The following is a 72,089-nucleotide window of genomic DNA, read 5'->3' on the forward strand; positions in this document are numbered from 1 at the left end:
ACACGGTTTGCACCTGTGTACAGGAGCTGCTGTATGCAGCCCACTGACAAAAGGATTACAGTATACTTACACTCAATGACAATATGAAAAAAAGTAATAATTCAAAATATGGCTCTAAAACTGCTGAAAAATCATTACGAACGATAAACTTGGACTGCTCCGAAATTGCATGAGCAAAACTTTTTTTGATGTAACAAATTAACTGGAGATGTTTTGAACTTCGTCTTCTCTTCTCTCTTTTTTTTTTTAACTTTTTTTTCTTCTAGCAGCAAACTGCATCATTAAGTTGGGACATGCACCAAAGCATTTTCCAAATTATAGTTAGGCTACATGCAAAACGAACACATATCCAATCCAATTTGTCCTAAAGAAAATAATCCTAGATACAACAAACATCATTAGGCAACGGTACTAGTAAAAACTCTTTTTTATAGTCATTATTCTGAGTATTATGTCTCCTATTGCAACACAAGTTTCTTATCAGGTACTAAGAACAGACAGAAACAAAACAGAACATCCTCTCTACGAGTCATCCTTTTCCGCTGGGTTCGTCACCGTGATAGGCTCCTACGGTCAACCTACAAGAGATACGGAGACGAGCCATTCTGCAGTAGGACAGCATACACCAAGGCCTCCTCCTCCTGCTTCCTTTGGGATTGACAACATTAATCCATCGGGGTGCGCTCTCGCTTCTTGCCCTCCTTCTTTTGCTTCTTTGAGTCTGTGTGAACAGATGGAAAGAAGGTTGTTACAATCCACACCAAGTGTGTACTTCCTGTACGTTATATCCTGCTTATTTACATGTTCGAAACAAATCATCATCATCAACAGTTACCATAAGCCTGAGTTTCCTCTCAGGGCTTTCTGCCAAATTTACTGAACTTGCCTGAACTTAACCTAACCTTACGTAATCTTAACCTAACCTCAACCTAAACCCAACCTTAACCTAATGCTTACCTTAACTGATAGCTAACCTTAACATAATCGATAGCTAACCCTCAACCTAACCCTCAACCTAACCCTAATCTTAACCTAACCAATAGCTAACCCTCAACCTAACCTCACCCTCACCCTCAACCTAAGCCTAACCTTAACCTAACACTTACCTTAACCTAACTGAAATGATAGCTAACCTTAACCTAACCGATAGTTAACCCCCAACCTAACCTCACCCTCAACCTAAACCTAACCTTAAACTAATGCTTACCTTAACCTAACTTTAACCAATAGCTAACCTTAACCTAACCTCATCCTCAACCTAACCAATACCTAACCCTTAATCCAACATCACCTTCAACCTAACCTTAACCAAACACTTCGGTTTGAGGGGAAGCTTTCTGGCAGAAAGCCCTGAAGGCAAACTCCTCCTGTATGCTAGGCATGATAGAATATTTCTGAAAATACACGGTATATGTTGTTTTTCTGCACACAGTGTTCCATGAAGAGCTTTCCCCCTCTCCAGCTGATATGATTATGAAAATCAATGGCTAGATTTCAGGATTCAGGACCGTGACATCAGTTGGAGCAAGCCCGGTTCTCTCCTGGGTAAACCTGCTGTTTTTGGCCGGATGAAGTTGATTTGGAGGCTCGTGCACACCATATGAAAAAATGCTTTATCATCTTCCTGTAAGAGTAGATTTAGTACCTGGAAGCCATGACAGACACACCAGTTCACAGGCTTCACCGGGCAGCCTCTCGGCTCCGCGGTGGAGAAGGCAGTGAGACTCTCTGTCAAGGTTATCTGCTTGTTTTGCTGGACTGTCAATCTGCCAGACTGTCTCGTGGTTTGTTTGTGTGTATCAGTTTGTTTTCTGTGTGTATATGTTGGTCCATGTTCGGCTCTTCTTACAAATCAGTCTGTGTCCGTCTGTCTGAATGTATGTCTGAGCATATACATTAAACAGTGTGTCCAAGTTTGACCATATAAACGCAGGCAGTCTCCTTTACTTCCTTTCTGTCAAACTGTCTGAAACCCCTGTGGCTCTTTGCTTTTCTTATAGTCTGTGCACTCTGACCATCTCTGATCTTAAGTACATATCCAGACGTCTCTATTTATATCACAGAAAGGTGAATCATTTCATCTGGACACATTTATTGAGCCAAACTTTTCATCACTCATCTAAGTGACCTCTTCTGTCTCAACTGACTGCAGGTATCCCCAACCTTATAAACAACTATGAGAGGTACCTGGCGTTGCCCGGGGAAAATGTACTCACCAAAACAACCAATATGATCTGATCTTTACGATATAATCGATGATGAAATATAGGATAATTTATGATATGATAAATGTGATAAACATATGTCAACTAAATGAATGTTATTAACGAAAATTATCAAATGTCATAATTTTCAATCTATTTATCAAGCTTCTTTGCTAATGTGTGTATCAATCACTCAGTGCTCAAGTGCCTCAGGGTAAACCATGTTGCGTGCCTTCAGGCCAGCATTGACAAAGTTAGGTGTAGTGCCTCCCTTGACCACTGGAAGGATTTGCCGGAAGTCTCCACAAAGCATCGTTGGACTGCGTCTTTCGCAAATATTTTTTTTTTTTTACTTGGTTTTTGAAATATTTTTCAAACTGTGCAATTCTTGGAAAGTGCTGATTCTGAAGATGCCTTTCTTTTTGTTATACAATGAGTATTTCTGAAGTTTTAAGCGAACATACAAACATACACTCTCGCTTTATATACATAGAGATACAGTGGTATAACAACAGTGGCATCGTTGGTTTGAGTCAGATGAACTGATTCAACTTTCTGTGATTTCCTTATCTGGATTATTGAGCATACATCAAGACGTCTCTATTTATATTGCTTATATGATTGGCTGAAACTTGAAGAAGCTGATTTGGGGAAATGCACAAAAAGGACTAATTAATGTACTAATAAGTACTGTTTTCTCCTGGCAAGCTTTTCAGCTTCATGAGTTGACGTGTGCGGTGGGCGTTGGGAAGACTTGAATGTCAACTGGCTAATCAACACCTGTTTTTTTGGACCCTGCAACTGAAGTAAAGCGAGTTCTCACTTGCTGCTAAATTGAGATCCTCCCACATTACTTTTACTGATTGGAGCCTTAAAGCTCAGACCACTTAACTGGTGTCAAAGACAAGTCAAGGAAACTTAATCATGCGTCCAAGTGCTCTCATCTTTCCTAGCAAAACATTATCGATATAGATCTCAAGTAGAACGACAAGGGGTTGAACCCAACCCAGCCTCAGTGAGTTTTCACACCTGCCTTGTTTAGTTAAGTTGAATCGAACCCTGGAGTGTTTACCCGCTTGGTGCGGTTTGTTCAGACAGGTGTGAACACAGCAATCGCACTCGAGTGTGGACCGAAACAACCGGACTGAGACCTTGCTGAAGAGGTTGTCTTAGTCCAGTTACAAACAAATTCTGGTACGGTTCATTTGTGGCAAGAGGATCTACATCTGACCAAACTGTAGGAAGCATTAGACATCTTTTGGATCAAACCAGCTCCAATCGACAGCTGCACTGTGCATTATGGGCTAAGGACGAGCTTTGTCAACACAGAATTGCTAGCAGCTAGCTGGAAAGCAAAATGAATCAAGGGTTGACCTACAACATTGATGAAATACGCTGCCTTCTTGATATTTGGCCAGATGACCATATATATATAAAACAACTAGAAAAGAATTCATAAAAATTCGTAAGTCTTTAAAATGTTTAGTGAACGGCTGAAGGAGAGGGGATTTAACCAGTCCACCAAACAGTGTCATGTTAAAGCTGCAGTAGGTAATATTGAAATTTCAATGCAAACCCTTCCTCCTCTCACTCTGTTGCCTTGTAGCACTAGGTCTGCTAAGCCCCTCCCACCAAATTACCTCCGTATTGCTCTTCAGCCATTTACACTTGTGTACAACCAGGAAATTTCAAAGCGAGACTTGTGAAACTTGTATCACAGTTGATCATCTATCCATGTAAAAAAAAATCATTTTTTCAGCAAATATCTTAGCTATACTAAAATTGTTCATGTGAAGCAGCCATTTTGAGTGGGTCTTGTTGAATTTCAGGTTTAGGGTAACAACCACAAGCAACCAGCGGGACAGGGTGGATGCAAATTAATCGCGCAATAGGAACAGCCAATAGGAATGTCTTCTCTCTGAAATGACCCGTGATTGGCGAAAATCTTCCATTCCAGACTAGATTTTTTTATAGCCTGACTACAGAGCCAAGAGGAGGTGCAGAAGTCTTGTTTTCTTTCAGACCACTTGAATTACAATATGCTGAAAGGTTACTATGGAATTTTTGTCCAACGACACCATAAAAAAACTGCCTACCCCAGCTTTAAAGTTACGAATCTTCAACAATAGTATATATATATATAAAGGTGCAAGATGTCCTTCGCACAAGGGGCAGTTCAGGAGGGGACAGCTGTTGGAGTGACAGCTCCCATATGGCTTTATAGCTTTTGTTGATAGCTACATTTTGGTTCGCTTGAAATTTTGCCATGTGAACCATACTGAACCAAAGGGAAATTGTGATAAAGTAGCAACTCAGCCACCGATTTGGACCAAAGCAAACGGACTATAGGTTTGAAAATGCACTCGCTGACAAAACATTCACATACATCTTTATTCCAGGTCCAGAAACTACGCTGACTGCCAATGTGCCAATGTTCAATGTGTCACATTCACATGATGCATGTAAACTAGTCATGCAGGCTAGATGCAACTACGCCACCTCATGATGGGAACACGTCTGGCCTTGAGAGACTACATGTCAACGTGTCAAATCATGTTCTCTCACATGCACACCATGCATTTCAACGTATCAACGAACGGGGGCGGAGGTGAGGACGGATGGGATGATCTGCTCAGATCATCCCATCCACTTCAGCACTATTAGATTACACAGGTTTATGTATAAGGTTACACATAGTTCTAATTATGTTTCGGTATTAGATCAGAGGGGGTTAAGTTAAGGGAATGGGTTTGGTGGGGTGAGGGTCAGGTTAAGGATCTGGGAATCCAGTCATTTAGTGTGATGATCTGGATTGAGTGTATATCAGGATTAAAGTGGATCGGAACAGATGTCTTCATTTACATCCTCATTCATCAACATGTTGACAATCATGGTATTTTGGGATGTGGGAATAAGTTGCACGGTATACAAATGGACTGGGCTTGTTGAACCACAATACAATTCTTTATTTAGTACAACACAATTCTTGGTTGTCACTCACCAAAGATAATAATAATCTACTACTACTACTAGTACTACTACTTTCGGCTGCTCCCGTTAGGGGTCGCCACAGCGGATCATCCATTTCCATTTCTTCCTGTCCTCTGCATCTTCCTCTGTCACACCAGCCACCTGCATGTCCTCTATCACAACATCCATAAACCTCCTCTTTGGCCTTCTTCTTTTCCTCTTCCCTGGCAGCTCCATATTCAGCATCCTTCTCCCAATATACCCAGCATCTCTCCTCCACACATGTCCAAGCCATCTCAATCTCGCCTCTCTTGCTTTGTCTCCAAACCGTCCAACATGAGCTGTCCCTCTAATATACTGTAATACACTAATATACCAAGGATGATAACAATAATAATAACAACAACAAGCCCGACATCGTTATCAAGGACAGGAAGGAAAAGAGGTGCATGCTCATCAACATGGCAATATCATCCGAAAAAAACACCTCAGTGAAAGTCACAGAGAAGCTGACCAAGTACAAAGACCTGGAGACTGAAATTAACAGGATGTGGGGTATGAAGACCGAAACAACACCAGTGGTCATCGGAGCTCTAGGACTCATGAAGAAGGGAATGGAAAAGTTCACCAACCGTATCCCAGGAAACATCAACATCCGTGCAGTCCAGAAGATCGCCCTACTCGGAACAGCCCACATATTACGACGAGTACTGTCAATCAAGTGACATCTGCCCTATAGTGCCTCAGGTCCATAGTTTGGACCCGGCTCTACAGGATGTAAAACAGGAAACACGAAAGAAATAATAATAATAATAATAATAATAATAATAATAATAATAATAATAATAATAGCGGGGCGTCTGTGTAGCGTAGAAGTCTATTCTGTTGCCTACCAACACGGGGATCCCAGTTGGAATCCCCGTGTTATCGCCGGCTTGGTCGGGCATCCCTATAGACACAACTGGCCATGTCTACGGGTGGGAAGCTGTATGTGTCCTGGTCGCTGCACTAGCGCCTCCTGTGGTTGGTCGGGGCACCTGTTCGTGGGGGGGGGGATAGCGCCATCCTCCGACGCACTACATCCCCCTGGCAAAACTCAGTGTCAGGTGAAAAGAAGCGGCTGGCGACTCCACATGTATCGGATGAGTCATGTGGTAGTGTGCAGAACCTCCCCGGGTCAGCAGAGGGGGTGGAATAAAATTATAATAGAAATAAGAAGAAGCAGAAGTAGAAGAAGCAGAAGAAGAGGAGTTAGAATAGTATCCACCAGAAGCAGCTGTAGCGTAATAGTTAATATTACCACCATTAATATAGCTGGTACTAAATAAAGGTTGCAAAGCAGGGTAAATTAAAAGTTCGATGGTCAGCTCTGACAATAACATATAAAATATTTATTAGGGCGATAATTTATGATAAGCCGATCAATGTCTAAATGCTGAGTAAACTTTTAAGTGACTACATTAACTTGAAAGAACACAGACCTTGGATGCAAATCCTTTGACGACACGCTGGCGAGCTGCAGACGAGCTTAGTCAATCAGCGAGCTACAGACGTGCTTAGTCGATTAGGTTTCAGACGAAGTTCAGCCTTTTAACAAAAAGTGTACACGGGGTGGAACACGGTCTCCGAAATCGATCCATGTCACCCCACATATGCAAACTGCCACAGGCATCAGGGCCGTGGGTTTGCGAGCACCCTTTACGCATGCAGACGTGGAAAATTGCTCTTCCGTTTATTTTGTTTGCTTGTTTTCATTTTCTTTTTTGCCCACTTCTTTTCCTTTTCGTTGGCCTGTGTTACTGTCTGCACATTTTGCTCCCTGGGGAGAGAAATAGAGTCTCTGTTAGTACCGTCAATGAGATGAGGACTCTCCCGTCATACCAGAGCACTTACTGCTGCATTGGCATGTTGTATTACCCTGCTCTCTCTCTCTCTCTCTCTCTCTCTCTCTCTCTCTCTCTCTCTCTCTCTCTCTCTCTCTCTCTCTCTCTGTCCATTTTGCCTCTCAGCCTCTGACACAGACCCATAATCAGGCCACCGCTGTTTGTTCCCCCCCCCCCCCCAGCCTGATGTCAGGGAGCTGTCCTGGTGTAATAATATTGTGTCTGGCTCTGAATGCTCGCTCTTGCGTTCACCGAGCAGAACAACACAACTCGCATGTCCAGTGGGACCGACGCAGAGCGCTGCTGCACCCTCTGACCAATTCAGAAATGCCAAATGCATCCTTTAAGAAGCCCCCCCCCCGTGTGTGACTCTCCATCTCGCTCCCGACCCCTGGACCGGAGGACGCCGCATGTTATTCACATCGTTTCATTTCTGTCACTCTTTTGTTCTCGAATGTCCCTCTCGCTTCCCCTCCACAGGACTCGCGTTTCGCCGGGGCTAGACTGGAAAGACACGCCACTCTGAGTCTGGGATGGCTCCCCGGAAGACTCGCTGCATTGTCTCCCCCGCAGAATCTGCAAATGACAGATGCTCGCAAAAAAAATCACAGCAGCCCCGCAGCAGCAGTCAGGGGAGACCTATCTACCCAGAGCCAAGGAGGCTGCTCGGAAATGCAGACTTGGCCGGGCGGTTCATGGCCTCCTCTGGAGGTTGAATAGTCTTTCATCCACCCACCCAAATATGGAAGTGGAGGCTCTTCTTTTAGTGCACTCATACACACACACACACACACACACACACACACACACACACACACACACACACACACACACACACACACACACACACACACACACAGTATATTTACAAGCCTGCTGATAACAATGCTGTGACTGTACCTATCATCCCTCTGACATGTACAACAATACGCACACAACCCCACCCCCACCCCCATCCACAGCACCACAACCACATCGCCGGCCTCCCTTCCTCCCAGTAACCCCTCTGCTTCCCAGAGCTTATCTCCCAACCGACAGATGCGGGGAAATATCACACCTCGCTGAGATAGCGGGTCCCTCTCTCAGACCGTCTCCCTTCATCTCCGCCGCTGTCATTCACGCCCAGCTCCTTGTTTTGGCTTCGCCTCCTCTCCGGCCCCTTAGGCTGTCACTTCTGACTGCACACCTCTCCGGCATTCATTAGAACCGGTGCACGGGAATACAGCATCGCGTACGCCCCCCATCCCCGTACATGAACGAACCTACGCTTAATTCACTCTCAGGCATACGTATAACCGCAATACATATATGCATGTACGGTACGGAAACCATGTACTCTGCACCGGTATATAATGCAGACATACATGCATAATGCAGCATGAAAATCCAAACTGTATAAAGAAAAGACCTTCCAGTCAAATATACGCATGTGCACATGTGTCTTCATGCATGCTCAGTAATCCAGGTAAGGAAATCACAGCACAGCATCAGTTCATCTGGACACGTCTATCGAGAGAAACGTGTCATCACTCATCTAAGTGACCTCTCCAGTCTCAGCTGACTGCAGGTGCCCCCACCGTTATAAACAACACAGAAGCATAATGGCCGAAGCCAGCGATCGGTTTCATATGCAAATTGCCGTCACCATTAACTAGAGTTACAGTGGCCATGTGTACTATTCACAGAGGACTGGGGACTAGTTGCGATCACAGCATTGTAATACGGTGACAGATGTACGCTTACCCCCCCCCCCCCGGTTCAGTGCATCTATGTATGTAAATGTACACTGATGAGCCAAAACATTATGACCACTCACAGGTGAACCGAATAACGTTGATCATCCCGAAACAAGGGCACATGTCAAGGTCTGGGTAGATTAGATGGTAAGTGAACAATCAGATCTCGCAGTCAACGTGTTGGATGCAGGAGAAATGGGCAGGAGTAAAGACCTGAGTGGCTTTGACAAGGGCCAAATTGTGATGGCCAGACAACTGGGTGAGTGTTTCTGAAACGGCAAGGCTTGTGGGGTGCTCCCGGTCAGCAGTGGTGAGTACCTACCAACAGTGGTCCGAGGAGGGACAAACCACAAACCGGTGACAGGGTGTAGGGCGCCCACGGCTCATAGCTGCGCGAGGGCAACGAAGGCTATCCCGTCTGGTCCGAACCAACAGAAGGTCTACTTTGGCACAAGTCACAGAACATTTTAATGATGGTTAGGAAGGAATGTGTCACAGCACACAGTGCATCGCACTCTGCTGGGTATGGGGCTGCGTAGCTGTTGACCAGTCAGAGTGCCCATGATGACCCCTGTCCACTGTCGAAAGCATCAACAATGGGCGTGCGAGCATCAGAACTGGTCCCTGGAGCAGTGGAAAAATTGCCTGATATCAGACAGAATTGTCAACTTGTTACACTCCATGACCATCTTCAGTCTGACACTGCCTCCACTCTGAACAGATTTCTGTGGCAGAGGGGGATTCAATTATCCCTAACCAATCACTAGAGACCAACAAATCTGCCTGAATCTAACATCTTTTAATAAACACTGGTTTCGCCGGGGTTTTAAGAGTGGAGCAGAGCGAAGTAAAAAAGTACGATGTCGGGCGATATTGAGAAGACGTGCCATCTAATGGTTGACAATAGCCTGACAAGAACATTAGTCCTGCCCGTGGTGCTGATTGGCTTATCATTAGTCGCCCCCATGGTGCTCACTGGATGATTGCTTTTTCAACCAAGAAACCGCTGTTTCATGTCATGGTGCCAGACCAGAAGAACCAGACAACTCAGTGGAGTTGGCGGATTCAACAGTCTGGACCCAGACAACTGGAAGAAGGTCGCCTGGTCTGATGAGTTCCATTTTCTCTTGGATCTCATGGATGGCTGTTGACATATGCACTGATTACCTGGGTAAGTGACGGGACCAGGATGCACTGTGGGAGGATGACAAGCCGGTGGAGGCAATGTGATGCTCTGGGCAATGTTCTGCTGGGAAACCCTGGGTCCGGCCATTCATGTGGACATCAATTTGACACGTGCCACCTACCCAAACACCGTTGCAGACCAGGTCACCTCTTCATGGCAATGGTATTCCCTGATGGCAGTGGCCTCTTTCAGCGGGATAATGTACCCTGCCACACTGCACACATTTTCAGTAATGGTTTGAGGAACATGATGAAGTGTTCAAGGTGTTGCCCTGCCCTCAAATTCTCCACATCTCAATCCGATTGAGCATCTGTGGGATGTGCTGGGATGACAAGTCCGATCCATGGCGGCTCCATCTCGCAACTTACAGGACTTGAAGGATCTGCTGCTTATGTTTTGGTGCCAGATACCACAGGACACTTTCAGGTGTCTTGTAGAGTCCATGCCGCGACAGGTCAGCGCTGTTTTGGCGACACATGGAGGACCAACAGCATATTGGGCAGGTGGTCATGTGGGTTTGGCTCATCAGTGTATGAATGGCCTGTCTCCAATTTGAGTCTAATTGGATAATTTTCTTGACTTGGGGAGCTCAAGTCAAGCATGGATAGCATGGCTTGCTATGCTATCGGGTATAGTAGCTGTAACTCTGCGATAGCAACTGCTGCAGACAGAAATTACTATCGGCTGGTTTCGTACCATCAATTCGGCACATCATTTTCTGCATAGACAACCTCGGCTTTGCTTACACTCTTACTACTTGAGGTTTCAAGGGAAATTAACCCCCACAGAAATCCACAGTCAAGAAGAGCGTAATTCGTTCACTGTACCTGAGATTGTCACCCAGCCTTCAATGTTTTTGATCCACACGAAATCTGTCCATCACACTCTCTGAAATGTCAGATCACTGTCATCCACATACTCACCCCGATTTCTGCCCACCTACTCCGTACAGAAAAATGTAGAAAAGTAACCCTGGACATGCAAAAGACTGTCGCAAATACAGTAAACCCACACTAGTTGTGCGAGGAATGTGATTCCTACACGTACCCTGGCCCTATAGGTTTTAACAGCAGTATACGGAGGGGAATTATGATTGTAGAGGATTTAGTCTACTGACTTATGGGGAATTAAACATGTCAACATGCGAGCTGGTCATCACGCTTAAGGAGCATCCTGTCACAATGCATTCATGAAGACGGGGTGAAATGTTGAGCAGACTCTGCCTTTCAAGGTCAAATGTAGTTCTGCATAAATCTTAAACCTGACAGTGAGAGCCAGCAATCACTGTTATATATACATCCTGCAGCGAAGTACAGCCGGAGGAATACCAAGAGTTAATGACAGGGCGTCTGGGTAGCGTAGCGGTCTAATCTGTTGCCTGCCAACACGGGGATCACCAGTTCGAATCCCCGTGTTACCTCCGGCTTTGTCGGGCGTCCCTAAAGACACAGTTGGCCGTGTCTGCGGGTGGGAAGCCGGATGTGGGTATGTGCACTGGTAGCTGCACTAGCGCCTCCTGTGGTCTGTCGGGGCACCTGTTAGGGGGGAGGGGGGGCTGGCGTGATCCTCCCATGCGCTACGTCCCCCTGGTGAAACTCCTCAATTGTCAGGAGATAAGAAGTGGTTGGCGACTCCACATGTATCAGAGGAGGAATGTGGTAGTCTGCAGCCCTCCCTGGATCGGCAGAGGGGGTGGAGCAGTGATCGGGACAGCTCAGAAGAGTGGGGTAATTGGCCAGATACATCCATCCACCCATTTTCCAAACCGCTTATCCTGCTCTCAGGGTTGCAGGGATGCTGGAGCCTATCCCAACAGTCATTGGGCAGCAGGCAGGGAGACACCCTGGGCAGACCGCCAGGCCATCACAGGGCCAACATACACACACACACACACACACACACACACATATTCACACCTAGGGACAATTTAGTATGGCTGATTCACCTGACCTACATGTCTTTGGACTGTGGGAGGAAACTGGAGCCCCCAGAGGAAACCCAGCAGACACAGGGAGAACATGCAACCTCCACACAGAGGACGACCCGGGATGACCTCCAAGGCTGGACTACCCCGGGGCTTGAACCCAGGACCTTCTAGCTGTGAGGCGACCGTGCTAACCACCGTGCCACCGTGCCGCCTGGCCGGATACAATTGGGAGAAAAGGGGGGGGGATCCGAGAGAGAAAAACAATGAATGTTGTGTGTGTTTTGTCCTCTAAGTGGGGGGGCTTGCTACCTGTGACTTGTTTGCTCAGGCAATAGTCGGGTTCAATTAAACTTCTGTGCATACATGCAGTCTGTTCTGCGTGATCGCGATACTACCACATATTGCCACTGGAAACGATTCTACACTCCATACAACCCTTGTTTGGACAGTGGGACCATCGCAGTGAGTCAACTGGGCTCCTGTTTACAAACCGACCCGGCAGGTTGAGTCACTTGAAACGGACGGATCACTTATCTTGGGTGTCTAGAGTCATTAAAGAGCCATTGCTGTCACGCGCTGGACGCTAATCTGTCTCTCTGAGCACATAGCCATCATGACATACGGTATCTGAGCAGCAATACGGCCCTCAACATCTCAATATCCTCGGCTGAATGCTAAGCCCACTCTGCATGCAGTCAAGGTCCAAACGTCCTCCTTTAAAAGGGTGGGGGGGGAATAGGGAGTATGGGTGGAAAAAAATGGAAAAAAGAAAAGAAATCACTTCACAGCTCAGCATCTGTGACAGGATTGAAGAACTCTAATTAAGCGTGTAATCACCGCTGAATAGTGAGTTAACCTTTTCACCTCCGCTTTCACGTCGCCGCTCCCCCACTTCATTCTAGCGTTGATGGAAGTGAAATTTCACCGATGGTGGATTAAACACAAACACGAGTCACAGTCAGAAATACCCAGATTTCATCATTTAAAGGTCTCTCTCTCTCTCTCTCTCTCTCTCTCTCTCTCTCTCTCTCAGGATGCAATCAGAGCTGGCATGGAAAACAAGGGAAGAAAAAAAAGAAGCCCCGGAATCATCCGTAATTATTGCCATCAATAAGAGAAAGACACAAAAGGCAACTGCAGGATTTTCCAACTGCACAAGACGTCGCTCTCGCCGCCATTCATATTCATGTCTCATTACTCCGCAAACCTCGTGTCCTCATCCAACTGAGCAAACCACGCCGAGATCCTCTTACTTACATTATTGTCCATTTTTAGAGTTTTGCTGCTTGTCGCCTTCCCGGGGAAACTTGGCCACAGAGCATATCTGGCTTCATAAATAGTTTTTCAAATCAAACCGCTCCAGTAACAGTTTCTCTGTCCTGGAAGTAGGATTATTCGACCGGCCCGTCCAACATGATGAGTTTGCACAATTCCAACAATGAAATGTTAAGGGTTGCAATCATTTTCAATTCTCACAGCAGCCCAAAACGGCCCCTGCCACTGAGCCGCTGTAAATCTGCCGTGTGCAATGCATGCGGCCTGTTCTGCTCCTGAGAAAAATGTCCATGAGCTATTTTTCTCATTTTCTTTGAAAATAAGTTATCCAAAAAAAAGTCTCTCTCAGATTTAGACACTTTTCTGGGTGTCTGGGTAGCACAGGGGTCTATTCCGTTGCCTACCAACATGGGGGCCGCTGGTTCGAGGCCCTGTGTTACCTCCGCCTTCATGTCAGGCATCCCTACAGACACAATTGGCCATGTCTGCGGGTGGGAAGCCGGTTGTGGGTATGTGTCCTGGTCACTGCACTAGCGCCTCCTCTGGTTGGTCGGGGCGCCTGTTCAGGGGGGAGGGGGAACTGGGGGGAATAGTGTGATCCTCCCACGCACTACGTCCCCCCCGGCGATTCTCCTCATTGTCAGGTGAAAAGAAGCAGCTGGCAACTCCACATGTATCAGAGGAGGCATGTGGTAGTCTGCAGCCCTCCCCGGGTCAGCAGAGGGGGTTGGAGCAGCGACCGGAACGGCTCGGAAGAGTGGGGTAATTGGCCAAGTACAATTGGGGAGTAAAAGAGGGGAAAAAGCCAAAACGAAAAAAGATTTAGGCACTTTTCAACACCAATCACTGGTAGCGAAAAATTCAAAACTTCAAATTCAAACCCCGTCCCCCACCCCTTTCTCCCCAGTTGTATCCGGCAAATTACCCCACTTTACCGAGCCACCCCGGTCGCTGCTCCACCCCCTCTGCTGATCCGGGGAGGGCTGCAGACCACCACATGCCTCATCCAAGGCACCTCCAGCTGCTTTTCACCTGACAGTGAGGAGTGTCGCCAGGGGGATGTAGAGCGTGGGAGGATCACACTATTCCCCCAGTCCCCCCCCCCCCGAAAAGGTGCCCCGACCAACCAGAAGAGGTGCTAGTGCAGCGACCAGGACTCCTACCCACATCCGGCTTCCCACCCGCAGACACGGCCAGTTGTGTCTGTAGGGACGCCCGACCAAGCCAGAGGTAACACAGGGATTCGAACCAGCGATCCCCGTGTTGGTAGGCAACGGAATAGACCGCCACACCTCCCGGACGCCCAAATTCATATTTTTTTCATTCCGAAAAACACATCCTTCGTTCAACAGAGCTGAGATTACAAATGTAGCCGGGTGGTAAATCTGTTAAATATGTTAAATGATTTTCCACTTAAATTTAGTATAGTTTAACTGTTAATATATGTAATTGTTACACTGTCAAGCCATGTAAAATGTCATTTGATGTATTTAAATTGTGAAGCAGATTGTGAGTGTATTTTTATAGTTTTGGTTGTCATTGCATGTTTTGACCAGTAAGTGGCAGTGTTGCGGACTTTTATTGTAACTCCGTGCAAGTCATCCAAGTGTATCTTGGGTACTCTTTCTGCAAGTTAACCAAGTGCATCTTGGGTATTCTTTCTTTTTTTTCTTGTGTGAAGCACCTGAAGATTGCGGTGTGACGGTGCTCTGACTCCGTAGTAAGTAGGGGTAAATATCTTGTGAAATATACCTGTAACATTATTCCAAACAATATTGTATGTCGGTAATTTGACAAGATGGTTTGATTTAGACGCTACTGGAGTTGATGTTCGGTGATTTTGGGCGCGAGCCGTCGACCACTGTTCGCCATTGCAGGCATGACAAGGTAATGTTGGCGTGCATAAAGCCACACCATGCCATTGTATTTGGGCAGTAAGGGAAATGTAAAGGTTTTATATGCATTTTAATTCTGTTTAAAGGTAACTGACAGGGGGAGAAGTTGCGCGATCTTCAGGAAGTTCCACATGTCTTTGTTAAACCCTGTTTAACATACATAATCCACTGCCGTATTTTGCACCGTATGTTGTATTTTGTATTTATTTTTTTCCTTTTAAAATCTTTTCTGTTAAACTTGCCCCATCTGTGAACATTTATGAGCTGTTTGCTCGAAAGACACAGGAATTTATGCACTCAGTAAAATGATCTGCATTCGAAGGTTCAAACAATAAAATTAAAGCTACAAGAACCCCGGAAGTAATTGTGTCCTGTGTGGTATCTAATTCCACGGGCTACATAATTTTGGTACCAGGAGTGGGGTGTAGCTAAAACATTTTTTTTAAATTGGCAACAGAGTGGCTTATTTTTACTAAAAAAAATAAAAATACGGCAGTGGTGAAGATTGCTGGTGACGTCCGTTGGTGTTGAGTCTGAAGCCATCCTGCTGTGGAGGTGGTGACCAGCGAGAGACGACGTGAGGGGCTCTACGAGGTTCTGGTGCTTCCTGTTTCACACGTCTCAGCCGTACCAACGCGGAGGACTCCAGCGCTAACTTCAGCTACAAAGACCAAGATCCAGCAAGGCTCCAAGTTAAAGACTGTCCTTGTAGTATCCTTGAACCAGGTTTTGAACTAAATATCCTCATTTATACTGGACTGAGTAAAGATTAATATATCATCATGTCTAGTGATTCTGGTGATGAAGGGAGTTCACGTAATGATAATGGCCACACCTCAGGTGGCATAACGGGTATAGGTGAAGGTGCTACAAAAAAAATGCAGACCACCATGCAAGAGCTCGCCAGACTGCGAGATGAGCTCGCCAGACTGCGAGATGAGCTCACCAGGTTAAATGGTGAAGCAAGGGCTCAGAGAGCAAGTGATAACAGTGCACCCACACGTTCATACATCTACGTTCCAAGAGAACGCCAGATCCAAGCATTTAGTGGGGAGTGTGGTACAGACAGGAGATCTGTCGAAGAGTTTATTGAAGAAGTTGAAAGGGTTTCAAGATACAGAGAGCAAACAACAGAAGAACAATGTGACTATATACTATCTATATTGCGTGGCCCTGCATTAGAAGAGGTGAGACTATGCATGAGGGGTCAGTCAGTGGGGCCCAGTGATTTATACTCTTACCTGAGCAATGCATTTGGGGAAAAGCGCAGTTCCACACAGCTTTTGCAGACCTTTACAACCGTAACCAAACTGATGGAGAAGACCTCCGTGACTACTCCCATGCACTATCCTAGATTTTGAGCTCTGTAGTGAAACAGTCCACAGATGTAATACCTAATGAGAAAACTGTGCTCAGAGACCAGTTTATTGAGGGTTTAAGAGAAGCAGCACTCAGGCGTGAACTCAGGAAAATGGTTGGGGACAAACCAGAGAGCAGTCTTCTAGATGTGAAGAACGAGGCCCTCCTGTGGGAGATGGAGGACAGCAGGTCTCATCGTCCCAGGGTCATAAAGAGCAACCAAGTTACATCAGAGGTTCCAGAAACCCAGTGCTCTACTATTAAAACAAACAATGACCAAGGTACTGCATTAAATGATGTTCGGAGAGCAGTAGCCCATCAGGAAAAACAGCTAGCAGAGTTAGGCAAAACACTCGCTGATCTAGCCTTTGCTGTAGGTGAACTGAGTAAGCGCAGCATTCAACAGACATTCCTAGAGCCCAAGCCACGACCTAGACCCCAGCCAAAGTTCACACCAGATGGTCAGCCTATCTGTTTCAAGTGTAGAGGCATAGGTCACATTGCAAGAAAATGCTCACAGGCCAGAGGGGGTCAAGGGGACGCAACACCTAGTTCTTATGTAGTGCAGGAAAACTCGCACCCTCAGTTGTCATGAGCCACACAACTCGAGGGGAGGAAGCTGGCTCACCAAAAGAGACTCCAGACAGAAGCAGGATCTTAGAGCGTGCAGTCGGAGAATGTAAAACTGTTGAGGTGAAACTACGAGGTGTTACAGTGTCCTGCTTACTTGACACTGGTAGCCAGGTCAGTACAATTTCTGAGAGTTTTTTCAGGGAACACCTGTCAGTGAAAGGCGAAGACATTCACCCGGCATTTGAGTGGTTAAAGATCACTGCAGCTAATGGATTAGACATACCCTATATGGGCTATGTGGAGCTTGATGTAGAAGCCATGGGTCTGACTATCCCAGAGCGAGGTTTTCTGATAGTTAAAGATTCTGAACACTCTTCCTCTGTTCCAGGTCTAATAGGGATGAACATTGTCAAAAAATGCAGAGAGCTAGTACACACTGAGTTTGACACCACACTGCAGGAGAGGTTTGACTCAAACTGGAGAGAGGCTTTTAATCATCTTCATGCAGTACATGCAACAGACAGACTGTCTTTCGCTAGGGTAGCTGGTAAGGATGTAGTCCATATACCTGCTTCATTTGCTGCTACAGTTATGGCTAGGGGACTCAGGACCGTGAGTGAGGATGGTTCTTTTTTGTTGCTGGAGTCTGTGGGTGTCCCCGTTCCTGGAGGTTTGGTTGTTGTGCCTACTTTGGTTTCATCGGGCAATCACATTTTTCCAGTCCGAGTCATGAACATGTCTGATGAAGATATCTGGCTAGGGCCACGGACTAGGCTAGGGGTTTTGACTCAGGTAGACTGTGTGAAAAGTGATGAGCTTTGTGAGGTACAGTTCCAGAGAATCTCAGCAGACACTGAACAAGTGAGTATCAGTGAACACCCCGAAACACCGACAGATGTGCAGGAAATTCTCGGCAAGCTCAATTTTTGTGGTAGCCAAGAACAGCAAGCACAGCTGACTTTGTTACTGGAGAAGTACTCTTTTGTGTTTGCAACAGAAGATGAAGATCTAGGCCACACTGACAAAGTACAACATGAGATCCATCTGACAGATGACATACCTGTAACCAAGCCATACAGACGAATCCCACCCACACAGTACAGTGAAGTCAGGGAACATATTGGCAAGCTGCTTAAAAAAGGGGTCATTCAAGAAAGCTCCAGTGCTTATGCTTCGCCCATAGTACTAGTGAGAAAGGCAGATGGTAGTCTGAGGCTATGTGTCGATCACAGGAAACTCAACTCAAAGACAAGACGTGATGCATTCCCGCTCTCGAGAATTGATGAGAGTTTTGATGCGCTGAGAGGGGCAAAGTTCTTTTCGACCATAGATCTGGCGAGCGGATACCACCAAGTAGCTATGCATGAGAGAGATCGGACTAGGACTGCATTTACTACACCGTTTGGTCTGTATGAGTACGTGAGAATGCCTTTTGGTGTTTGTAACGGTCCAGCTACATTTCAGAGACTTATGCAAGTTACTATGAATGATCTCATTTTTCAGATACTCCTGGTCTACCTAGATGACATCTTGGTTTTTCAGAGACATTTGAACAGCATTTGGAGAGACTTGAGACTGTGTTTAAGAGACTGGCAGAGACGGGCCTTAAGGTGAAGTTGCAGAAGTGTGCTTTTCTACAACAGTCAGTAAAGTTTTTGGGTCATCAGATGTCAGCAGAAGGTATAGGAACTGACCCCTCCAAGGTCTCTGCTGTTAAGAACTGGAAGGTCCCAACCACTGCCAAAGAGCTGCAGTCATTCTTGGGTTTCTGTAGTTACTACAGGAGATTCATTTGAGGCTTCTCACAGATTGCCGGGCCACTGCATGACCTAGTCAACAAATGTTCAGGTGTGAAAAAAACAGGGAAAGTAGGTCACCAGTTTTGTAATATGTGGACACCAGAGTGTGACTCTTCCTTTGAGCAGTTAAAGGAAAAACTTACCTCTGCTCCCATTTTGGGTTTTGCCAACTTCACACAACCATTTGTAGTTGAGACAGATGCTAGTCAGCATGGATTAGGCGCTGTATTGTGTCAGCAGCAAGGTGACACCAGACGTGTCCTAGCATATGCTAGCCGCAGACTACGCCAGGCTGAGAAGAATGACCGAAATTATAGTAGCATGAAGTCGGAGTCGCTTGCCTTAAAATGGGCAGTTGCTGAAAAATTCAGGGGTTACTTGCTTGGTTCAAAGTTTGTTGTCCTGACTGATAACAATCCCCTCTGCCACCTCAAGACAGCCAAGTTAGGTGCTATAGAGCAGAGGTGGGTAGCGCAACTGTCTGTTTTTGATTTCGAGGTTAAGTACCGTCCTGGTTGCAGTAATGCCGTCGCAGATGCTCTCTCTAGGCAGGAGTTTGCAGGGGAGCCTGAAACAGACCCTGACTCGGATTTTGACGACTGTATCACTGTGTGTAACCTGATTGAGCGAGGAACAGTTCTGGATCCTGGTCTTGTCTCTAGAGGTCTGGAGTGTTACAAAGTGAGACAGATCCGTGCTGGGGAGTCGAGGTCTGGTGAGACAGGTACTAAACAGGGCAACACCCCCACACTGCCAGGTTATACCAGAGAGGAGCTGGTAGGTTTTCAGGCCGGTGACCCCACCCTAAAAGAGTTTAGGGCATTTTGGGATCGGGGGAGGAGGCCATGTCCCAGAGAGAGAGCAGCCCTGTCTAGTCAAGTGAAAAGATTGTTGAAACAATGGAGATGCATACAACAACGAGAAGGGTTGTTGTACAGGGTTATCACAGACCCACGTCATGGAGAAGTGTGGCAGTTACTCGTGCCTAGTTGTTTGAGGGACCAAGTTCTAGAAAATGTACATAACAACATGGGGCATCAGGGCATAGAGCGCACTGTGAACTTGCTAAGAGGGAGGTGTTTTTAGGTAGGGCTATGCGAGGATGTTGAAAGCTGGGTTAAAAACTGCGAGCGGTGCATTTTGACCAAGATGCCTCAGCCAAAAATCCATGCTCCAGTTCAGGCATTCCTGGCCTCCCGACCTCTAGAAGTGGTGGCTGTTGATTTTACAGTGTTGGAGGCAGCTTCAGATGGCCGTGAAAATGTCCTTGTTGTGACCGATGTGTTTACAAAGTTCACACAAGCGTATGCTACCAAAGACCAGAAGGCTGACACTACAGCTAAAGTTTTGCTCAGGGTGTGGTTCATGAAATATGGGGTCCCAGAGAGACTGCACTCAGACCAAGGTCGAAATTTCGAGAGTGAAATTATAGCAGAGCTGTGCAAACTCTATGGGGTTAAAAAGACACGGACAACTCCCTACAGGCCACAGGGAAACGGTCAGTGTGAAAGATACAATCGCACACTCCATGACTTGTTAAGGACACTCCCACCAGAGAAAAAAAAGCGTTGGCCAGAGCATCTGTCTGAAGTAGTATATGCCTATAATGTCACTCCTCATTCCACCACAGGGTACTCGCCTTATTATTTGCTTTTCGGGGTACAGCCACATCTCCCAGTAGATGCTTTATTAGGGCGTGAGTGTGTGTCAGACAGGAAACAGGATTGGTTGTCTGTTCATCAGGAGAGACTCAGACAGGCACACGAGAGAGCCAGAGAGTACTCAGAGCAGAAGGCAGCTGAGAGGATCTCACTGCAAAATGAGAAGGTGTATTATCCTCCTGTGGACATTGGTCATTTGGTTTTCCTACATCACAGACCCCCAGGTAGACATAAGATTCAGGACACATGGACCTCAACAGTCTACAAGGTAGTTGACATCCAGGGTACCAAACACACTGTTGAACCTTTTGAGGGAGGTCCCATTAAAAGAGTTCATAGGTCAGAGTTGCGACCTTGTGCAAAACCAGTTCCCAAACCAAGAACTAGAACTAGGTTACAGACCACTACACAGCCTGTAGCTGAGGATGAGCCTGAGTCACCTGAGGCTGATTTTGTTATTGTTGAGGAAGTCATCCCTCGCCGGCTTGTGCAAGTACCTAACCTGCCTCTTGCAGCAGAAAGTGTTAGTTTACATGTGACAGCACCCACAGATAAGAGTGACGGTGAAGGACCTGAGGAAGGTTATTCAGATATGAGAAATTGTGGCACAGAAACAGAATGTGTTAATGATGTGCATCCAGACGTTAGCGACAGTGACTTGCCCATTATTGAAAACAGGGACAGGCCCGCACTAACAGATGATGCTGGTGGAGCAGGACGTAGAACCTATGCACCTAAACCTGCCATTAGGAAAAGCAAGCGGGAAATGGCTGGATCTCATTCAAACCCATTTCATCTGCCAAAGTCAGCCTGTAATGCAGTCTCAGTCAGCACAGACATGGTCTCTAAGGTTTTGACAAGCCTGGGTGCTGCTCTCTTTGAAAAGGCCTTGCAGGGAGTATTTGAGTCAGTTCATGTTTCGTAGTCACCGAGGACGTTGACTATATTTGCAGGGGAGTATGTAGCCAGGTGGTAAATCTGTTAAATATGTTAAATGATTTTCCACTTAAATTTAGTATAGTTTAACTGTTAATATATGTAATTGTTACACTGTCAAGCCATGTAAAATGTCATTTGATGTATTTAAATTGTGAAGCAGATTGTGAGTGTATTTTTATAGTTTTGGTTGTCATTGCATGTTTTGACCAGTAAGTGGCAGTGTTGCGGACTTTTATTGTAACTCCGTGCAAGTCATCCAAGTGCATCTTGGGTACTCTTTCTGCAAGTTATCCAAGTGCATCTTGGGTATTCTTTCTTTTTTTTCTTGTGTGAAGCACCTGAAGATTGCGGTGTGACGGTGCTCTGACCCCTGTAGTAAGTAGGGGTAAATATCTTGTGAAATATACCTGTAACATTATTCCAAACAATATTGTATGTAATGTCCGTAGACGCCTTGTCTTACTGACATAAGAATAATTCAAGAACGTGCCGACTTCGTAGGTTCTTAACTGTGTAGCTTTTACTAGCGTTCATCCGACATACAACCTTCATAACATGCGCTTCTCACTTCCTGTATACGTCACACGCACTGCACGTACACCCGTGAGTAGGTCAAGTTAAACACGTGACCTTTCATTCATTACATCTCCCCCTCTAAGATGATTTTCTAACCTGTATATCACCCCCCTTTTCACAAAAAAAATAAAAAAATCCCCCACAGTACACAAGTCCATACGCCTCACAAATCCAGCCGGATTGAAGGCTTGCTCACCCTGCCAGAGCGAGTAACATATGGTGTGGAAGTTGGCATTTCTGCTGCTCGGGACTCATCCGTGTTTCCACTCTCCCCTGGAGTGACATGGTCAGGATCCCTGCTGACAAAGGTGAGTGTTTTAGGTGTGGCCAACAGGTGGCGCCTGTTCCTTCTGTAATGTTCACCTTGAGCTGTCTCCACTATGTAGGATCTGGGAGTGGAGCTCTGACTGTGAACAACTGCTGGCATTGTCCATGTTTTCTGTCCATCAGGTTTGGTGAGTACTGCGTCACCCGAGTTCAGTGGGCGCAGTGTCCGCACGCCGTTCCTGCGGTTGTAGTAGAAAGCCTGCCTCGATTTGGCTGCGGCGTCAGCGGTTTTGATCAGTTCCTCTTTAGGCCAGGCCGGTTTCAGGTTATGCTGCAATGTGGGTAAGGTGGTTCTGAGTCTCCTACCCATGAGCAATTCCGCTGGACTGGCTCCAGTGGAAGAAGAGGGTGTAGCTCTGTATGTCAACAGGGCGAGGAGAGGGTCTTCCTGCCTTAATATGCTTTTGGCTATCTGAACAGCCCTCTCTGCCTGTCCATTACTCTGGGGGTAGTGTGGGCTTGAAGTCACCTGGATGAAATCATAATCCTCACTGAACCTCCTCATCTCTTCTGAAACTAGCTGTGGCCCATTATCGCTAACTACAATTTCAGGGATACCAAAACGTGCAAATGTAGCCTTCAGCCTAGCTACAACCTGACTGCTAGTAGTTGTTGGTAGATTTAGGATCTCCAAAAACCTGGAATAATAGTCAGACACTATCAAGTAGTTTTGCTTTTTGTACTCACACAGGTCTATGCCAACTTTCTGCCATGGTCTGGATGGGAGCTCACTTGACATTAAAGGCTCTTTTCTCTGTGTGTTCTTGTGTTCTCTGCAGAATTGACATTGCTGTATCTTTGTTGTAATGTGCTCTGTCATTTTGGGCCACCACACTGACTGGCTAGCTCTCTCTCTGCACTTAACTATCCCCTGGTGCCCGTCGTGTATTCTGTCTAAGATCACCTCCCTCATCTCTGTGGGAATGACGATACGACTGCCTCTGATGACTAAACCATCTACCGCAGATAACTCCCCTCTCACCTGATAAAAGTCTCTGACTGTCTCCGGCACTTTATCGACATACTCAGGCCAGCCGTGTCTGATGAAGCCCAACACTGTCTGGAGCTGCAGATCCCCATCCGTGCTCTGTTTTATCTCCTGCATCCTTTGAGGTGTGGCAGGCACCTGGCACACGATGGCATCAATGTGCGCTGCAACATCATCATGAGAAGCACCATCTCCGTAGCACTGCTCTGGGCCTCTGGAGAGTGCATCAGCCACAGCTAAAGTTTTGCCTGGTGCGTATTCAGCCACTGCATTGAAACGCATCAGCCTCATTAACAGTCTCTGGCACCTAATGGGCACATTATCCAAGTCTTTGCTGTTCATGAGAGGCACTAGTGGTTCATGATCGGTGACAAGTCTGAAATTGTCAAGCCCAAACAAGTACTTCTCGAACCTTTCACATGCCCAGACGCTGGCTAAGCACTCTTTCTCGATCTGTGCGTACCTTGTCTCTGCGTCACTCAGCCGTCGGGAGCAGTAGGCCACGGGCTTCCAGTGTTCCCCGTGCTGCTGGAGCAGAACGCCTCCCAGCCCGTAGCTGCTGGCATCTGCTGACACCACCGTAGCCTTAGTGACGTCATAAAAGGTGAGTACCGGGGCGGTGGCGAGTGCTGCTTTAAGGTCTTGGAATGCTGTGTTCTGTGCAGGTCCCCACAGCCACTCTGTCGTTGCTTTAAGCAGTCCATAAAGTGGCTGACCTACAGTGGACAGCTCTGGGACGTATTTTGCCAAATAGTTCACCATCCCGAGGAACCTCTTGAGTTCCGTCACGTTCTGGGGCTGAGGAAAGTTCTCTATTCCGGCCACTTTGTCCGGGTCAGGTCTGATGCCTGCCTCGTTGATGATATGACCAAGGAAGCGGACTTGTTTCTGTTTGAACTTGCATTTCGCTTGGTTCAGTTTGAGACCTGCTGTTTCAATGACCCCCAGCGCCTCTGCTAGGCGCCGGTCATGGACTTCCTCAGTCTCTCCATGTATAAGGATGTCATCCATGTACACCTCTGTGCCCTCTAGCCCGGTCAGAGTTTCCGCCATCTCTGGAGCACTCGTTATACCAAATGGAAGGCGGCAGAAAGCATACCTCCCAAATGGGGTGATGAAAGTGGTGAGCCCCCTGCTGTCTTCATGCAAGGGGATCTGGTAAAACCCACTTGCTGCATCCAACGTTGTGAAGAACTTTGACCCTGCGAGCCTTGGCATTATTTCCTCCATAGTGGGCAGCACGTATTTCTCACGTTTCACCGCTCGATTCAGCCTCCTGAGGTCAGCGCAGCAGCGAACCTCTTTCTTGTTCGGTTTCAGCACCGGCACCATAGCGGCGCACCATTCTATGGGCTGGGTCACTTTTTCAATAATGCCCTCATTTTCCATGCGCTGCAGTTCTTTCTTAACCAGTGGTACAAGTGGCAGCGGTATCCGTCTGGCTGTATGCACCGCGTATGGCTGGGCACCCTCCACCAGAGCTATTTTCACTGGGTCTGTTTTCAGCAGTCCACTTGAACCGAAAACTCCACTGATCTCATTCATCCGCTTCACTAGACCCATCTCCACTGCCTCTGGACGACTCAGCAGACAGCTGCCTCTCCCCTTGATCACATACACTGGAAAGGAGTATTGTTTCTCCTTATAGTTGGTTGTGGTTTGAAACTGTCCTATGCAGCTGATGTTTCCACCTGGGCTTATGAAGCATGTGTCAGGAGGTCCCACTTTTATGTTTGGCTTCAGCTTTTTAAATGTCCCTTGGTTGATAACAGTAGCGTCAGCCCCCGTGTCAATTTTAAAGGTTATTGGTACATCACTTATTGTTAAACTAACAGTCCAATCTTCCTGACTGCTCTCTTTGCCAACTTCTCCCAGAAAGTACAGCTGTTTAACCTCTTCAGTGACTTCTCTCACCGCTTTAGAGTGACATACACGCTCCCAATGTCCCTTTTTATGACACTTGTTGCACTTACTGTTCGTTGCAGGACACTTCCGCTCATCGGTGTGCTGCGTCTTGCCGCACCTCCCGCATTCATCTACTTTGTTGGTTGCAGGTCTGCTGCCACCATGACACTGTCCGCCCTTTTTGTTTTGGCGTCCGTCCCGCCGTCGGACAACATTGACGTTAGCCAGCTGGGCCTCTGGTTGGTTAGCTTGGAGGCTGAGCTGCTTTGTTATTGCCTCCGCCTGGTGCACTTGTTCAATGACTTTCACCAGAGTAAGGTCCGCTGTGAGCTGGAACTGACGGGAGAGCACCTTATCTTTTATGCCCACTACCAGACGATCTTTGATATGTTCATCCCTCTTGTCCCCAAACTCACAGTGTTCAGACAGCTCATACAATGTCCGGATGTACATCTCCGCTGTCTCTCCTGGCTGCTGGCTACGTTGATAGAAGCACGCCCTCTCATGTATGATGTTACGGCGGGGAATAAAGTAGTCGTCGAACCTTTTCAGTACGATATCATAGTCCACTTTATCACCCTCCGCCGCGAAGTCAAACGAGTTGAATATCTTTTCAGCCTCGCTTCCCATTGCATAAATCAGCGAACTCACTTGAATCTCCCCGTCGTCTTTATCCAGCTTTGTCGCGAGCCTGAAGCGCGAAAACCGTTGTTTCCACTCCGGCCATTCAACGGGGCAGTCAAACTTGAATTCACTCGGCGGATTAAACTTCGGCATGACCGCTCGTGTTCCGATACACAGACTATTCTGACACCATGTAATGTCCGTAGACGCCTTGTCTTACTGACATAAGAATAATTCAAGAACGAGCCGACTTCGTAGGTTCTTAACTGTGTAGCTTTTACTAGCGTTCATCCGACATACAACCTTCATAACATGCGCTTCTCACTTCCTGTATACGTCACACGCACTGCACGTACACCCGTGAGTAGGTCAAGTTAAACACGGGACCTTTCATTCATTACATTGTATGTCGGTAATTTGACAAGATGGTTTGATTTAGACGCTACTGGAGTTGATGTTCGGTGATTTTGGGCGCGAGCAGTCGACCACTGTTCGCCATTGCAGGCATGACAAGGTAATGTTGGCGTGCATAAAGCCACACCATGCCATTGTATTTGGGTAGTAAGGGAAATGTAAAGGTTTTATATGCATTTTAATTCTGTTTAAAGGTAACTGACAGAGTGAGAAGTTGCGCGATCTTCAGGAAGTTCCACATGTCTTTGTTAAACCCTGTTTAACATACATAGTCCACTGCCGTATTTTGCACCGTATGTTGTATTTTGTATTTATTATTTTCCTTTTAAAATCTTTTCTGTTAAACTTGCCACATCTGTGAACATTTATGAGCTGTTTGCTCGAAAGACACAGGAATTTATGCACTCAGTAAAACGATCTGCATTCGAAGGTTCAAACAATAAAATTAAAGCTACAAGAACCCCGGAAGTAATTGTGTCCTGTGTGGTATCTAATTCCACGGGCAACACAAATAAAGGAGGTGTAAGGAGGACTCTCCCTCCTATGTTCTAGCCGGGGCTCCTGGGGGGCGTACAGGAGCCCAGCCTCCTCGTGCATCAGGGAGGCTGACCTGATCTGTCTGCACGGCGAGGGTTGTGTCTAAAGCGGCGCGGACGGTTTTGTACCTTGCAGCTTGGCCTTGGTGATCTTGCCGCAGGGCTTGGTGGCCGTGACGGTGGTGGCACAGGTGGCGTCCGTGAGCGCTCTTTTCAGCACGCCCGTTCTGTTTTTCTTGCCTGTCGCCAGGTCGCACTCGCCCCACGCCTGGAAGTCATACTTGCACTCCCCTAGAGCAAAATAAGATAAGAGACACGCCTCAGGATGGGAAAATCACATGATAGATTAGAAAGCAGATCGTAGCATCATTTGTAAAGGTCCTGGAAAATGTGGCTGAGGATGACGATGAGCAGAAGACATTCCAGAGGATGTGAAAGTGTGTAAAAATGCAGCAGTAAAACCTGCAAACTACCCCATGTATTAGTAATAAACTATGGTATATACCCCTGTTCATTGTCTGACTATATCCATTAACAGGTGTGCAGAATGTGCAGCTCGCATCTAGTCCATGGGCCAGACGATATTTCGGTACACTCAAGGTGGCAAAACTTACTTATAATTTTTGAAAGGATCCATGTCTGTAGATGATATTTTGGTATGATAACCATTCCTGAGTGGCAGCTGTATCACAGTTATCAGCTCATGAAGTTAACCACCCGCTAAACTAAATTGCATTTTAGACGCTGGTGCATATCCTGGTTTAGCCTCATGGTCAGGACATTTTTCAATGTTCTATAATATTGTCTTTGGTATCATTTTAAAGGGGACCTTCTTAGCTTTCATTCAAGCCCTGTTGTGGATATTTCTCACAAATATAGAGGTCACTTGAGCTCTTCAACCCGTCAATAACACACATCTTTCTGCAATGTTCGCCTAAACTATATACTTTGTTTTAGCCCTGTGGCATCTAGGAATATCAGGGACACAAAACACAAAAACTGGAATACTCACAGGACTGTAAAGATTCAGGAAATGTATAATATACCCATACTATTTCATTGTGTGAGGTGATTGTGAGCCTTAAATGAGAACTAGACCAAAGCCAGTTAGGTCACAAACTGGTCTCTATACATTTGTTTAAATACACAATCAAAATACATGATAAAAAGGAATACCATAGTGAGGTAATGAACTATTTTAATATTTTAAACAACATTGACATTTACATATACTTAGTCAATGATACATGCAATCCCATATCATTAGTGGGTATATGTAATGGTAATGGGTAGGGTAATGGGTATATGTGAATATGGTTACATTATTGTTATCAAGCTCTGGGTAACCAAGTCCAGAATCAACATCCTGTGCATCAATAGACTACTACCACAGTAATACCATCAGAATCATCACACTGTCATTCATCAAACTGCTCGTTTCTCTCATCATCTGACTCCCCAAGTTCAAAGTCCAGTTCTGGACCATCCTGCTGTTTTTGGTTACTGCAGGTCTGTAACCTGCACATGTCTGTGCATGGAAGTCCATTTGACAGGCACATGCAGCTTGGCATTTTGCATGAATGCACACACTTGCATGTTAGCATTTCCAAGACCACATCTGGTGCAGGTGGGGAGCGCATCCAGTAAATGGCCAGCTTGCCTTCATCGTCTGTCCATCCATACTCAGTAGGGCTTGGCACCACAGGGTTAGCCTGCAGACAGCACTTCCATATTGCTGCCTGATAGTTGGCTCGTTGAACATGCATAAAGAGACAGTCTATACATGGTGGCAGCTGGCTGGACTCAACCTCTGCCCTTTTGGTGCAGAAGAGCTGGTAACGCAGTTTGTTCACCTCAGCAGTGCTGCTATTAGCAACATACATCCGACAGGTGATCTGCTCAATTTTCTGGAACAGCTCATCACTCACATTCCATGTCTGTCCCAGTTGACTAAAAGTCTCTTGGCAGGAAGTGTGCTTTCTCACTATCTTCAGGGCATTCAGCTTCCCTCGACCAGCGAATGCACTGACAGTGTCGCAGCCTGTGAAGGCATGTAAGCCAATTAGGCTGTCACAGATGCTGTCTCCAAGTGAACTTGCCAGTTTGGTGATGTCGACAAACCGTGGGCGGTTCTGAGTCCCACACTTCTGGTAGATGGGACAGGTGATGTCCTTCTGGAAGCCAAGACAAAGCACCATGACATCAGTGTCCTCAGCTGTGATGATAACTGACTTTGAGCCCACATTTGCTGCATGCAATGCATGCAGGAGCAGACGGGTGTCAGCTTCTTCATGTGTGGAGTGCAGTTCTGCTGCTTCCTCACACCCATCTTTTGTCAACTTGTAGCAGGTTTCCTCACAGGTCATGTACAACACCTTGCCATGCAGCATAGCTCTGTATCGTGGGAGTTTCCACTCTTCCACCAGAAACTTGATGAGACTGGTCTTGTTGGAGGAACTGCACAGAAATTTTCTCCACTGCTGGACGTGGTGTCCCCCTGCAAGATTCTTGTACTGGAGAGTGATGTCTCCACCCCGGTTCAGTCGTTCAGCATCTTTGATCGAAGTCTGGTGATAGACATCAAAAACAACATCAATCCTCCCACTCTGTGCTCCCTCATGGAGGACCTGGGTCTAGGCTGACTCTGCCACCTGTGCAAAGGTTTTGTTGTTGCCATTCATTTTTTGGACCAGGCTCATCCCATCAATGATGGAAGTAGATGGGATTGGGATGTCTTCTGCGGGAGATACATTCTTTTCAAGCTCTCTGGCAAGTGCAGCCTTGTTTGTTTTTCGTAAGGACCCATCAGCATTTGCCAGTGCCCATGGTAGTGGGCCCAATGGGTAGGCAAGGACATCCTTCAGATTCACCTTCCTGCTTTCAGCCACCAGGATCATGTGACTGAAAAGGTTTCTATCTGCCTTCAGAACCACATCCTGTGCTTTCTTTCCATGAGCTTGTTTTGTGCTGACATTGGAGAATGTTTTCAGACTTTGCTTGGTCATCTTGTCGTGGAATGTCACAGGTGGTGGGTCTGCATCTAACCTTGTTTGCTGGAATGCTTGGTAGGCCTCTTCTCCTTTCTCAAGAGCTCTCAAGAGATCTATGGTCACATCAGGTGGAGCCATGTTGCCAGTGGAGAGGCTAACCAAATCAATCTCATCAGGGGACATAGGATTGAGCCAGTTATTCTCCATAAGGTCCATGAGAGACTGGACATGTGCTTCATCTCTCTTGATCCTTGGACTCTGTAGATCTGGATGAGACCATTTGCACCTGCCTTGACCTGTCAGGTCTCTCAGCTGTCTGAGGTACATGCTTCTATACTCAGCTGTGAGATAATATTTGGTCACAGCTCCTGGCTTCAAGCTGAATCCCTTTGTCCCTCCAGCTGTTTGGGTGTCTTTGTTCACCGTTTCTTCTATAGCTTGGTCAACAGGGATTCGGCCAAAGGGATTGGTGGAGCCCAGTTGGACTGAGAAGCCTCCTTCCATGAATTCTGTGTACACATCTGGGTGTGTGATGGGCAGCTCAGACATCTGGGCGTAGTAGTAGGGGAGGTAGCGTGCATAATTCATCCTGTCATAAGCAAAGCACCATGGGATCATTGCTCGAATGCTAGCCAAGTGTAGCATCCAGTCCCCCTCTCTGGATGCTCGGATGAGCCCCAACAAGATTTCAACCATGTCCAAATAGGACATCCAGAAGTTCGAGAGGCTGCCGTTTCCACCTCTAAGGAACTCACGGTAGACTTCAAATAGATCCATGATGCGTGTACAAGAGCTGTTCTCGAGGACCTCCTTCAAAGCATGTTGTGAGACTTCTTTCCCAAGGCTGTCAATGGTCTTAAGTGTCTCATTCAGGTGAACCATGTCATTCCTGTGAGTTTCTTCCAACCAGGACAGGAAACCATTCAAGGTCAGTCGCATGAGAACCTCATACAGGAGCTTGTGTAGTCGCACTGCCCTGTTGTACTTGCGGCCATCCATAACACCAGCAATTGAGCCTTCTGCAATCATGCCAGACTCAATGCAGAGTCCAGCATCTTGGAAACGCTTTCCTATTAATGCCAGCAGTGTGCAGATGGTGTGGAATACCCCAAGCCTAACGATGATATCATGGAACTTGTCATGGTGTTTCCATGTGATCTCGACAGCCTTCGCATACAGGGCTTGGTCAAAGACACAGACAATCTTCCTCAGGCCTAAGCACTGCATGATGCTCAGTGACTGGTTAAGCACCTCGTTGACAGTAGACATTTGTGTCGCTGGAGCATTGATGGTAGGCAGATAGCCTATATTGTCGGGGATGACCGTCATCTCTCCTCGAGTCAGGATGTTGAAGCCTGTCCAGCTGCTGACTGACTGTTCTTCTTGTTGTGACATGCGTGCTAGGACCCAAAGAAGGTTTTTCTCTCTGGCAAGCTTAGTATTGGCTGCAGTATCGGCATCTGACTTTTTGCTTTGTGGTGGCCCTACCCGTTGTCCAGCATTGTAAGTTGGTAACATTGGTGGGGGTCCATCAATGCTTCTCTTCTTTGTTTTGGGAACAGTGGGCATGGGTTGGACAGGAAGTGGGTTGACTGGCTTTGCTTGCACAGCAATCCCATGGACTCTGTGAGATGTTCCCTCACCACTGACAGTTTCTTCAAGACGGTTGATATTGTTCCAGGCTAAAGTTGTGAATATGCCAGGATGGATGTTAGCTGGAAGGGCAATGCCACTCCCTGATGATGAGTTTCTGGAGACACAGGGCAGTGTTGATCTCTTCCATCTGTGAATAGGACACACTGTGACCAAGTCGGTTGAGGATGTTTATCAACTCTACATTTCCTGTCAACGATTTGACACTGAATGGCAGAACAATGTGCTTGGAAGGCTTGGTATTTCCACATGTCACTGCATATACTATGTCATGGCCAAATGACTGCAGAAGGCACTGCACTCTCTGGGATGCATGATCAGGATCATTTGAGCCTGTGAGTAGAGAGTACAGGAAGATAATGAGCGACTCTGGAATGGTAGGACATTCTGCTTCTGGTTTGACTTCAGGCGGCCAGGTTTGAGGAACATCTTGACTTTTAATGTCTGCTCTCAATTTGATGGCTGCTTTGGCTATAACATCTTGTGCACTGACACTTTTCAGGGTCTGCAGCTCCCTTTTGAGAGACTGATTTTCTTTGGCAAGTTCCCTCATGGACAAGTTATCGGGATAGAGGAGGAATTTTCCTTTCTCATCAGGGAATATCTGCAAGGCTCCAGCAAACTCACTCTCCAGGTTTCGCCTTATGTGCTTCTTGGTTGATTCCTTGACTTGGGCAATGCCTTGGGAGTTCATTGAAGCTACCAGTCTAGAAGAGAGATCAGTCATTGTCATCACTTGAGGATTGCCAAAAAGCTCCATCCTGATGAAGAGGAACAGCTCATTGTATGCCTTATTCACAGCAGCTTCATACTGGGCTGCAGCATCATCATCTTCATTGCTGGCAACCTGTCCTTTGAAAACCTCTTCTTTGGTGTAAAGTCTATAGCATGACCTGTGGTAGTGCCCTTCAGCTGCTACAAGGTCTCTACTCACAATGGCAAGGATTCTGCTGTCCCTTTTCTTTGTGGCTGCACTCCTGATCTTTGCATCAGCTCGCAGTTCTCGACACTGCACCAGTACTTCTCTCGTATTCTGTCTCTTGGAATATTTGCTGTTTTTCTGACAAAATATGCACTCTGCATCATAAGTCCTAGATGTACTTGGAGCATGTCGAGCTACTCTCTTAGATTGTTTCTCTTCAGCTGAGACACAACTTTTCTTTTCTTTTGCAAGGAGGCCATCAAGAATTTGCTTCATAGTGAAGATACTGCGACACTTTCTGTGGTAGTAGATTGCGGGAATCTGTCCCTCAGGAATGTCTTTTGCCAGTTTCAAAACTGGTGCATGATTTCGTATATGAGCTGCCCTGAGCAGAGTTCTCCATGAGTCGACACTTTGTAGTGAAACCAGCTTATCTGTATCATCACAACAGTGGATAATGCACTCCACCCGTGGGCGCTTTGGTATTGGGTAAAAACTTGCTTGTTCACCAGTGGCCATATTCAGTCAGTTTTCACCTGCCACATACAAACAAATACATGTAACTTAGGTGTATGAACACTACTAAAACAAAGTTGACTTTGCTTCACCAGCGTCATATTACCATTATTTATCTTACATAGCCACAAATAGATACATTACCTAGTTGCTTTGCAACAGCTGTATTTTGTCCACATGAGGCCGCTAAAATCAACACAAGATGAAAGTTTCTCGTAGCCACTTTAACTAATCATATTAACATATACATTAAAATAACATGCTAACATTATGGGAAATTAGCTTACAATCTTCTCCAGAGTGAGACAAGAAGATAGATACCAGTTTCCTCTATATGCGTTTAGTAGAAAGCTATCTGGCTGCACGTTAGCCTAGCTTAGCACAATGAATGGAAGTACACAGTACTGGTTATCCTTGGTTGTTGGCCAACTAAGAACTGTCCCAGAGTTTAAGCTAGGCTAATCAGTACCAGGGGTGTTGAAATGCTATATTTGTAAAAATCTGGGCAAAATACACAATCGTGAGAGGCACAGAAACAGGTTTCCTGAAAGAAAAATGAAATAGCTGCTCATTTGGAAAGGTTATCATGTATTATTTTACTTCTGTTAGTGTACCAAATAAAATGGCACCAGTGAAGTTGTGTCACCTTGGGTGATATCGATATCTGGTCTGACCCATGGACTAACTGGCTTCGGTCTAGTTAGTTTCTTAGTAATAATGCCCTTCTAATTTAAGGCTCACAATCACCTCACACAATGAAATAGTATGGGTATATTATACATTTCCTGAATCTTTACAGTCCTGTGAGTATTCCAGTTTTTGTGTTTTGTGTCCCTGATATTCCTAGATGCCACAGGGCTAAAACAAAGTATATAGTTTAGGCGAACATTGCAGAAAGATGTGTGTTATTGACGGGTTGAAGAGCTCAAGTGACCTCTATATTTGTGAGAAATATCCACAACAGGGCTTGAATGAAAGCTAAGAAGGTCCCCATTAAAATGATACCAAAGACAATATTATAGAACATTGAAAAATGTCCTGACCATGAGGCTAAACCAGGATATGCACCAGCGTCTAAAATGCAATTTACTTTAGGGGGTGGTTAACTTCATGAGCTGATAACTGTGATACAGCTGCCACTCAGGAATGGTTATCATACCAAAATATCATCTACAGACATGGATCCTTTCAAAAATTATAAGTAAGTTTTGCCACCTTGAGTGTACCGAAATAGGAAATTTTGGGCTCTGGCCCATGGACTAATCTGTGCATTAACACGTACAGAAAAATGGACAAGCACGCCAGGCGTTATGTGAATGCTGGTGGTAATATACTTTATACAACATGTATCCATCCGTCCATCCATCCATCCGTCCATTATCCGAACCGCTTATCCTGCTCTCAGGGTCGCGGGGATGCTGGAGCCTATTCCAGCAGTCACTGGGTGGCAGGCAGGGAGACACCCTGGACAGGCCACCAGGACATCACAGGGCGCACACACACACACACACACACACACACACACACACACACACACACACACACACACACACACACATTCATACCTAGGGACAAATTAGGACAGCCGGTTCACCTGACCTACATGTCTTTGGACTGCGGGAGGAAACCCACGCAGACACGGGGAGAACCTGCAAACTCCACACAGTGGACAACCTGGGACAACCCCCAAGGTTGGACTACCCCGGGGCTCGAACCCAGGACCTTCCTGCTGTGAGGCGACCGCGCTAACCACTGCCCTACAAAAGGTGTGTCAGACAATGATGGTGTTGCCTTACTCAGACACGGTTTGGTTTGGTTTCTGACGAGAGCGTCTAATTCAGGTCATGTGACTCGGTCCAAGAGAGGAAGCCGGAAATGACATAAAAATGACCCTTCTTCAGTTTGGACTGATGTTTTCTACCAGCGGCCTGCAACAAACACTCAGCAGGAGAAGACCCCTGAAGCCTGGAGGTGGGAGGGGGTGGAGGTGGAGGGGGTGGATAGTCGTGAGTCATCCATTCTGAACGGCTATTTGATGTGAAGTCCTCATTTACTTGGCTTTCATCTGGTGCTTATCCATAGAAAGAGCCTCGAATCAGCTGAGGGGAAATTCTTCAATGCACAAATCCCTCTTCTGAGATTCCCTGTTTTTGGTTTTCCCATGACGAGGGTGTTTTAAGGACTTCAGTTAATTTCGCTTCCACTTGCGAGCACTGATGGTCCCCTCGCATGTTTTATTTTGCCATTTCCTTCGCATCTTCGCCCAGTATTTTTTTTTTTGCTTTCCACCATCAAAAAGACGGACAAATATGAGTCAAAGTGTTTTCAGTAGCTCTTAGTATGATTTTTGCATGAGCTTTCATTGGATATACTATTACACTCACCCCTACTCCCCCCTTTCCCTTCCCACCCATCCAAAACCCATGCAAGATTTGCAGGGATGTTCTACAAATAGAAACAGAAATTGAGCACGGTGTGTGTGTGTGCGTGCACACGTGTGTGTGTGTGTGTGTGTGTGTGTGTGTGTGTGTGTGTGTGTGTGTGTGCGTGCGCGCCCATTTCTGTGAACGTGTCTCCGGTATCTCCCTCCATTATTTCACGACTCTGGTCCGGCTCCCCTGTGGCCGTGATACTCGTTACTCATTCTCCTGCTTCCACTCACATAAAAAAGCCGGACCCCCTGTCACTGCCTCCGAGATCCCAGGGTACTCATCAGAGAGCGGACATGGGAGACGGGGAGAGCTAGAGACAGGTGAGGGGAAGTGGTGGTGGTGGGTGGGGGGTGGGGGGGTGGAGAGAGAGGGAATGACAGGGCCATTGTTGTGACAATCCTACCGGGACTTCCTAAACATCCAGCTCTAAAGCCATGTGCTTCCATACCTATAATTTGTCTCTGAGAGTGTTCTGGTGCAGCCCGCGGAGAATCGAGCACACGGACCCACACTCTCTCCTGGGGAATCTCACACACAAGTGTGCAGGAACCGGTGCAATAATGGTTGTAAAGGTATAAAAAGACACCAACACATGCACACACACATGCACGCACGCGCACGCACGCACACACACACACACACACACACACAGGCAAATAAATATGTGAGAGTCCTCATCGATTTACCTTGCTGCGACGAACTGATGTGACAGACAGTGACTTACTTTAAACGGATATCAAAAAATTAAATAATCACTATTAAGGATTTCATAGATGCTGAATTACTCTGTAACGGGACATATTTTGAGGGTCCCGTGATGGTACCCCAAAGTCAAACAAGGGTCGCTGAACCAACTCTAAATAGGAAAAGCAGGAGTTAATCTGCAGTAGGTCAGCACTTTCGCTCAAATTACCCAGACCTAACACCCCCTGCCCCCTCCCCGCCCCCCGTTCTTAAGGTGTGACCAGTAAGGTCCACCGCCTGTCTCATCACCTCCGAACTTCTTCTTCCAGTTGCACGGTATCTTGCAGCGCTGGGTCTTGATGGTCTGCTTGCATTCGGTGCCGGTGCGCGTGCCCTCCCTGGTCCCCAGGCCGCAGTCGCCCTCGTTGGCCACGCACACGCTCCACTGCCACTCCCCGCAGTCCGACTTGCGCTCTTTCTTTCCTGTGGGGCGCCCACACTCAGTTTGAGGAGTTTCACCGTGCGCTCACAAATAATCACGTGCGTTGTCAGAGATAACACAACTTCATCACGCTACAGGACAGCACGCTGCAGCCGCAACACTGAGCCGTCTTCTACATGTCTATGAAATTCCGATGGAATTTTGTCCGACGGTGACGTGAATGCCGCACAATCCCTGTGAATGTGAACATGTACTTTGTGGTTTGCTGAGAGGCTGCGTTGGGTAAGAAAATGCAAATAACTACAAAAAGCGGAAGTTAAGTTTTCACATTCACAGATGCGTCCGCCAGTGACGTCACCGGCAGGCATAATTTCAGTGGCATTTCATAGTTGCACACAGAGGACCGCTCAGACCTGGGGCTGCTAATCCAGTGTTATCCCTACAGCACACACTCAAGTCAGAATATTCAGTTCTGAAAAAAGTTTACACAAGCATACAAGGTGTCTTTCTGCATGCTCAATAATCTAGGTAAGAAAATGAAAGAAGGATGAATCAGTTCATCTGGACACAACGTTTATGGACAGATAGGTTTCATCACTCATCTAAGTGACCTCTTCAGTCTCAAGTGACTGCAGGTACCCCCACCCTTATAAACAATACAGTGGCATAACGACCAGTTTCATATGCAAATATGGGCGTGACCATTAACTAGAGTTTCAATGACAATGTGTACCATTCACAGAGGATTGGGGTTCAGGGACGGTCGTTCCCTCTTAACATAGATGGCCTCTTTGACTCCCCGTTCAAACCAGCGTTCCTCCCTATCGAGGATGTGCACATCCTTGATAGGGAGGAACGCTGCGGAGCTTGCGGAGTCCTTATCTGACGTGTTAGCTCTCCTGTGTTGTGCCATCCTCTTGCAGGCTACACCCATCTACAGGACAGTGGCCACTCTTACAAGGATGAGGACGTGCACATACTTGATAGGGAGGAACGCTGGTTTGAACGGGGAGTCAAAGAGGCCATCTATGTGAAGAGGGAACGACCGTCCCTGAACCGGGGAGGGCTAAGAGTATGTCTGTCACCATCTTACAATGCTGTGATTGCAACTACACATGGCCATTGAAACGCTAGTTAATGGTCACGCCCTTATTTGAATATGAAACTGGTCGTTGGTTTCGGTCGTTATGCCACTGTATTGTTTATAAGGGTGGGGATACCTGCAGTCAGTTGAGACTGAAGAGGTCACCTACATGAGTGATGAAACATATCTGTCAATAAATGTTGTGTCCAGATGAACTGATTCAACTTTCTTTGAAGTATACAAGGTATATCCAACATGATGTCACATTGATATTAAGTTACTCTTCATCCCAAACTCCAATTTGCTCAATTATGAGTAATGGTTCACTGTGTAAATCTACAGCAAACACATTGATATGATGATATGTGATGTGCAAGGTACCCTTCAGCATCTGTATAGACACACAAGGCGCTCCACAGACCCCAATGTTAAACTCACACCCATATTTTTGAATATTAATGACAGGAAGTAGTGGTTAAGTTTAGGGTTTGGGTTAGCGAGTGGTTCACCCCTGGCATCTCAAGTCATCGTTCACCCGCCGCGTGGCATACAGGCACTGAAAGGATGCCTTATGCATCATATATCAATGTTCAGCATACCGTATAACGTATAAGGTATATGTAGATGAGCTCCTAAAACAGGTTTCTTGTATGAGCTTTGCAAAACAAAGGCCGAGAGTCACCTTGTTTCTCCGCCTTGCCCCCCTCAGCTGCCGTCACCGTCAGCACCAGTAGAGCCATCATGGCCACTCGCGTCCACTGCTTCTGCCCACACATCCTGTCAGAGAGAGAAGACGCGTTTCAGTTCATGGATTACAGGCTGCAAAGAACATCAACACAAAAGTCAAACTGCGAAGACGCTCGACCAGTGGCTACACTCGAGTTAGCTTGCGCACAAGATAGCATGTTACAACAGCAGAACAGGTATTATTGTACATTTTATTTCTTTTTTGGGGGGGGGGGATTTTTCGCCCTTTTTCTCCCCAATTAGCAGTACCCTGCCAATTACTCTATTTTCCAAGCCATCCCGGTCACTGCTCCACCCCCTCTGCTGATCCGGGGAGGGCTGCAGACTACCACATGCCACACGTGGAGTTGCCAGCCCCTTATTTTCACCTGACAGGGAGGAGTTTCCTCAGGAGGATGTAGCGCGTGGGAGGATCATGCTATTCCCCCCCCAGTTCCCCCTCCCCCCGAACGTGTGCCCCAACCGACCAGAGGAGGTGCTAGTGCAGTGACCAGGACACATATCCACATTCAGTTTCCCACCCGCAGACACGGCCAATTGTGTCTGTAGGGACACCCGACCAAGCCAGAGCTAACATGGGGATTCGAACTGGTGTGCCACGTGTTGGTAGGCAATGGAATACACCACTACGCTACCCGGATGACCTATTGTAAATTTTTAGATCCAAACCATCTCATGAACTCATGCATAATATAATATGTTTTGTTGTACCGCATGTATAAATTTGAGGTGGGGATGGGAGGGCGACCCTATTAAAGAGTTGGATTTTTTTATTAACATTATAATTCTCATTGGTACGAAAATTGGCAGCATATATTTTTTCTGCACCCTCACCACTATTCTCTCTTAGTCTGTCTGTCCCTCCTACTCTATCACTTGGTATCACCCATGTGGTTTCATTCAAGGTAGGATTTCACAGAAACACCATTGACGGAGATGTAAGTACGACGTCCGCTACCACTTTTAACCTGCTCAAACAAATCAATCTTTTGATAAAAGTTCTGAAGTGTTTCTGATGGGTCAGCTTGCTTTTCTGGGCTGTAGGTGAACTAAAAACATGACTCAGAGGAGCCAACTTTAGCTCTGTTGAACCGCTGCAAAAACATCTCCATTACAAACGTCAATGCTAAGCGTGCAGTCAGGATGTGATGTAAATAATATGTAACGTTAGCTACTCGGCTGAAAACGTGCAGTCAATACTAGACCTCCTTGCCATTCTAAACTTCAGACAATGATCCCGTATCATTTTGCTCACAACAGAAACGCAACAGATTTTTTTGTTACAACTGCATTGTGTCCTTTTACTAGTTTTAATGCACATTTTATCATTTCTTATTTCTTATAGCTTGTATTGTATGTTGTCTCTTAAATCTACCTGCTTAGGGGGTGCACACGGAAACTAGCTATTGAATAAAGCTGGTACAAAGCCTCTCCTCTCTGAGTTCAGCGTACTTGTACATGGCACCTGATGAAATAAACATATGGAAACTAAAACTAATCTCATGACCAGCGTCTGAGAATCAAACTTACTCATTTGTTGCATTAAACACTTCAAACTGAAATCAGGAACTTTCCTTTTTTTTCTTCTTTTTTTTCTTCAACTGTTTGGTTCCCAGTCTGGCTCTTGACCAAAGAGAAAGGATCCTTTTAACCTGCCGCCATCACTGGCTTCACTCTGCCGTCTATCTGCCACGGTTCGAATCCTCTCGCTCTGTGTTCGGGTGAAATCCTACAGCAACACTCTGAGGGGAGAGACGGCATGACACTGAGGCAATTACCTCGTGTCTGGGTGCCAAAAAACGCTCCTCTGTGTTCAAATTACTTAAGAAGGTAGAGCCTGGAAGGAAAATTCACTCCCGTTTGTCATCTTTAATTAATCATGAGCTGGCTCTGAGCCCTCCACTCCCCCATTCGCTCATCCCACTGCGCACCTCCCTCGTACTCCAAACTTTTCACTGGGATTTTAAATAAGTGGTCTCAATCCATTGATGATAGAGGTGATGCTTCCACGGCTAATGAGTTTAATAAAGGATGGGTACTGAACATCATATATAATTATTAGATCTTCACACGAGTGGAGTTTGTCTGTGTTTTATTCCCTCCAGCCCTCATTAGAAAGCACATAATGAGCCTGGGTCAGATATAGCATTATTGTTAAAGAAATCCGAGACCTTCAGAAACTTCTCACACAATGGCTGCTCGCATCTACTGGCCTGTGCATATGTACATGTACACACGCATCTATCTATCTACCTATATCAAAAACTGATCATCATGCAAAGACCTGCACATAGAAAGTTGACGGAGAGTTTCAACTGATAGCTGAATCAAAGCTGCGATGCAAAAATCATCTTAAGAAAAAAAACATTGTGGCCTTTTATGCTGGGATCAGACTAAATGAATTCAGCCCAATTTTGACACGATTTTGTTGTCGCCGACAAAAGCTTCGGCCCCGATTATGAATGTTGGGAAGGAAAATTAGGCATCTTTACCCCGTGTAGTGTGACGTAATCGAAGAACAGCGATGTGGCATCTGGGATGCCCCATGACACCCCGACAAAAATTCTAGCATGTTTGTATTGTAGCAAATTTGGGTGCAGCCAGGAACCATAGCCGGGACGCAAACCTGGGTCTCCCACACCACGGGCGAGTAAGTTAACCAGTCGACTAAATGGTCCAACCCATTAGCCAAGGCCAAGTGGGTCTAGTCATCCGTAGTCATTACACTACCCCCCTCCTTCAGGAAGCGCGTCCTCGCGCTTAAGCATATCAGCTCCCTTACGCCTCTGGGTGCACGTGCCTCCGATGGCCCCACGGTCTCACCATCCCACTCATGATATCAATGTAGTGCATTCGGGGGGCAGCTGGGAACCACAGCCAGGACGCGAAGCTGGGTCTCCCGCACCATGGGTGACTACGTTAACCAGTCGACTAAAGGGTCCGACCCATTAGCTAAGGGCTAGTGAGTCTAGTCATCCGTGGTCGTTACAGTATTTTCCTGCCTAGTCTGACAACTCCTACAACATGTTCCTTGCAGTGGCGCCCCCAAGGGGTGGCCAGGGGTGGCCACGGCCACCCTGATACTATCCCTGGCCCCCCCACTGCCCCCCCAAGCCACGAGTTGCATATGCAGAATATGCTTCTGATTATGCATAATATGCTTCTATCTGATATTTTCATTTTTCATTTTTGGACATTTACAATATAACAATGAATCGTTTAACATGTTACAATATATACAGATACATAACACATTAAAACAGAATTGTTGTGGAACTCAAAATGTTAACTGTACTGCTATTAGTCTATGCACATCAGATATTTAGTAACATTAACTGTAAAAAATAAGAAACCAAAGTATTTCAGTATGCAATTCCTAACTCTCATACTGACAGTTTTCAACTAGCCTATACATTATACTACAACAGCATAATAGAATTCCTGAAATTCAGTCATGGCTTTTGGTTTTGGTGTGCCACCCCAAGATTTTCAGTGGCCCCATTTGGCCACCCCTATGAAAAATTTCTGGGGGCGCCACTGGTTCCTTGATGTTGACCAATAGGATGACAGAGTTCTCCCTGGTGCCTGGTGCACACATGTAAACATGGGGAAGCGGAAGAGGGATGCTGCTTTTGCTGCTGTCAGATGGAGCAATGAAACCGAGGAAAGGCACGTTGAGCAAGGCAACAATACCGCTACAGGCCTTTATGACATTTCCTCAAAGGAGGACCATGACAGAGTCAAAAAAGATAAATGGTGGTGAGAAATACTGGGTTAAGCTATGCTATATTATCATTGCCCAGTAGCTCTAGCTGCAACAGCTTCCACAAGCGTTTTCTCTTTCTTTTCTTTTTCGTTTCGCAACACAAGACTGCCAGCATAACACTTAGCAGCTGTACTTCTGTACCCATTATTGACAATTTCTTGACCCTCCTCCCCAACGACCCACGAATTTGCACGAGTTTGTGAAAGGCAGCATACGATGAATGGTCAAGGTCATTACTTCTGGTGTTGCTAGTCTCCCGGCCAACACACAGCAAGAATTTATTGTACTATGACTGCCTAATCTGACATGGTGACGTGAAAGACAAAACTACCATGTAGTCTGTCCCAGCATTAGAAAATGGGCGCGGTGGCCCAGTGGTTAGCACTGGTGCCTCACAGAGTTCAAATCCCAGGTCCTTTCTGTGTGGAGTGTGCACGTTCTCCCCTTGTCTGCGTAGTTTTCTTTCGGGTGCTCTGGTTTCCTCCCACCATCAAAAAGTCATGCATGTTAGGGTTAATACTCCTGTCTGTGCCCCTGACTGAGGCATGGCAAGAAGAACTGAAGGTGCTCCCCGGGCACCCACTGCTTCTAGCTACACGGCTGCTCACTGCTTACAGTGTGTGTGTTGGGATGGGTTAAATGCAGATGGTGAATTTTCCCACGAGGATTAACGGAAGTACATCTTATCTTAAATCTTAGAAAGAGAAGTCTCTTCCTCAGTTATTCATGAAATAAGTTATTGATTCAGACAGGAAAGGAGATAGCGTTGGTGACTTAAAAATGGGCAAAGAGTTCCAGGAATTACACCATATTCAGTTTCAGGATTCTCCCATTGAGGTCAATATTGAGAAGGGATGTCTCTCACAGCTGAGTAGCTGCCACTTCTAATGGACAACCAGATGGATTGCATCATTTGGTCGTTGTGCGAGCTGCCAGTGTAACCTTTTGATAAGAAGCATCTGGGATTGCCTACTCAAAGGACTTCCACTGTGTTTCCATGAGCGAAACTGTGCGTACGTGCACACTCCCATGTGTGCATGCTCAGAGTGGTGAAATAACTACGGTGTCTTTCTGACCACCCCCTCCCCATCCTTGGAGACCTGGCCGCGATACAGCCACTAATTCTCATGACTCAAACCTCTTTAGTTTTGACGTAAGCAGCGGGATCTTCACACTTGCTTCACCAACTGAGAGAGAATGCAATCTAAGGATGTCACCGGATGAGTCACCTTTCTTTGTCACCCACGACGAGGTAGGATTCCAGCCCACAGGTGATGCTGGGTACCAGGTGTGTGTTGGTGGACAGGAGTGTGTTGTCCGTTAAAAACAAATGGGGGAATGTTGTTGCAAAGGAACTTCTATTCTCTAGGAGAGCTTGACCTGTTTCAGTATAGTAAGCATCTGCGCCTCTCTCTCTCTCTCTCTCTCTCTCTCTCTCTCTCTCTCTCTCTCTCTCTCTCTCTCTCTCTCTCTCTCTCTCTCTCTCTCTCTCTCTCTCTCTCTCAGTCCAAGACACAAGAGGAATTTCTGTCATAAACCAAGTCTTTAGTTGTCATACCGATGCACTTCTTCCCACTGAACAAACTGGAAAAGACTGAAAATGCAGCGGTTTCAAGCCTCGATATATATATATATATATATATATATATATATATATATATATATATATATATATTGTGGCGGACACTAGGGGCTATGCCTCCTCACCCAGCAGGACTGTGAGCTGGGGGCGTGGTTTAGCCCCTAGTGTCCGCCACAATATATATATATAAACATATAAAATTTATTTATTTATTTCGGGGCTACGAGCAGACTTTCTGGAATGGAAACTGTTAAAGTAATATATAATATGAAACACATTTTGTTGCAATGGTTCGGATGAATTGAAAAGTTAGTAAGTTAGTCTATGTTCAAATTCTCAAATCCACCCATCTCCAGGAAGTTAGCACCACACGAGAGATCAGAGTTTTGGTTCTTCTGGTTTCTAGTTTTGGGAGGAGATGTTTGGACTTCGGGATGATTTACGTAGAGCCGAAATCTGGGTTCCGTTTGTGGCTATATGAGGACAGTGGGAACCTGGTGTCTGCGAGGCTTAAACCACAGGGGTCACTCTGGCTGAAACACTGGATGCGTCCAGTGGTCAATGCGGCTCATGATCCGGTGAGAATTAGTCCCATCAAACCCTCCATTTCCCCCATTGATCCAGACGCGGCAGTGGGCTACTGGTGAAGGGGAGTGGAGGGGGAAAGCCGATACGGTCTGCAAATCAATGGACCTTCAGTGACCCACTGCATCCTCCAGCAAATACACACAAGATGCTCCACTGCTCTCGCTCCACCTCTCTCTCTCTCTCTCTCTCTGGAAAGACGCACAAATACCTCATGCAAGTCGCTCTCTGTCTCCATTCTCTTTCCCTCTCTTATTAGGACCGACTTAATGCCTGCCAAGTACATAAAGGAGACTACACTATCAGATCCCTCGCTTGCACTTGATACAAAGACGGTGAAACGATGGAGCCGGCAGTTCAGCAGGAATAAAGGGGAGACCAGCAAAGCGAATCAATTAAAGGACCCTAGAAAAGGAGAATCACTCCGGGTTATGAGCCATCTTGGCTGTGTGAAAAAGATTTCGACCATTATCCCCTTCGTGAAGAATGGATTTTTTCCCCCCGCTCCTTTAATTTAAGCTATTAGGCTCAAAATCCATTCTTTTCTTAATCAGGGAAGTTATCTACCTAAATATGGACAGTATTAAATTAAGTACATAGCCCGTGTGTGTGGATTTGAAAAACAAATACCATGGCAGGACATGCGTGTGGTCCCGCTACCATCAGTTAGCTGGAGGTGAATTCTCTCATCCCCTAAAGGTTTGAAATAAAAGAATGTAACCACAGAAGACTGATCCAGTGGGCCTGTACATTCATCTGCAGGGTTTGTAATATGTGTTGCTGATGTAAGATTGTCCATGACACCATCCTTGACACACACTTGTTTACACGAGCTAGAAATGAACAATTTATGAGATTGCATGTGGAGATACATTTGCCGTATGATGAATATTTGAAGCTTGGGCACATGCTACTACATGTCATCCATATTTTATATAGTCTTTCTATAGTCACTTACCCAAAATCCTAGGTATGGACTTTATATGGAAGTTTTTATTCAACTTTAATAGTTGTAACCCACAGAAGAGAATCCACAAGTGTACCATGATCCACAAATATCTCACCATCCATTCATCCATCCAGCCATCCATCCATCCATCCATCCATTATCCAAACCGCTTATCCTGCTCTCAGGGTCGCGGGGATGCTGGAGCCTATCCCAGCAGTCATTGGGCGGCAGGTGGGGAGACACCCGGGACAGACCGCCAGTCCATTGCTATCTACACTCACTGGCCACTTTATTAGGTACACCTTGCTAGTACCGGGTTGGACCCCCTTTTGCCTTCAGAACTGCCTTAATCGTTCGTGGCATAGATTCAACAAGGTATTGGAAACATTCCTCAGAGAGTTTGGTCCATATTGACATGATAGCATCACGCAGTTGCTGCATATTTGTCGGCTGCACATCCATGATGCGAATCTCCCGGTCCACCACATCCCAAAGGTGCTCTATTGGATTGAGATCTGGTGACTGTGGGGACCATTTGAGTACAGTGAACTCATTGTCATGTTCAAGAAACCAGTCTGAGATGATTCGAGCTTTATGACATGGCGCGTTATCCTGCTGGAAGTAGCCATCAGAAGATGGGAACACTGTGGTCATAAAGGGATGGACATGGTCAGCAACAATACTCAGGTAGGCTGTGGCGTTGACACGATGCTCAATTGGTACTAAGGGGCCCAAAGTGTGCCAAGAAAATATCCCCCACACCATGACACCACCACCACCACCAGCCTGAACCGTTGATACAAGGTAGGATGGATCCATGCTTTCATGTTGTTGACGCCAAATTCTGACCCTACCATCCGAATGTCGCAGCAGAAATCGAGACTCATCAGACCAGGCAACGTTTTTCCAATCTTCTATTGTCCAATTTGGGTGAGCCTGTGCGAATTGTAGCCTCAGTTTCCTGTTCTTAGCTGACAGGAGTGGCACCCGGTGTGGTCTTCTGCTGCTGTAGCCCATCTGCCTTAAGGTTAGACGTGTTGTGCGTTCAGAGATGCTCTTCTGCATACCTCGGTTGTAATGAGTGGTTATTTGAGTTACTGTTGCCTTTCTATCAGCTCGAACCAGTCTGGCCATTCTCCTCCGACCTCTGGCATCAACAAGGCATTTTCGCCCACAGAACTGCCGCTCACTGGATATTTTCTCTTTTTCGGACCATTCTCTGTAAACCCTAGAGATGGTTGTGCGTGAAAATCCCAGTAGATCAGCAATTTCTGAAATACTCAGACCAGCCCGTCTGGCACCAACAACCATGCCACGTTCAAAGTCACTTAAATCACCTTTCTTCCCCATTCTGATGCTCGGTTTGAACTGCAGCAGATCGTCTTGACCATGTCTACATGCCTAAATGCATTGAGTTGCTGCCATGTGATTGGCTGATTAGAAATTTGCGTTAACGAGCAGTTGGACAGGTGTGCCTAATAAAGTGGCCGGTGAGTGTACAAACGTGTATTTTTTTCAATAATAATAACCCTCATAATCCTACTCCTAACTTTTCCCCATAACTCCTCATAAGTCCTCCATAATGCCTCCTTCCTTACTCCGCCCCATAGAGCCTCCTCATAACTCATTCGCACAAGTCCTGCTCATAACTCCTCCATAACTCCTCCTTCCTTATGTCTCTCTCATAACAACTCCCTCCTCCATGTATCATTATAAACCCAACTCCTCTTCTCAGTTCAGTTTCACATCCATCCATCCATCCATACATCCATTATCCAAACCGCTTATCCTGCGTCCAGGGTCACGGGGATGCTGGAGCCTATCCCAGCAGTCACACTGCTGTAATCGTCTCTATAGTTTAATGATGACCCCTAAATGAAGCTGTAACAGTACAAGTCCATTCAGTACATCAGCTCTAGCTGAAGGCTGCTGTTTATAATGTATTCATTAATAACCAGTGTAAATTAATAACTCGTGTTAATATCTAATATTTATTGGCAGCACGGTGACCCAGCAGTTAGCAATGTCACCTCACAGCACGAAGGTTTGAACCCCAATACGTGCCAGGTCCAAAAATTTGTATTTTTTTTGTATTATTTTTCTATTTGTGTTGTGTAAAGTCACACCCACAAAAATACAGAGGGATTTGCAAATATGCATAACTTACTCTGTAAACACGTGTTTTAATTTCACATAACAACGTTATAGGTTTTACAAATTTAAAAAGTTTCACCACAACAAATACGAGTAACATTATATTTACACATTTGTGGATCCATTTGTATACATGTGAAATGGGTTTGTCACATTTGTGGATCGCCTCCTGTCAGTGTGCAGGCCATGTGACGTCTGTGACTTCCCTCCCATTTGGTTGCAATTTTTCGGACAATTTGGACGGCAGTAGATTCCTATGAACTCAGGGAGGACCCAAAACGCAGGACACACAGACAGGAGGATATGGTAAAAAGTTTTTAATATAAAATAATAATAAAAAAATTTAATTTTTAATAAAAAAAAAAAAAAATCCTAATGCCCCAGTGCAGTGACGGGGACACTGAGTTGTAGGAGATAGCCTCCTTGAGATGGGACATTAAACCAAGGTCCTGACTCACTGTGGTCATTAAAGAGCCCATGGCATTTATCACAAAGTGTAGGGGGTCCCCCGGTGTCCTGGCAAAATTCCCAACCTGGCTCTCTCCATCTGGCCACCTAATCATCTGCCTGTGTAATTGGCTCAATGATTCCTCCCTCTCCACCTCAAGCTGATGTGTGGTGGGCGTTCTGCTGCAAAATGGCTGCCGTGCATCACCCAGGTGGTGCTGCACATTGGTGGCGGTTGAAGTGAGACACCCCCTTCAAATGTGAAGCGCTTTGGGTGTCCAGATAAAGCACTATATAAATGTAATCTATTATTATAATTTCAGCTACAAAATTGTCAAGAGAGGGCGGCACGCTGGTGCAATGGTTAGCATGGTTGCCTCAAAAGCAAGAAGGTCCTGGGTTCGATCCCCAGGGTAGCCCAACCTTGGGGGTCATCCCGGGTCATCCTCTGTGTGGAGTTTGCATGTTCTCCCCGTGTCTGTGTAGGTTTCCTCCGGGTGGTCCGGTTTCCTCCCACCGTCCAAAGACATGTAGGTCAGATGAATCAGCTGCACTCAATTGTCCCTAGGTGTGAATATGTGTGTGTGTGTCGGCACTGTGATGGACTGGCGGCCTGTCCAGGGTGTCTCCCTGCCTGCTGTCCAATGACTACTGGGATAAGCTCCAGCATCCCTGCAACCCTGAGAGCAGGATAAGCGATTTGGATGATGAATGGATGGAAAATTGTCAAGAGAAATTTATGGCAGACTGACTCACCGTACTGCTGATGCCCAGTCTAAAGCACTGCCTCTAAATAAGCTCAGAATGTAAGCTATTTTAGACTTATCTGAGCTGGAGTTTAGTGGGTGCTGCTCAAAAGCCAGCTGGCACTACATGAGGAATGCCCTGCAGGTATACCAAGGTTGCCAGTATAACGCTCCGGTGAGGGAATCTGGGGCTCTCTGGGCTGGGGAGCAAGCGGAGCTGGAATAGGAGGATTGGATTGAGCTCCTGGCCATGGCGGAGGAGGCCGAGTGTAGACGTAGTCGAGTTGGGTTTTAACGTGTGCGACATTTGTTGTCTGTTTCTAGAGGACCCCCCCCCCAAAAACACTTTGGGGAGAGTCTGATCATGTCGGCTTTGACTGGCAAGAGCCTTGCGGGGTTCATCTGTGTCCGCTGGGTCCACGTTGGCCAGATTGTTCCGTTACGAACTCGGGGAAGGCCCAAACGCGGGACACACAGACAGGAGGACATGGTAAAACTTGGTTTAATGAGCAGAGACAGGCAGAGGTCAGGACACCAGGGAGTCAGTATAATGTGCAATCAAACAGACAAGGAGCAGCAGGAAGATAAACAGTTTCACATACAGTTTAGGTTACTGGGAAGTCAGTCTAAAAACAAACAACAGAGCAGCAAACACAGAGTCCTGAGGTCAGGCAGCAGAGTAAAACACGGGCAGGTCAGACAAAAAGTTCACAAGGTGGAAAACGCTGAACTAGTAGGCGGCAAAACACACTACACAATCTGGCAAGGACAGGGAAACCAGGGGAGTATCAATGCTGCGGAGCTAATCGGGGAATAGGTAACAGGTGTAGAAGACATGGGGCTGACTGGTGGCAAAAGCAGGGGCAGGAACTGGAAGGACAAAACGGGTAAGAATTTCAAAATAAAACAGGAAAGCAACAAAATGAAAAAAAAACATAAATTAAGTGACTGACTGAGAACAGACACGATCATAACAAGTCTGTAGGGGAAAAAAAACAAAAATGTGAGGTGCAGTTAGTACCTCTGCCAGCAGGTGGTGTGTGACACACACACACACACACACACACACACACACACACACACACACACACACACACACAACAGAGGACAGAACTCAATACACCACATCCAGTTGAGTGTTGGTGTCAGGGGACTCGTTTAAAAATTCGGATGGGTGTGGTGGGGAGCTCTGTGACCGTACCGGCTGCTGCTCTGAGTGCACGTTCATGAGTTTTCCATGATAGAGAGGGGATTATTTTGAACAAATAACGGAGGTTACTACTTTTAATTTGCACTATCCAGTCATGGTAACATGAGAATGCTATAACATGTGCCCCATATTATGCGCCATGAAAATACTGGATGATATTTACTGGCTAGCTAACTGTTAAAACCCCTTCCAGTCATGTTTAAGACATATAAAATGCTCTGTTTGATATAATAAATTGTCTGATTTGTTTTTCTGCAAAATAATTTCAATTATCTTGTTAAATTCTTAAAATCACATCTACTCCTTCTCCCTAAAAAAAAAAATACAGAACATATGCATATGCAAATTAACATTTTTTTGTTTTTGAATCCGCAATTAGAATTTTAATTAGAACAATTAAAATGTATTTAATCAATAAAATATGTAGCTTTGAGAGCTGATGATGCTTATGACATGAAACAGGCTTGTATTGTCTCAGAGAATTTACATAACTGGATTATATATATATATATATATATATATATATATATATATATATATATATATATATATATATATATATATATACACTACCGTTCAAAAGTTTGGGATCACATTGAAATGTCCATATTTTTGAAGGAAAAGCACTGTACTGTTCAATGAAGATAACTTTAAACTAGTCTTAACTTTAAAGAAATACACTCTATACATTGCTAACGTGGTAAATGACTATTCTAGCTGCAAATGTCTGGTTTTTGGTGCAATATCTACATAGGTGTATAGAGGCCCATTTCAAGCAACTATCACTCCAGTGTTCTAATGGTACAATGTGTTTGCTCATTGGCTCAGAAGGCTAATTGATGATTAGAAAACCCTTGTGCAATCATGTTCACACATCTGAAAACAGTTTAGCTCGTTACAGAAGCTACAAAACTGGCCTTCCTTTGAGCAGATTGAGTTTCTGGAGCATCACATTTGTGGGGTCAATTAAACGCTCAAAATGGCCAGAAAAAGAGAACTTTCATCTGAAACTCGACAGTCTATTCTTGTTCTTAGAAATGAAGGCTATTCCATGCGAGAAATTGCTAAGAAATTGAAGATTTCCTACACCGGTGTGTACTACTCCCTTCAGAGGACAGCACAAACAGGCTCTAACCAGAGTAGAAAAAGAAGTGGGAGGCCGCGTTGCACAACTGAGCAAGAAGATAAGTACATTAGAGTCTCTAGTTTGAGAAACAGACGCCTCACAGGTCCCCAACTGGCATCTTCATTAAATAGTACCCGCAAAACACCAGTGTCAACATCTACAGTGAAGAGGCAGCTGCGGGATTCTGGGCTTCAGGGCAGAGTGGCAAAGAAAAAGCCATATCTGAGACTGACCAATAAAAGAAAAAGATTAAGATGGGCAAAAGAACACAGACATTGGACAGAGGAAGACTGGAAAAAAGTGTTGTGGACGGATGAATCCAAGTTTGAGGTGTTTGGATCACAAAGAAGAACGTTTGTGAGACGCAGAACAAATGAAAAGATGCTGGAAGAATGCCTGACGCCATCTGTTAAGCATGGTGGAGGTAATGTGATGGTCTGGGGTTGCTTTGGTGCTGGTAAGGTGGGAGATTTGTACAGGGTAAAAGGGATTCTGAATAAGGAAGGCTATCACTCCATTTTGCAACGCCATGCCATACCCAGTGGACAGCGCTTGATTGGAGCCAATTTCATCCTACAACAGGACAATGACCCTAAACACACCTCCAAATTGTGCAAGAACTATTTAGAGCAGAAGCAGGCAGCTGGTATTCTATCGGTAATGGAGTGGCCAGCGCAGTCACCAGATCTGAACCCCATTGAGCTGTTGTGGGAGCAGCTTGACCGTATGGTACGCAAGAAGTGCCCATCCAACCAATCCAACTTGTGGGAGCTGCTTCTGGAAGCGTGGGGTGCAATTTCTCCAGATTACCTCAACAAATTAACAGCTAGAATGCCAAAGGTCTGCAATGCTGTAATTGCTGCAAATGGAGGATTCTTTGACGAAAGCAAAGTTTGATGTAAAAAAAATCTTATTTCAAATACAAATCATTATTTCTAACCTTGTCAATGTCTTGACTCTATTTTCTATTCATTTCACAACATATGGTGGTGAATAAGTGTGACTTTTCATGGAAAACACAAAATTGTTTGGGTGATCCCAAACTTTTGAACGGTAGTGTGTGTATATATATATATATATATATATATTGTAGCGAAGTTGCTACACGTCAGAAATGTGCCAATTGCCCTGTTTTACCCATCAGGCACTGCGTGCAGATTGTCAGTTGTTATTAAATGTTTTGTAAGTGTTTTATGTGGTTTATGTGTTTATGTGATTACTATTTGTTGTGGTGTAATTGCAGTTGTCATTCTGTTGTGCTATGTAACCTTGTAACTGAAACCCTGAATAACTTTGTTGTTCAAGTTGATGAGACCCATGTATTGTGTCACATAAGTGCTTGTTTCTGTGTGAGTTCAATAAAGGGGCTGCAAAGTTACCTTTGTCGTTGCTCCTACGTTCACCACACTGGTGTCAGAAGTGTGATGGAGCGACCGTAAGGCCATCGGAAGCGTATGCGACTTGATGCGTGAAGGAGCTGTTATGCTTAAGCGCGGGGACGCGCTTCCCGAAGGAGGGGGGTAGTGTAACGTGCACGGATAAGAAGACACGCTGGCCGCTGGCTGGCGGGTCTGACCCTTTAGTCTAACGATTAGCGATGTCTCCTGCGGTGCCAGCGATACAGGTTCGCTTCCCGGCCGCGGCAGTTCCTGTGGTTGCGTTGCGTTGTCGCTACAATATATATATATTGTAGCGAATTCGGGGGACAACGCAACCACCTTACGGTCGCTCCATCCCACTTCTGACACCAATGTAACCGATTATTTTCTTGCCCGGTGCGGGATTCGATACGGGATATATTGCACCACAAGGCGACATCGCTTACCGCTCGGCTAAAGGGTCAGACCCGCCAGCCAGCGGCCAGCGTGTCTTCTTATCCATGCATGTTACAATATATATATATAATATATCTGAACACATAGGCCAGGATTTTAGTATCGGAAGCACTCTGGTTTCCATTTCCGTTTTAATCCGAGTCATATTGGCCAATCACATAGGCGGCAATTTCTACAGGAACATGCTTTGGTTGCATGTTGGTAACAGTGCATGTGGGAGGCGAAAGAAGCAGAACGCATTGGCCGAAATGTCGTCGGGACCAGGAACACCTATAAAAAGTATCAATGTTTGTGTATTGTGTGGAGAAACGTTCGACTCGTGTTGACCACTTATGAAACAATCCGATCCTAGACGTCGCCTCTCAACTCCATTCTTGCTTCTCAAGTTGCTAATCTGACTGTAACCAATGATGGGTGCATGAAAGAGGAAGTCTTCATAGGAAGCGGAAGTGAGCAGCCAGCAGCTATATCAGAAGCCCCAAAATATTGGCCGTTGTGTTGGGTTCCGAGATTGTGATCTGTAGCCAAAGTAGGGTAGAGCCTGGAGAGGTGGAGGTATGCACTGGAGAGAAGAGGAATGAAAGTCAGTAGAAGCAAGATGAAATACCTATGCGTGAATGAGAGAGAGGACAGTGGAATGGTGACGATGCAAGTAGTAGAGGTGACGAAGGCGTATGAGTTTAAATACTTGGGGTTACCTGTCCAAAGTAACGGGGAATGCAGAAGAGAGTGCAGGCAGGGTGGAGTGGGTGGGGAAGAGTGTCAGGAGTGATTTGTGACAGCAGGGTACCAGCAAGAGTTAAAGGGAAGGTTTATAAAATGGTTGTGAGACCAGCCATGTTATATGGTTTGGAGACAGTGGCACTGATGAAAAGACAGGAGGCAGAGTTGAAGTTGCTAAGATTTTCATTGGGAGTGACGAAGAAGGGCAGGATTAGGAACGAGTATATTAGAGGGACAGCTCAGGTTGGACGGTTTTGTGACAAAGCAAGAGAGGCAAGATTGAAATGGTTTGGACATGTGTGGAGGGGAGATGCTGGGTATATTGGGAGAAGGATGCTGAATATGGAGCTGCCAGGGAAGAGGAGAAGAGGAAGGCCAAAGAGGAGGTTTATGGATGTGGTGAAGGAGGACGTGCAGGTGGCTGGTGTGACAGAGGAAGATGCAAAGGACAGGAAGAGATGGAAATGGATGATCCGCTGTGGCGACCCCTAACGGGAGCAGCCGAAAGTAGTAGTAGTAGTAGTAGTAGTAGTAGTAGTAGTAGTAGTTCAGTTCCAAGATTGATGTTAGATTAAACCTTGGTCTTACTGACCAGCTCTGACAAGTTATCTACCTTGTAAAGACAAACACTCAGATGCGCCGTTAGGAAGAAACGCTTTTAACATCATAGAAAGTCTCTATCACGCCCTCCACGTCCACCTAGCCTGCAACCCCCCCCCCCCAGTAGTATAAGAAACCCAGTTCTTCAACCACTCATCGCCGCGTTGTTATGAAACCCACTGCTTTTTTGGGCAAGAAATGCCCTGTGTAGCATTCAAGCGCTTGGATTGTCCAGGGTGTCTCCCCACCTGCCACCCAGTGACTGCTGGGATAGGCTCCAGCATCCCCACAACCCTGAGAGCAGGGTTGTGGGGATGGATGGATGGCTTCGTACCGTCAGCTCTTCCAATTTACAACTGGCGATTGAGTCAAGTAAAATAACAGTCTGATCGGACAGTAACGTTAATCTTTGCTCTTTGGGTTAACGTTTTATAGATCCGTCTTGGGTGTCTTCATCTTTTCAAATACTGGAGAGAAGCCATGGGCTATATATTTCTGGAATTGTGAAATGAGAAGTGTTGGGAACGCTGCTGGAAAACCACAGAAGAGCCACACAAATGACCTCTTCTGGGTTTTTTTTTCTTTACAGTTTCTTTTGTCTAATGTTTGCAAATGACCCTCTTATGAGCCTAAGTCTGACAAACTGAAAGACAAGCAAACGGAGACAGCTTTGGCAAGCGGAGGACTCTGAAGACACCCCTCTCTTTGTGTTGCAAAGAGAGACATTCTGACCTGTAAACAAGGCAAAGCACCTTGTAGACCTTCTACAGCTAAGGTACACTGGTCAACAACATGATAGATATAGTAAGGCCATTGAATAATGACGTTTTGAATTTAAATACTTGAATATCTGACCAGAGGCTCAAATCTACAGGTTTATGATTAGGTTTTAAATATTTTGCAAATCTAAGTTGGTGCAGCGGCACCAACCGTCGGTGACCTGGCCCAGCAGGAACAAGCTCTGGAAGACATATCTACCAAAAAGAGGTTTCATTGGACTGTCCAGCAAAACTATTTATTCGGCATGTGAAGAGGTGAGTTTTTAGGCTTGTTTTTAAAGCCTGATTCCGTGTGTGGTTTCGGCAAAGCTGAAAGATGAGGCCCTTCTTGTGTATAACAGCCACATCTCTCGTCTGTGAGAAAATGGCCTGGTGCTAAATAAACAGCATGAAAGCCACGTTCAGAAATAACCGCGATGTCTTCGCACTCGGCCACTTCATAAACTAACGGCAAAACAAACCAAAAAAGTAATTGGACCCAGGGTGTGTTGTATTTTTTCTGCTTTACAATATTCGTTAAAGTGCAAAACGTGATTAACCTATCGTATTAACGTCAGTGAGGCTCAACATGGTGGGCAGATCCGGGGAAGAAAATGTCTAGCATGGAACGGTGCTGTGACACAGCTACGTTTCATCTCTTATCTTGCAGCCCAAGTACGGGAATCTGATCCTCTCCAAAACATGCCGAAATCTGTCAGGTAGCACATACAACTGTCAACACCACGGTGGAGTCTGTAGTGGATTGTTGTGTTAATAAAACAGTGTCGAGACACAGAATGCTTTATGTATGCAGACATTTCACCTGCCTTTTTGCCTTCACCTTTTTTTTGTCTCTCACAATTGGGTGAAATGCTGCATATGAGAGAGAGAGAGACACACACACACACACACAAGCACAAAGAAAAAATTCATACAGGCAGGGTGTGAAATATGAGGGGTCTTGGGGGTATCAGTACACTGAATAATACATGCGTTCGATATAGATAGGTTATTTGTGCAGATCTATGTCATACATGAATGTATACATCATATTCTATTAAAATATTCCAATACATTGTGTATCTGGTCTCGTATCTGTGAACATGGAGTTAATTCTTGTGTGTGCCTTGTAAGCCTGTATGGGCTGAGCATCTTGATGTAAGATAGGGCCTGCTGTTACTTTTAACAACATGTTTTGACAAAAACTAATATATCCAAATTATGAGACCCAGGGAGTTGCAACGTGCACCGCCTCTGGTGATCGCACCAATGGAAATGTAGTTTGGTGAGGACTTCTCGAACTTTTGCATGCTACGGACCCTCGAATAGATACAACGGACACCTTTTGGTGTGGAGCCCTGTGCTATGTCTACCTGAGAAGAGGTATCCTACCCCTGGCAATAGAAGTAGGCAAGTGATGATATTTGCTCAATAATCCAGTGTCGAAAATCAAAGCTGGTTGAATCAGTTCATCTGGACACAACGTTTATTGACAGATATGTTTCATCACTCAGCTAAGTGACCTCTTCAGTCGCATATGACTTTACACAACACAAATAATAAAAATTACATGGTTGTGGATTGTGAGATATTTGTGCATCATCTTATGTGGGTTACAGCTATTAAAGTCCAATAAAAACTTATATACCTTCTTCATCTTCTTCACAGCGGATCGTACAGTTTTCATCAGTACCCTGTGAGGGCACAGCATCAATGGCGGCCGTTGTTAGCCGGGGCCTCAGCCAATCCCATATGGAGTCTCAACTGATCTGGTATGGTCTTGTCAGTCCACGTAATGATTTGGCAAAATTTACGTCGGATGCCCTTCCTGACACAACCATTAACCCTATGGATGGGGGAACAGGTAAAGCGCTGGATGTCATCCCAGTATTCATAGACTTGCGCCCATGCCTGTCTCTAAAGCTTCAGATGTATAAGTAATCAAACTAAAAGGCTGCAATTCAAACCAGATCCTACCTCGAAGGACATCTATGATGACTATGAACATGATATGACATGCTGCAATATTCAAGCTTAAATTGCCGCACAATTATGACTATGGGTGTACTATAAAGTGGGCGGTATGGTGGCCCTGTGGTTAGCGATGTCACCTCACAGCAAGAAGGTCTTGGGTTCGAACGCTGGGGTTGTCCAACCTTAGGGGTCATCCCAGGTTGTCCTTTGTGTGGCGTTTGCATGTTCTCTCCGTGTCCCCATGTCCCTGGAAGCAGAAACACACCAGAAGTGTGTTTCCGTTTCCGGTGTGGGAAGATGGCAGTGCAAATTCACGTTTGTGGCGGCCTCACCCAGTACTGCCCATGCAGTGTCTTTGTCCACGTCTAAGTTTGTTTTGTCTTCGTTTGATGGCTGAGACAGCTGGCGCTGGATCGGCTGGAAGAGCTTGGTCCGCTGCATCATGTGGGCCCAGGGACCATGGCCCTGATCAGAGATGCATCCGAAGAGGAAACACTAAGGGCGGTCTGACAGGATACGGAAGCGGAGCAGGCTAAGCTAACTGCTAGCCCATGCAGACCGGCAGTTCCGATAACACCAAGGGTGGTCTGGTGGCGGCCTCACCTAGCGTTGACTGTGTTTAAGTGTCATCATGTGGAGTGCGGGGAGGTGTGTCGAAGGTGTCTGGCTGGGAGAGTTGGCATTGGATTGGCTGGGGGAGCCTGGTCTGGTGCGTCTGGTGGGTCCAGGGACCACGGCCCTGCCTGGACCTGCGCCCGAAGAGGAAACACCGTGGGCGGTCTGACAGGACGCGGAAGCGGGGCAGGCTAAGCCAACTGCTAGCCCATGCAGACTGGCAGTTCCGAGAGTCACCCTGGGTGGTGTTCGTTCTCTGGACAGTGGAATTTTTTGGACTGTGTTGCACTGAGTGGACTGTGTTGTTAACTGTTTGTGGTTTTTTTTTTTGCTATGTTCTCCGTAGCAAGATGCAGGAGGGTTCACCGCAATGCTCTGACCACCCTTCCACCAAGGAATACCACCAAGAGGAGTAACTTGCAACATCCTAAGTAGCTCCTGCAGTTTCTGCTTGTAGCGAAGCATCTCTGATGTTTATTTCACCTTTTAATCTTTTTGGTGGTGTTGTTTTTGGGAAATTTGGGATGTGCGTTTTTGTCTTTTGTGTCGCACTGCTTCGGGCTGGGGGAAATTGAATTTCATTTCTTTTGTGTATACGCAAGCGCATGAAAGAAATGACAATAAATTGTTCCCGATTGTCCCGATTCCTGGCTGTCTGCGGGGGGTTTCTCCGGGTGCTCCGGTTTCCCCCCACCATCAAAAGAAACATGCATGTTAGGGTTTATACACGTGTCTGTGCCCCTGGCCAAGGCGATGGGAAAAGAACAGGAGTTGGTCCCCGGTCGCAGCATGAAGGCGGCAGCCCACTGCTCCGAGCTACACAGATCACAGCCAGGATGGGTTAATTTGCAGTAAGTGAACTTCCCCGAGGGGATTAATAAAGGAAACTTAAATCAAACTTAAATTAAAGCAAGCACATTGCATAAAAGTTTTCGTTTTTCCATGAATGCTCTGATGAGTCAGTATGAGACTTTTAGAAAGAGGGGAAAAGAGACATCACAGTGACATGTGTCGGGCCTGTTGTTTATTAGCCGCTGACTCGGGTACAGATAGAAAACAGCGCCGTGTTGTCCTTGGGAAATGTCACATGGAGAAATGCGCATCTGATTGGTGCTACCCTCTCACTGAGAGGGGCAGAATGACTCACCCAGACAACACGGGGAAAGGATTTATCCAGGAGTTTCTCCACCCATGAGTTTCTCTAGCTTTTGAAAGATTTGGTCACGGATAACAGGAGGACAGCATCAACTGAAGAGCACAGAGAAAACCTTTCCCCAAGTGACAGGCTGCATCTCAACCGAGCCGAACAATAAGAACCACAACTTCCTCGCAACTGCGGACGCCACAGGTAAATGAGGCCGGAAATGGCCCCAGCGAACGAGAAACGGATGACTACCCTCCATCATCGAAAACACGCGGCCTTTACGCCACCTTAATGTGACGGAGGGCAGGGCTCCTTGAAGAACATCCAGCCATCATCCCTGCTGGAGCTGCGGGACAACTTAATTGAGGTAGTCCACCATTTCTCATGTGTTAAGGAGCAGATGATTAGAGGGAAATGCCACATATTCCATGACTTGTGTTCTGCAAAAGGTCAGCCGGTGGGGGGGTGGGGTGGGGGATGGGGAGGAGTGTGGAGCAGGATCCTCCCTCCGTCACCGTGAACAGCCCTGAAGGAGCCTCCTGGGACTCTGTCTCACAACAGCGTGTGTGGCATGCATGCTGGGCCTTTTCTTGATGTGTATGTGTATTTGTACATGCACGCTGGGCTGTGTGTACAAACTGGGCTCGAGGCAGAGGGCTTAACGGAGTTCAATTTGAACAGCCGTGCTGACTGACGGCTTTGTTTAATGATAAAAACACAATAATAATGATGACAAACAATGGCTTGGCGGTTGCATCGGAGCTGAAAAAGCTAAAATTGAAGACATCAAATTATGCATGAATTGCTTTCAACGTGCTGCATTGAGCTTCCCAACACCCATTCGCTCTCTTACTCTCCTCCTCGTCTCCCCTTCGGTCTTATGAGCCCCAGTCAGAACATGACATCTGTTAACTCATTCACTGAGAATCAGCTTAAAAACAATGCTGCTGCTGCTGCTGCTGCTATTGTCACTGCTAAGCACTTCTAAGTAATATCTACCCTTCCTTCCCTTTAACAGTAATACCTTCCCTGCGAATGTGCAGAGCAACAAAGGGAGGGCCTTATTTGAATTCATTTTCTTTATTTATAGCTCGTTTGTTTTACTCCCTTTTCAACTCTTGCTCCCGCTGTAGTTTGCACACTCTTTATAGCGTCTAATAATGCCTGATTTTTCTACCATGTTTTCAGATACAAACACAAACACATCAGTGGTCACTCAGGGTCAAGTATGACCATCCTCCCTCTGGGTCCCTACTGGGTCCTCAGGTGGACGTAGAGGCTGATCCTGGAGCCGCATAACGGAAGGATGCCTGCACGTGACAGCTTTTTACGTGGAGTGACTGATGTGCCTGTAGCCACCACACGGTCCTTGGCAGGGGGTGTCCAGAGTCCGATGGCATGGAGAACCAAGACAATCGGGGACCACCCTCTGTTGCAGCCTTCATCCGCCTCTACTGCCGTTGTGAGCTGGAGACATTCTCCACCAGTTCCACTGTTGAAGTCTTTGTTGGATTACGCTTCGTCTGGAACCTCCCCCTTGACCTGTCCACCTTGGGAGACCCTACCAGGAGCCAAACTCTGGACGGCATAGCTCTTGGGATCGTTGGTACATGCAAGCTTCCCAACCACGGCAAGGTGGCAATCCAGGAGACACACACACCCACACACACACACCCACACACACACATATGCACAGCCAGGGGACGAAGCCAGCATTAGAAACCTTGCCCTTACATAGTCAGTTCTCTTTGGTAGAGACAGCTATGCCTACCTGCAACATTCACTGGCAGACAATTCAAAGTGTTAAAATTGTCGTTTCTGTGAATCACACAATGTAGGTGGATGAACCAGATGGGGGCCACCATCTCCTCTGCAGACTGTTTTGGAGGCCTCCTCTCCTGCCTCAGAAAATCACTGGAGTCACCCTCCCCATGTTCTCTCATTCTTTCATCTCCTGGATCGCCACCTTGCCATGGAGGAGAAACTTGCATGTACCAATGATCCCAAGAGCTATGCCGTCCAGAGCTTGGCTCCTGGTAGGGTCACCCAAGGCGGATAGGTCAAAGGGGAGATTCCAGAAGAGGTGCAATCCAACAAAGACCTCAACAGCAGAACTGGTCAAAGATGTCTCCAGGTCACAATGGCAGTGAAGGTGGATGAAGGCTGCAACAGAGGGTGGTCCCCAATCATCTTGGTTCTCCATGCCATTAGACTCTGGCCACCCCCTGCCAAGGACTGTGTGGTGGCTGCAGGCACATCAGCCACTCCACGTAAAAAGCTGTCACGTGCAGGCATCCCCCCATTATGTAGGTCCAGGATCGGCCTCTACACCCACCTGAAGACCCAGATGAACCCAAAGGGAGGAAGGTCATACTCGACCCCGAGCGACCACCATTGATGGTTCTCTTATTGTGAAAAGTACCTTTTGTATGTTTGCATCATGTGCAAACACCTGCTTTCATCAAAGTGCCAAGCTTGAAGATTTCCACTGTCTGTTAATTACCACATTTTGCTTGTTCAACTATCTTGGATACCTTCTCTCTGGTTGGTCCACCAGAGAGGAAGTTCTACCTTATCTTCTGTGGTGGGCCAATCACAGCTCACTAGCAAAATAAATGTGAATAAACTATCTTACTACTTTTGGTGGACCAAGCAAACTTCGCTGGGTGGTCCATGAGAGAGGAAGTTCTGCCTACCATCTGGTGGATCAACCACTGCTGTCTGAAGTAAAACACATCAGTAGTTGTGCTTGGGTGCATGTGTTTAGGATTTTTTCTTCTATGAATGTCTCCAGACGGCCCCCTTTGTATTGCTGATGTTCTGCAAACACAAAGGCTTCAATTGTTCATTGATGGGCTGAATCATCCCTCTATTACCTCTCTCGGCGAAAGACAGTATCTTCAGGGACCTTTATTTAGGTGTAAATGTTCGAGATTGCCACTTTAAATGCGCTGCTCGGTGAGACTGGCATATCATGGGGTTGATGACGTCCAATGCACCAGTTCCTTTTTTCCAGGAATGCTTTCATAAATGGAGAGTGAATCATAATCGTTTTTCCTTTGCTGGAGATGGATAATAACTAAACAGACTCACTGATAGGAACAAAGTTTGAGATTACCAGTCCACATGTGTGTTTTACCCAGCTAAGTGATGGAATACCCATGGAAGGATGTCCCATTACCCATATCCTTTTTCTTTTCTAAATTATGTGACAGGAACAGAGGTCACTGTCTTGCCACTGGCAGGCATCAGGCATGAAGATAGTACCACCATGACCAACACGACAGAGTACTGTATATTTTCTCATTTTGAAGTCAGATGGAAAAAGAACAAGAAAGCCCCCAGGAAAAAAAATGTAAATGTAAATCATTTTCTTAGTCGGCACTTTTGATTATTTGAGAATGTGCCCACGTATCTATCCGTTTAGCTGTCTCGTCTTGCTCATTTCCACCTCTAATCTGCCTTCCTCGCAAAGTGGCTGAAAAGCCCCAGCCAGATCACCTGTGTAATGCCGGCGACAACAGGGAACATCTTATCACAGCTCCTTGTCCTCCTCGCTTCTCTCGCTCTCTTGCTCTCTCTCGCTCTCTTGCTCTCTCTCTCGCTCTCTCTCCATTTGGTTGTCTTTTGATTGCTAGAAATAGCCTTTTCTTTTTTCTTCTGTTCCCCTCAGATCCTGGCTGTCTGGCTACCGGACTTGTGCTGTCTGATCCCCCTGACAGCCCAGGGACAGGACTCCATCCCCCCGAGCCCCCCCCCCCACTGTTAGCATCAGCAGTCATCCCCCCCCACTCTCTCTCTCACTCTCTCTCAATTTCATTTGCTCTCTCTCAATCTCACTTTCTCTCACTCTCTCTCAATCTCACGCTCTCTCAATTTCTCTTGCTCTCTCTCTAACTCACCCTCTCTCTCAATCTCACGCTCTCTTGCGCTCTCTCGCTCACTTGCTCTTTCTCAATCTCACTCTCTCACTCTCTCTCAATTTCACTTGCTCTCTCTCTCAATCTCTCTCTCAAGCTCATGCTCTCTCTCTCTCAAATTCAAATAGCTTTATTGGCATGAACAAAAAATATGTTGTATGTCTCTCTCAATTTCACTTGCTCTCTCTCTCAATCTCACTCTCTCTATTCTCACACAGACGCCTTCATCTGCCTGGCCTGCACTCTGTCTAATTGAATAGACAACATTTATGTGTGTGCGTGTGTGTTCGTGTTTCTCCCCCTCTTCTTTTCTTTCTCTCAAACGCCCACTAAAAGCACCTTCAGACACTTGTTCATTAAAGTATGCCGGGCGAGAGACAGCCTTTGCATGCAGTATGGGTAGTTTCAGCTGCCTTTTTGATGAAACTCTCTCTCTCTCTCTCTCTCTCTCTCTCTCTCTCTCTCTCTCTCTCTCTCTAAGAATCCTCCGTCCCTTTCCCCGTTTCCTACCAAATTTATTTAGCTGAGCGACAGCCGGGGGAACTAAATTCTTTATTTCTGTGCACTTGAGCTACACCATCTTTAAGATGCACCTCCATGTCTTTAATTTTATCTGCAAACAGCCCGTGGTTTCTTTGCAGAGGGGGAGGCATCGGCCGGCCGCTTCATAAAGTGAATAAAAATCAAGCTCTTTGCAAAAAGTGAGGATGTGCTGAAAGTGCTGGGGATTACGGTAGATAATGTCTTCAGAGCGCTTCGCGCCGACTGCGAATGATCCCCCCAATAATACAATAAAACTGCCGCACACGAATCTCACTCCTCTTAACTGCCAAGATCTGAATGTAAACGAGACTGTGAGGTCATTTAAATTCTTCATCTGAACAGCAGAAACATCTCATTCTGTGTCTGCAACAGGCACACAAGGCCACGTGCTGCAGGCTCACTCTCAATTCTAATGAATAAGCTACTCATTAAAAAACCCACGAAGTCTGAAAGCCCATAAGGCCAATATTCAAGAGCTGAAAGGCCTCAGACATAATAACCACTCAGTCCACGATGTTATCGTTAGCTTGCCCCAGCGCTTCTTTCACCTTAAAGCACCTCGGTTTTTATTAGCGGGGTGAATAGCGGCCCTATGGCTGACACAACATGGTTTCCCATCTGGATGGTTTCGGCGCACATTTCACCGTCTCTCGTTTATCTAGTGCCTCTGTAGTCGAATCAGAAACCCGTGTGTAGGGGTGCCCGCTCCGCTACCCGGCCGCCCCGTTCGTTTTAACCGCTGAACTACAAGTGGCAGTTCGCAGTTACACAGAAGATTTCCATGTCTGGCTTCAACTTAACATACCCTCTCCTCTTGATCCACAGACTCGCCATTTTGGAGTCAGTTCTTGGAGAGAGTGTGGACGAGAACATTAACCTGCCCACAAACCCCTCTTTTAAATGCAATTCAGACCTTCGAAACCACCTCACACAACAGGAAAATAAGCAGTCTTTACAATGGCGTACGTACTGTGCAGATCTACCAAACACGAAGCCTGTCTGCATCATGACACTCATCTGTTATCTGGATCTGCTTAATCTAAATAAGGATCGGCTGGTGCATGAGCGTGTCCCAGAAGACTCTAAGGAGAGGGGGGAAACATGGATTACACACATCATGTAGCTCCACTATCTGCCCTTACATACCTACGGCCAAGTTCAAGTTCCCAACTATCATGCATGTCTTCGCTCTCTGGTAGGAAACTGAGGCACCTGGAGAAAAACATGCCAACTCCAGAGGGGTTTCATCTTAGAAAAGCTGGGCTCGAACCCAGGACCGTTTCGCTGTGAGGAGACGTGGTTAACACTGCTGTGCCACCCACTAATCATAGTACAAAAACTTAAACACAAAGCAAGTTGGAGAACCAAGTTTACCGTTTGTGGATTTATGAATTCTGAAAGGGCATGAGTGGAGGATCTAAAAAAGAAGTGGGTGGCACGGTGGTCCAGTGGTCAGCACTGTTGCCTCACAGCAAGAAGGACCTGGGTTCAAACCCCAGGCCATCCCAGGTCCTTTCTGTGTGGGGTTTGCATGTTCTCCCCGTGTCTGCATGGGTTTCCTCTGGGTGCTCCGGTTTCCTCCCACCATCAAAAAGACATGCACCTTAGGGTTAATACTCCTGCCTGTGCCCCTGAGCAAGGCAATGGAAGAACTGCGAGTTGGTCCCCGGGCTGGGCGCTGCGGCTGCCCACTGCTCCTATACGATAGGATGGGTTAAATGCAGAGAACCAATTTCAATGCAACTGCACAATGACAACATAAAATGGTTTTCTTTCTTTCTCTAATGTTTCATAGCTTCTAGTTCTCTGGATTGTGGAGAATCTGATCGTAAGACAGTGTGCCTTTTGGTGGACTTTTACCCCGTAAGCCTTACGGTACAGTATCACGAGCACACGCATAGCGGCTTCTGCTCCAAAACAGATCAATGTACCGGGTACACGTACACAAGTGTATTGCGTTGATATGGGTGTAATGTACTTGCTTGCAACGCGTGAGACATACGAGACACGGGGGTTAAGTTTACACATCCACCATAAGGAGATCCATGCCGTGAAAGAAGGCACCGATGCTGATCTCCCTTGACTCGTAATTCTGTTATTACCACAGCGCTCGGAGCTCAACTTATTGCCAATTCCACTACATAATCATTCTGTGTTGTGAATTTGATTTCAATGGGCGTTACTTCCCCCTATATCACTTAGTGTCTCGTACACCATGACACGTGCAGACGTGAGCTTGAAATTAAAAGACGATGAGAGTGGAGCGAGGGCGGAAACGGATGCCAGAGGACACACGAGGTTGAACTCTGTCTCGTTACTCTGATTGCAGTAGCTTCCATTTTGAAAAGCCACAAGAAGGGCCGCGGTGACAAAGTGGATCTTGGGGATTGGGCCGTAGTTACACATCAGCATGCCAAGTATGCGAAAGCGCCTTTTTATTTTCTGATGAGCATGTTCAAGATGAGAAACTCTCATCCTCCTTCGCGTTGAGCGGTCATTAAAATTGACAGCGGGCGTGTGGGCGGATCATCTTTATTCAGTTGTGATAAAGACACCGTCTCATCAATTTTTAACACCTCGTCCCACCGATTTGCAGACGTGCGAAGTCACTAATACCTTGTCTGCTATATCAAATTAATGCCAACTCCATGGGTGTCGGTGCAGAAAGCATACACGTGAATACGTGAGCATTTCTGAATAAATCAGGGGTTTAGGTTTGGGTTTTAATGTTTAGTTTTTAATTGTTGCATAATGTGTGTATTATGTACAGACGTCTCTGGTTGGATACTGTACTGCGCCAACACGGCCCAGTCGATTGGCTCGGAGCAACACAGTATCTGGGCTGTGAACAAAAAGCTTAGCTGCAGATCACAGTGACTCACAGAGAACTAGTTGGGCGTCCCGGTGGCGTGGAGGTCTGTTCCGTTGCCTACCAACATGGGGATCACTGGTTCGAATCCCCGTGTCATCTCCAGTTTGGTCGAGCGTCCCTACAGACACAATTGGCCGTGTCTGCGGGTGGGAAGCCGGATGTGGGTATGTGTCCTGGCCGCTGCACTAGCGCCTCCTCTGGCTGGTTGGGGCGCCCGTTCAGGGGGGAAGGGGAACTCGGGGGAATAGGGTGATCCTCCCACGTGCTACGTCTCCCTGGCGAAACTGCTCACTGTCAGGTGAAAAGAAGCGGCTGGCGACGCCACATGTATGGGAGGAGGCATGTGGTAGTCTGCAGCCCTCCCCGGGTCAGCAGAGGGGATGGAGCAACGGCAACAGCAACGGCTCGGAAGAGTGGGGTAACTAGCCAAATACAATTGGGGAGAAAAACAGGGAACCCCCCCCCCAAAAAAAATAGGTATAATGGTTTAAAGTTAATAGAAATAGTTAAAACAGTCCCCACAAGCTATGTGCAGCGGTCTAAAAAGCCTATTGATTTTAAAATAACAATAACAGGTGGTCTCCGAAGCCCTTAGAGCAACCGCATTACCTCGATATCTGTCCAATCTCAGGGATGACTGCAATTGAGTGGGTTTATGCCTTTTAATCACTAACCCATATGGTTTGGTACAAGGCAATCACCAGTGGTCAGTTTCATCTATTTTCTTCCAAGTACACCTGTCGATAACCCATTAATTTTCACCAGATGTACCCGCAACGTGGAAGCAGGTGTGTAGCGTGAAGCAATTAGTAAGTACAGTCTCAACAGTCAAACCTCTCTTCGATTTCTATCTCAAGTTGGAAAAACTTGCTTGATTGATTGATGTTTACTCGCACACCTGTCCCAGGTTAACTACCCGTAGCGAGATGGGAGTTTCAGGTCATGTTTATATCTCGGTTGCTTTGGTCAGGGATGTTTTCCACTTTCCCGTTCTTCTCTCGCCTCAGACAGTTCTGACAGCCTGCCTGTGGCTGAGCAGTAACTACAGAGAAAAGAGGTTTTCTCTGGGTATGTTGCAACGCATATCATTGGTCTGAAGTTTGGCTGTTGTGCCGTGCACCCCTGCACTTTATCACCCAGTATCGGGTTGGACAGGTAAAGAGATTGGGAACCACAGGTGGAAACGGGATGATCTTGCGGGGAGAGTTGAAACACAAAGCAATGTCAACGGGCATGTACACCGATGAGCCAAAATATTAAAACCACCTGCCTAATATTGTGTAGGTCCCTATCTTGCGACCAAAACAGCTCTGACCCATCGAGGCATGGACTCCACAAGACCTCTGAAGGTGTCCTCTGGTATCTGGCACCAAGACGTCAGTAGCAGATCCTGTAAATCCTGTAAGTTGTGAGGTGGGGCCTCCATGGATCAGACTTGTTTTTCCATCACATCCCACAGATGCTCGATTGGATTGACATTTGGGGAAATTGGAGGCCAAGGCAACACCTTGAGCTTTTTGTCATGTTCCTCAAACCATTCCTGAACAATTATTGCAGTGTGGCAGGGTGCACTATCCTGCTGAAAGAGGCCACTGCCATCAGGGAATACTGTTGCCATGAAGGGGGTACCTGGTCTGCAACAATGTTTAGGTAGGTGGTACATCACAAAGTAACATCCACATGAATGCCAGGACCCAAGGTTTCCCAGCAGAACATTGGCCACAGCATCACACTGCCTCCGCCGGCTTGCCTTCTTCCCAAAATGCATCCTGGTGCCATCTCTTCCCCAAGTAAACAACACACACACATCCGGAAGTTCACATGAAACGTGACCAGGCCATATTCTTCCATTTCTAACGCTCATGTGCCCATTGTAGGTGCTTTCAGCGGTCGACAGGGGTCATCATGGGCACTCTGGCGGGTCTGCAGCTATACAGCCCCATACGCTGCAGGCTGTGGTGCACTGTGTAGCCAGCATCAACTTTTTCAGCAATTTCTGCTACAGCAGCTTTTCTGTGGGATCAGACTAGACGGGCTAGCCTTCACTCCCCACACACAATGAGTCCTGGGCACCCATGACCTTATCACTGGTTTACCAGTTGTCCTTCCTTGGACCACTTTTGGTAGGTAGACCCACAAGACCTGCCGTTTTGGAGATGCTCTGACCCAGTCGTTCAGCCCTTGTCAAAGTTGCTCAGATCCTTATGCTTGCCTATTTTTCCTGCTTCCAACACATCCACTTCGAGAACTGACTGTTCACTTGCTGCTTAATATATCCCACCCCTTGACAGGTGCCATTGTACTGAGATAATCAATGTCATTCACTTGCCTGTCAGTGGCTTTAATGTTTTGGCTGATAAGCCAAAACAAAACACACAGAACCCCTTTCTAATCATTCCCTCTTGACCTCAGAACAGATTCAATTTGGTGTAGCATGGATTGACCAGGTACTGAGAGTGTTTCGCAAGAATCCTGACCCAATGACCTGATCCAAACACTGAGATCAGCATGGGTCAGAGGTCACTGACCCATGCTGATCCCAGTTTTCCCCACAGTTTTACTGAGTTGGCCAGTAGTGGATCCTTCTTCTGAATTACTTGTTCCATCTCGTCCCACAGATACATAACTTGTATTGAGATCTGTTGATTGGTAAGGGCCACAACCTAAAAACTGAATTTGTATTCACGTCCATCGCTAACTTGTGGTTTGATACCACCAACCTGCAATGACTATATTCTGTCTCCTGCAACACAGCGGGATAGGAGATGGACTCGTGATTGTCCCCCCGACTGTAATTGTCCCATCAGCATTAAACAGCAGGAACTGGGTTTCATCAGACCAAGAGATTTGATTTCCATCCTCTCGCCTTCAAGATATTTGATCCTTAGTGCACTGGAACTGTGGTCTCTGGCTTTCTTTTTCTTCTACCGTTTTTTGCTGGAAGACATGGAACTCTGTAAGGTCATTGGCTGCCATGTTCCATTTGTATCGATGTGTGATGGACTGTGCGGTTGTGGCTGCTTCGGCACTAAAGTTACTGAACTTTAAGCTGACTAAATATAAACCATTTGTTAACTAAATGTGGATACTGAACAATCTGATGGTAGGAACCCAGCAATAGCACCGACCATTTTACTGAATATGGTATACAGATCCATGTGTGTTTCTCGTGTTTGTTTTTTTTTAAATGTGATTCCTGTAGTTTATTTTTGTACTGTTATTTTAATAATGTACATCAATCGTCCTCTGCAACTTCTATAAGAATTCTGAAGTCTTGTTACTCTCCACAATTTATATCAGAGTCCTTTAACTCTTTTTTGTCAATGAGTCGTTTCTGACCACTGGCCCACTGCTCATTGCAGGTCCTCGGGTTTGTGAAACATTCCTGATAGACAAAGGACACGCAACACAATCAAACTGGTGCACAAATCACTATCCTTCCAAAGCCGTGCTTAACATGGCTTATGCCTTAAAGATGGAGAAAGAAGGAGAAAGCCACTTGATTTGGTCATTGTATTCTTACAATGAACGGTGTTCTCTGCATTGAACCCATCCTATTGTATAGGAGCAGTGGGCAGCTGCAGCACCCGGGGACCAACTCCAGTTCTTCTTTTCCATTGCCTTTCTCAGGGGCACAGGCAGGAGTATTAACCCTAACATGCATGTCTTTTTGATGGTGGGATGAAACCGGAGCACCCGGAGGAAACCCATGCAGACATGAGGAGAACATGCAAACTCCACACAGGAAGGACCTGGGACAGCCTGGGGTTCAAACCTTCTTGCTGTGAGGCAAGACGTGCCTTCAAGATGTTTCCTCCTGTCACCTTCACTGTCTGAGGTCAATTCAAGAAGTTAACTTGGCTGGGCATCGACCCCGTCACCTGGATGTACCTGGTCGGTCTATTACATGGAAATAGCAGGGCATATGTAATGTTTTGTGCACTCCCTGTATTTCCTGTGTTCATTACTATAGTCACACATTTTCAGATTAAAACTCTTAAAATGGTTCATGAATATTGAAAATGTTCTCTACAAATAATAATGTCAAAATTTAGCCTGTTACAGGACATTTGAAAAAAAAAATCATTACTTGGCACCAAACTTGGTTACACACGTTGACGCCTGCAAAATGGGTTCAGGAGTTGGCTTGTGATGTAGAGGTGGCAACCGAAAAAACACGATTGAGAATCTTTTGAGTTTAATTGTCCACTTCAAATGCCCAGGGTATAATTCACAGTATTTAAGTTACACGTTTTGCAACCTGTCTCCCACGTGTCACCGCAGATGACTGGATGACACCTACAGATGGCTGTGGACGGGTGTGCAGATCAGATTTCATCACTTAAAGGTCATTAGAACTTCTTCATCATGGCCGATAAGTTTCTCTCCATGAAGGAGAATAAGTTCTATTTAAAAAAAGGAAAAACAGATTAATATGGAGCTAATTGGTGATATTGCAAAACAAGAGAGAGCGAGAGAGAGCGAGAGCGAGAAAGATAGAGGGAGAGAGAGAATGATAGAGAGAGGGGATAGAGAGAGATAGAGAATGACAGAGTGAGAATGATAGAGGGAGAGAGAATGATAGAGAGCGAGGATAGAGGGAGAGAGAGAATGATAGAGAGCGAGGATAGAGGGAGAGAGAATGATAGAGAGCGAGGATAGAGGGAGAGAGAGAATGATAGAGAGCGAAGATAGAGATAATGACAGAGTGAGAATGATAGAGGGAGAGAGAATGATAGAGAGTGAGGATAGAGGGAGAGATAGAGAATGACAGAGTGAGAATGACAGAGAGAGAGAATGAGAGAGAATGATAGAGCGAGGATAGAGGGAGAGAGAGAATGATAGAGAGCAAGGATAGAGGGAGAGAGAGAATGATAGTGTGAGGAAGAAAGAGAGCGAAAGAAAGCTGTAATTTTTCTTGTATAATATGCATTAGAAAAGACAGATATTGGGCTTTTATTTTGGATAGAGAAATCAGTTTCTCTTTCATGGCTGAGACGTGATTTACTTGTCAGCAGAGGGCTCTCATGGTCCATCCATATTAGCTGTGACCTCTCGTCTGCACTGCCGTTAATGTTATCCAACACCATTCAGCATCCTTTCACTGCGGTATTGAGCAGGGCCTCTCTTTTCTAAGTGCCGTTTTTCTCCTTCAAACAATGACGGTGATGGCCTTAACATTTCTCATTACCAAGGCCTCGCCTCATTGTCAAACATTACAGCTCCGCGTGTCTTTGTTTTCCCGACACCCCGGTGTGCCATCGATTTCCCTGGCAGCGTCTTACTACTTCGACAGGTCTGAATGATATCTGTGGTTCCCCGCTTCGCCCTGACCTCCATGTGAAGGTGTGTTTCTCCTGCATGCTCCTTCCTGTCAGTAAAGGGGGAAAAAAGGGATCCTTTTGTATTGTGCATGGTGTTTGATGACCTCATCGACTCCACACTGGCCTCTACTGGGCAACATACGCTACTGCCAGAGGAAAGGGAACTGCAAGAGCCACTGGCTTTCATGAACATGAGCGACCACATCAGGAGTTTAGAAAAAAAAAAGTTCTTGAAATATGCAACATCATAAGAATGTGGATGATGGGTTTTTGGGGGGGCTCGTCCGTGTGAAGCCGGGTATCTTTTCATCCCTCCCAAAAAAAAAGGCTTTAAACTACCTGCACTCGTCCCTGTCTAAACAGTTCAAATACGCTGGACGCTGATCAAAAGTAAAGGGTTTTGTAACTGTGGGCTGATCCAGCTTCCTCTGTGGGCTGCTGGGGGATGAGAGATGAAAACAGTGAAAGAACAAAGGCTCGTCGGGCCTGTTGAAGACGCCTGGACCACAGCGGCCCATCAAAATTCATTCAGCGAAACAGGCATGAAATACCCTCCGCCCGCAAGCGCCTCAGACATGTCAAGAACTCCCCTCGTGTGTCTGCAAGACCCCGCCGTCCACACGGCACATCTGAGGAGCCGAGCTTCCTCCCACCGTCTCTGCCTTCTGCTGCTCGGTCAATACAGGCAACACGGGTTGAGCAATGTTTCAGAAATATTAAATCATCTCATTTCTCTCGTTATGGATTTCTCGCCGCAGCCAAAGCGTCGTTTTACTGTCTGACAAAAGGTTTGACCCTTCAGTCTCCACTATGAAATAACTTTAACAATTAACTGTTATGAAAAAAACAATACTAGTAAACTCATAAGACTGGTAAAAATCATGATTATTATTAGTTATTATTATCATCAGCAGCAGGTGTTGTAATTGTAGCAGTAGTTGTCGGTAGCAGCAGTAGTGGCAACAGTAA

At 46.2% G+C, this 72,089-nt stretch overlaps 1 protein-coding gene across 1 annotated transcript; it reads right to left on the minus strand.

Annotated features, from left to right (window-relative positions):
- Positions 1-665: 665 nt before the first annotated feature.
- On the minus strand, positions 666-38,276 carry ptn (pleiotrophin). The gene is made up of 4 exons (XM_056276705.1): positions 38,183-38,276; positions 36,284-36,457; positions 26,907-27,068; positions 666-721 (listed from the first exon to the last, which is right to left on the minus strand). Exons 1-4 carry the CDS (start codon positions 38,274-38,276, stop codon positions 666-668), a joined length of 486 nt encoding a protein of 161 aa, XP_056132680.1.
- Between the last annotated feature and the right edge of the window lie 33,813 nt (positions 38,277-72,089).

Source organism: Lampris incognitus, chromosome 3 (genome assembly GCF_029633865.1).
Source record: "Lampris incognitus isolate fLamInc1 chromosome 3, fLamInc1.hap2, whole genome shotgun sequence".
Lineage (NCBI taxonomy): Eukaryota > Metazoa > Chordata > Actinopteri > Lampriformes > Lampridae > Lampris > Lampris incognitus.

Excerpts from the sequence above, each read along its gene's own strand:
- ptn (XM_056276705.1), bottom strand. The coding sequence starts at position 38,276 with ATGTGTGGGCAGAAGCAGTGGACGCGAGTGGCCATGATGGCTCTACTG. Across the intron at positions 27,069-36,283 it reads CTGGAAGAAGAAGTTCGGAG|GGGAGTGCAAGTATGACTTC; the intron begins GTGATGAGACAG and ends ATTTTGCTCTAG. Across the intron at positions 722-26,906 it reads CACCAAGGCCAAGCTGCAAG|ACTCAAAGAAGCAAAAGAAG; the intron begins GTACAAAACCGT and ends CTGTTCACACAG.